The following is a 72,089-nucleotide window of genomic DNA, read 5'->3' on the forward strand; positions in this document are numbered from 1 at the left end:
GAAAACTGAAGGCTCTGCCTCCCATTCTACTTTTAAATACTCTAGGAACAACAAGTAGGCCTGCAGTGTGAGAGCGAAGTGCTCTAATAGGGTGATATGGTACTACAAGGTCATTAAGATAAGATGGGGCCTGATTATTTAAGACCTTGTATGTGAGGAGCAGGATTTTGAATTCTGGATTTAACAGGAAGCCAATGAAGGGAAGCCAAAACAGGAGAAATCTGCTCTCTCTTTCTAGTCCCTGTCAGGACTCTTGCTGCAGCATTTTGGATTAGCTGAAGACTTTTCAGGGAGTTTTTAGGACATCCTGATAATAATGAATTACAGTAGTCCAGCCTGGAAGTAATAAATGCATGAACTAGTTTTTCAGCATCACTCTGAGACAGGATATTTCTAATTTTAGAGATGTTGCACAAATGGAAGAAAGCAGTCTTACATATTTGTTTAATATGTGCATTGAAGGACATGTCCTGGTCAAAAATGACTCCAAGGTTCCTCACAGCATTACTGGAGGCCAAGGTAATGCCATCCAGAGTAAGAATCTGCTTAGATACCATATTTCTAAGATTTTCAGGGCCGAGTACAATAACCTCAGTTTGATCTAAATTAAGAAGCAGAAAGTTAGCGGCCATCCAGGTCTTTATGTCTTTAAGACATTCCTGCAGTTTAACTAATTGGTGTATGTTACCTGGCTTCATGGACAGATAGAGCTGGGTGTCATCTGCATAGCAGTGAAAATTTATGCTATGTCTTCTAATGATGCTGCCTAAGGGAAGCATGTATAATGTAAACAGAATTGGTCCTAGCACTGAACCCTGTGGAACTCCATAATTGACCTTAGTGTGTGAAGAGGACTCTCCATTTACATGTACAAATTGGAGTCTATTAGATAGATATGATACAAACCACTGCAGTGCAGTACCTGTAATACCTACAGCATGTTCTAATCGCTCTAATAGGATATTATGGTCAACAGTATCGAACGCAGCACTGAGGTCTAGCAGGACAAGCACAGAGATGAGTCCACTGTCAGAGGCCATAAGAAGATCATTTGTAACCTTCACTAAAGCTGTTTCTGTGCTGTGATGAGCTCTGAAACCTGACTGAAACTCTTCAAATAAGCCATTCCTCTGCAGATGATCTGTTAGCTGTTTGACAACTACTCTTTCAAGGATGTTTGATATGAAAGGAAGGTTGGAGATTGGCCTATAATTAGCTAAGACTGCTGGGTCTAGAGATGCTTTTTAAGTAAAGGTTTAACTACAGCCACCTTGAAGGCCTGTGGTACATAGCCGATTATTAGAGATAAGTTGATCATATTTAAGATCGAAGAATTAATTAATGGCAGGACTTCTTTGAGCAGTTTTGTAGGAATGGGGTCTAAAAGACACGTTGATGGTTTGGAGGAATTAATTATTGAAGTTAACTCAGAAAGATCAATTGGAGAAAAAGAGTCTAACTTAACATCGATGGTATTAAAAGTAGCTGTAGATAATATTACATCTGTGGGATGATTATTGGTAATTTTTTTTCTAATGATAAAAATTTTATTTGTGAAGAAGTTCATGAAGTCATTACTAGTTAACGTTAAAGGGATTGTTGGCTCAGTAGAGCTCTGACTGTTTGTCAGCCTGGTTACAGTGCTGAAGAGAAACCTGGGGTTGTTCTTATTTTCTTCAATCAGTGACGAATAGTAAGATGTTCTGGCTTTGCGGAGGGCTTTCTTATAAAGCAGCAAACTATTTCTCCAGGCTAAATGATGATCCTCTAAATTTGTGACACGCCATTTCCTCTCCAGCTTACGAGTTATCTGCTTTAGGCTACGTGTTTGAGAATTATACCACGGAGTCAGGGACTTCGGATTTGAGGCCTTAGTTTTCACAGGAGCTACAGTATCCAGAGTCGTACGTAGTGAGGAGGTAAAATTATTAACAAGATAATCGACCTCTGTTGGAGTAGCGTTCAGATAGCTGCTCTGCTCTATGTTGGTACAGGGCATTGAAGATGATAACAGTGGGTGGATTATATTCTTAAACTTAGTTACAGCACTTTCAGAAAGACATCTACTTTGATAAAGTCTACTCTCCACTGCTGTGTAATCAATTATTGTAAATGTAAATGTTATCAGGAAATGATCAGACAGCAGAGGGTTTTCAGGAAACACTGTTAAATGTTCAGTTTCTATGCCATATGTTAAAACAAGATCTAGAGTGTGATTAAAGTGGTGGGTGGGTTCTTTTACATTTTGAGAGAAGCCAATTGAGTCTAATAACAGATTAAATGCCATGTTGAGGCTGTCATTTTTAGCATCTACATGGATGTTAAAATCACCCACAATAATTATTTTATCTGAGCTGAGCACTAAATCAGATAAAAAGTCTGAGAAATCAGAGAGAAACTCTGTGTAAGGCCCAGGTGGACGATAGATGATAACAAGTAAGACTAGTTGAATTAAAAGTCTGTCTTGGTCTTTCTTTAATTAATAGGCTGGTGTGAAAAATTGCTGCCACACCGCCCCTCGGCCTGTGCTTCGAGGTTTCTGGTAGTTAGAATGACTCGGGGGTGTTGATTCATTTAAACTAACATAATCATCCTGCTGCAACCAGGTTTCTGTAAGGCAGAGTAAATCGATTTGTTGATCAATTATTAAGTCATGTACTAACAGAGACTTGGAGGAGAGAGACCTAATATTTAATAATCCACATTTCACTGTTTTACTCTTTGGTTCAGATGTGGATACTGTATTGTTCTTTCTTTGTGATTTTTTATGTTTAAGTTGTTTATTGCTGGTTTTTGGTTTAAAATAAAAAATGTATTATTATCATATTCAGTACTTACTTTTGACAGTTCACTCTTCGGCCGCTCCCTTCTGCCATATTTTCCACACCCACCGCCGCGCTATGAATTGTGGGATATATGGGACCACGAAGCGTGCACCGGACCACGCTTGATATTTGGGGGAATCGACGGCGCATTTGGAGTATGCATTTGAAGTACACTTGGAATTGGGACAGCCGTCGTCGCGTGGCGGTGACGTAATTGCACTTAAAATGCGTACTTCAAGCGTGCAGACCCTGAATTGGGACACAGCCCAGGAATAGTTTCCCACCTTCAACGACATTTTCATAAGTCTGAGCTCGTTTGTTTCAATAAAGTTCGCTCTGGTACAAACAGTTGTTAAATGTTCTGCTCGAGGTCAGAAACACGTTGCTGTCCAGAGCGCAGGTGTGCTCGCTCAGCTGTGCAACAGAACAAACAAACACGGCCTCAGGGGGAGGGGGGACTGACTGGATAATAAATTTGAGCTGTGTTTCGCAGTTACCTTTGACCTTCAGCTGAGTCCATACAGCTGTGTTTGTGTCCTTCAGGCTTATCAGGAAAACCCAGCACTGAGGTCGGAATGAGCAGGGGTGGGTTATACGATCAGCGGTCATTGTCGACCACCCTAGGGGGCGTGGCCCATCTTGACCTCGGGAGCTGGCGGCCTTGTTCCTGTGCTGCCATGATTAGTGCCTCGGTGCTCTTTCAGTCCAGACACTGGCTGTTTTTTTTTTTCTGAGCTCGCATCACTTCTTTTTTTTTACATTTTGGGATGGTTTTTCAGCTTCACTTCTCTATTTTCTTTATTTTCTGTCTCTTTCCTGTTTCAGTTTCAGGGTTTTTTATAGGTTTGATCAGCTGTTTGTGTGAAGTTTCTCTCTAAACAACAAACCTTTATTAATGCTACACAAGTTAAAATGATGAAAGTTTAAGAGAAAATCCCGAGCTGATCCATAAAAATGATGAAAACTTGAAACAGTAAAACTGCGAGACGGTTGTTACGTGTGACAACAGGAAGATTGTTTTTAAAAGTCTAAAGCTGCAAACAGTCAAACTAAACCTGAGCTTTAATCACAGATCAATAACATAAAACCGCATCAGCTGGGGCCATAGAGGACAGGAAGTAACATTTCACACTGACAGGAAATGATGCTGTTGGTTTTGATGAGGAGGAACATATAGGCTGTATCCCAATTCAGGGTCTGCAGCCTTAAAGGCCGCATTTTAAGGCCGATTACGTCACAGCGACGCGCCGAAGGCTGTCCCAATTCAAAGGCTGCTTGAAATGCGGCCCTCAAATGTGTCCTTCATTTCCCGGAATTTTAAGTACGTGGCGGTGTAGACTTCAGCTGTGTCCCAAAATGTCGGCTGCATCCTTCAGAGGCCGCATTTGAAGGCCGATTACATCACAGCCAGGCGACGAAGGCTGTCCCAATGCGTCGACTCCTTCAAATGCAGCCGACAAATGCGTCCTTCATTTCCCCGAATTTGAAGGATGGGTCGGGTGTATCCTTCGTGGCCCACCATATCCCAGAATTCATAGCGCGGCCCAGCCAATTTCAGTTTCAAGCAACGGCGGCCGCTACTAAGTTTTAATATTACTCTTATTAATCTTTCTGGGTCACAAAATAAACTTTTAACATATTTTCAGGCGAGAAAGTAGCTGTGTAAACTTCAAATATCTGCTTGGTTTATCAAGACATCGCATATTTGCAAAAGTGTGCCGACGTTTTCGGAGACATCTGTTACCCACCCGCTCGATAGCTAGCCGTGGGGGTTCAATGGTCACTCGAGCCGGCGAGAGCAGCGGACTCCCGGCTTCATTGTTTTCAGACCCCCGCTGTCTTTCGCTACTCAGGTTAAACATGATATATAAGTCACTCGGATAACTTAAAAATGTAATTGTTTGGCTTTTTTCTGTGTTTTATTTGATCCGGAGTAAATCAGTTTGGTTGAGATCAAAGTTATTAGATTATTAGATTAAATAAAACTTTATTAATCCATTGGGTGGGTTCCTCCGGGATTTTCACACAGCTGAATAAACGTCAAAGTGTGAGACGGTCGAGAATTTACGCCAGTTTCCTGTTATATTTTAGATAGCAAGGAGCAGACGGCCGAGTTTATTAAACTCCGCAGACACAGCGGTGACGCAAATCTGATGGCTAGACCGTCCCATTTCACAGCCTCGCACTTCCGGCCTTCTCGGTCTTCGAAGGACCCGGCCCACGTAGACCGCGAAGGCCGGGTCCTCCGAAGGATGCAGCCTACGTTTTGGGACACAGCTTTCGTGGCCCCACATATCCCACAATTCATAATGCAGCGGTGGGTGTGGATAATTTTGCCGCAGACGGCAGAAGCGGAGCGACCGAAGAGTAAACTGTTAAAAGTAAGTACTGAATATGATGTCACTTATTTATGTGCAAATGTTGAATAATGAAGAACATTAAAACATTACTGTTGGCCACATGTCGGCAAAGTTATGTGACATTAGCGATGTTTGTACTTTCAGCGTTTACTTGGTTTTAAAGCCTTTACTTTAAAATATACGTCGTTCAATAGTCGACCTTAATCTTACAGAGAATGTGATGATTTTATGGATAATTAAAGTCAGTCATATATCCACAAACACAACAAGCTGAAAGTCAGTGATGCTGCTCGGTTTGCAGTCCTGAATATGACGGCACAAGCAGGATTCACTGCACTGTTAATGTTAGCTATGTTATATTGCTGCCTCTGTTCGGTGGTGTCGAGCCAAACGGACTTTAACGTGTGTTTGAACGAGCTGACGGTTCACTCGTTAAGCTGAAAGAAAGATGCTTTAATCACAGGAGTCACACATGTGTCCACTGGACCATCTGGGAACTCTTCTTGTTTAGCACTCGTAATAACACAAACACTAAATCCTCCTTCTCTTGTGCTGTTTTGTAGCAGTGTGTACACCTGAGACTGTCACCTGTCTGTCTGTCCTGCACTCTCTCTCTGTTTCTTTCTCTCTGATTGTGGAATAAAAGTATGAACATGTATTTATAAGTTACACTTGTGTTTGAATCCTGCAGCTTATCACACATTTGATTTCCATGTGTGACGACTGCAAGTGTCCAGAGTGAGGACAGACTGAGGGACCCACTGCTGCACATCATCTGTGAGGCTTTGCACCCCTGATGATCCACCAGGACAAACTCAGCAGTGTGTGAGGAAGAGGAGGAGGAAGAGCCAGCAGCAGCTGACAGATGGAGAGAATAGACAGACTGTTCCCTGTTTGTGAAGGACTGCTAGGAAAGTTTAACATAACTAATTGTCTGTCCTGAATCAGTCTTATTAGGTAATGTTCAAATAATGTTATCATCCCAGTGTTTTCAGTGTGGCAGAAAGTACTCAGGGCCTTCAAGTTACATACTATGAAAGGCAGCAACAAGTTTAATATTCAGAAACCTAAAGTATGTATCAGCAGCAGAATGGAGCTAAAAATAAATGTTTGTTTCAGTTCTATGAAGCTTTGAGTATTTTGGATTAGTAGCACTGCTGTGTTTGTTGCATCATATTGCTGTAATTGTTTATATGCTTTATATATTCTGAGCTAAGTTGATCTATAGTGTTACATCATATTCTATAAGGATGTTATGTGTTTGTAGACTTTCTGCCCAGTTTGACCCATTTAGCAGAAGTCAGCCTGTTTAAGGCTCTGATATCTATTCTGTATGACTTAAAGCAGTTATGACATGGTCTGATTTTCTCAGCCAATAAAGGAATATTTAATATATCAGTCTGCTCTTCATTCTATCAGAAACAGTTATCACAGCTCGTACATTTGCTTTTTCCATATATATGTAAGCATTGAGCCAAATTTAGTAATGCCAACATACTGAAGGAACAATGTTTGTCTCTTATATATAATACATCTGTATATACACTGTCAGAGATACTTGTCTTTGAGTGAAGATTTAAGGTGATAGGAAATATAAATAACTGCAACTTGAATCTTTACTGAAGCTCAGTATTTGACACAGAGTTCACATCACATGTGCTGTACCTGCACATGTGATGTGACAATAAAAGTGATTTGATTTGAGACTTCAAACTCACTGCTGTAATAACTAATAATGATTAATATAATAACTATAATATTGGTCATATCATATTTACACTGACTTTAGTCTCATGAACAACATTAACTAATTGTTATTTACTAGCTAATCTTAAATGACTGTTCAGTACAGATATGAAGCCCAATAATCATGTTTTACAGTCCTGTGGTCTCAGCCTCAGATACTTATTAAATCACATAAAGCTCGTGTAGAAACAAACAAACAAACAAATGAACAAAATATGTTCTCCTTCATTTCTGTCAACCACACGTTTCCAGCTATCATGGTTGCTAGGCAACCTGGGCAGCGCGATGGAGGCTAGACCGTCCCATTTCACAAGCCTCGCACTTCCGGCCTTAGCGGTCTTTGAGTACGCGGCCCTTGAGGACCGTTGAGGCTGCGTACTTTAAGGCTGCAGACCCTGAATTGGGATACAGCCATAGAGACGCATCTGATCGATTGGTATCGATCAATAACAGCACTGATTCTTTAAGAGCAAACGGAGACAGAACCATCAGCACAAAAAGACTAACCATCAGTCTAAGCAGACTCCCTCCTGAAGCTCCAGGGTTTGTGTCCCTCTGTGGTCCCAGGAGCTGGTCCCACCTCCTCCCATGGTCAGCTTCATGTCTTCATCACAGCTCTTGCTTTGGATCAGCTAACAGCAGGTCGTTTTTCTCCTTCTGTTGAACTCTGAGCAGACGCTGCCCCCTGCTGTTCCGATATCTAGCTTCATCATGTCAAAGTGCTTCTAGCTTTTGTTTTTTTTATTTCTATTTTTATTCGGCTCACATCTGTGAGGAGGCGAGGAAGTGACGCAGAGGCATCTGAGAAAGGGGGCGGGGCTTTAGATGAAGCCGCTTAAAAAAACCCCAACTTAACTGAACAAAAGAAGAAAGCACAAAAGCAGTAGCTATGTCAGCAGCACAGAGATGACGTCAAATACAGACAATGAACACAGACGGAGGAATAAAGCGGAGCCAGGCCAGCAAACACGGAAACTACAGAGGAAGAACAATAAGGTTCTAACTCTTTATGGTCAAAGTCTGAGAGTGTTGGTATGGATCCCATCATCACAGTGAAGAAACGTCTATGAATATGAAACTGGGCCAAAAAAAGGTTTATATAGTTGTCCTGTGATTAGTACTGCATTAGTAATGAAGCCTCTCACAGACAGATCCTTGATGACTGAAGTTTAATGACCCTCGTCTTTGTTTCGTCTTCAGTTAGAACAATACCTCAGCATGAAATCTCATTTTTTTACAGGAATATTTTCAAAACTAATTTAACTTCCATTCATTCACATTTATTGATATAACGATAGACAGCTGATGCTTTGGAAAATACATGAATTGTTTTAATGGCTAATGAGATTGCATCTAATCATCTAAAAATAAACTTGTATCGTCTGCCAGTTGTGTCAAAATCTGTTTTTACCCAACTAAAGAAATTCCTCTAATGGGAGTAGATTTTAGTGACAGTCCAGGAGCCGACCACAGGAAGAAGCAGACATGAAGAGATGGGACATCATTCAATTTCAATTCAGTTTTATTTATACAGCACCAAATCACAACAACAGTCGCCTCAAGGCGCTTTATATTGTAAGGAAGACCCTACAATAATACATACAGAGAAAAACCCAACAATCATATGACCCCCTATGAGCAAGCACTTTGGCGACAGTAGGAAGGAAAAACTCCCTTTTAACAGGAAGAAACCTCCGGCAGAACCAGGCTCAGGGAGGGGCAGGGCCATCTGCTGCGACCGGTTGGGGTGAAAGAAGGAAGACAGGATAAAGACATGCTGTGGAAGAGAGACAGAGATTAATAACAGATATGATTCGATGCAGAGAGGTCTATTAACACATAGTGAGTGAGAAAGGTGACTGGAAGGGAAAAACTCAATGCATCATGGGAATCCCCGGCAGCCTACGTCTATTGCAGCATAACTAAGGGAGGATTCAGGGTCACCTGGTCCAGCCCTAACTATATGCTTTAGCAAAAAGGAAAGTTTGAAGCCTAATCTTGAAAGTAGAGATAGTGTCTGTCTCCCGAATCCAAACTGGAAGCTGGTTCCACAGAAGAGGGGCCTGAAAACTGAAGGCTCTGCCTCCCATTCTACTTTTAAATACTCTAGGAACAACAAGTAGGCCTGCAGTGTGAGAGCGAAGTGCTCTAATAGGGTGATATGGTACTACAAGGTCATTAAGATAAGATGGGGCCTGATTATTTAAGACCTTGTATGTGAGGAGCAGGATTTTGAATTCAATTCTGGATTTAACAGGAAGCCAATGAAGGGAAGCCAAAACAGGAGAAATCTGCTCTCTCTTTCTAGTCCCTGTCAGGACTCTTGCTGCAGCATTTTGGATCAGCTGAAGGCTTTTCAGCGAGTTTATAGGACATCCTGATAATAAAGAATTACAGTAGTCCAGCCTGGAAGTAATAAATGCATGAACTAGTTTTTCAGCGTCACTCTGTTTTTTTACATTTTGAGAGAAGCCAATTGAGTCTAATAACAGATTAAATGCCATGTTGAGGCTGTCATTTTTAGCATCTACATGAATGTTAAACTCACCCACAATAATTATTTTATCTGAGCTGAGCACTAAATGAGATAAAAAGTCTGAGAAATCAGAGAGAAACTCTGGTGGACAATAGATGATAACGAATAAGACTGGTTTTTGAGTTTTACAGCTGGGGTGGACGAGGCTAAGCATCAGGCTTTCAAATGAATTAAAACTGTGTCTGGATATTTGGTTGATGAATAGGCTGGTGTGAAAAATTGGTGCCAGATATAAATATAGTGAAATATACCATTGTTTCTTGGTCCCAGGACGGGAGCATTTTTTCAACACTGCAAAATGCAGTAGAGGAACAAACACACCCCTGGGAAAACTAAAAAATAATAAACCAATAAACACTGAGGACCATACCATCTGTGGCTTTTTGCCAGACTCGGGGACCAGCCAATCAGTGGCATGCAGTCTGATGACGCCACACTTTCGTACGCGCTTGGATCGCTTAGGAATCCCGGTGGAGTAGGTCCTGAAAAGGTGCACAGTACCAGGTACTATGACCTAATAAAAAACTGTGGCGAGCTAACAGCAGGTCCTAGCAGAAAGGTCCACCAGCAGCCACATCTCTCAAGCTCTGTTACACGAGTCACACATCAGGCAGTGACATGCTCATTGGATTTAATCCTCTCCTCAACACAATACCTGTGATTTTTTCATGCACGCATACCATCACTGTCTCTGTGTCACTCCAGGAAGTTATTAGATTGGCTAGCACTGAGACCACGTCATCAGAACTGAAGGTCTTGTCAGCTTTAGCACTAATACTGGTCAGCAGTGGCTTCTTGGAGACCAGAGGTTTGGAAGGAGCTACCGGTAGACGAGGGAAATCTTCTTCATTGTCCGTTCGAACAGAGCTTAGTCCTGACCTGTCACAACTGTGGTCTTCAAACATGGCTAGCTTGTTCAGACTAGTTGCTGTGGGGTCTTTTTTCAGCAGTTTTTGACATTGTGATTTCAGTTTGGGTCCTAAGTGATAAGAATAATAAAAAACAAAATAGATCCACTTAAAAAGTTGAGGTTTGAAGAATGAAAGTGCAGCCCAATAACAGAAGAAAGCATATGTATTATAGGCATAACTGTGCCTATAACACATATGTGGCACACATGTACTACACATTTACAGCATCTAGCAAAAACAGGCACAATGATGACAATATCTGAACTAAAAACAGAAACATCAGGGTGGCTAAATATACATTATATGTGTGTTGTACAGTGTTGGGAAAGAAATAACACCAACCTCTACCACAGGGGAATTGTAGAAAAGGGGAGAGGCCAAAGGGGTACACTGTATTTATAGGGTTGCACCAAAGAAGAAGAAGAAGGATGAGGAGGGGCTCCAACTGATAATGAACAGAACTACGGGCTTGAAGGTCCTAAAAGTCAGATATAAACTGGCAAATAAAATTTGTGTAATTATAGCAATATGTAAGTTATGACCCGGTTACACTGATACGAATTTTAAAGATACTCTGGTAAAACCTGAAGTGCTCATTCAACTTCTTTACTCAAGCAAAAGCTAAAAAGGACCAGCTCTGAAATGTCCTCAGAGTCAGAGTGAGATCCCTGAAGGATGTTTCTAACAGCTGTTTTTGAGCAAAACTAACTGAACCTTGTGCTACTTTACTATAATAAAGTAATATCAATATATGGCAATAGTTTATTTCAGCCTAAATTTTAATTCTAATGAATGTACTCAGCTTGAGTCAGTAGAGGGTGGCCTGCCTCCACACCTAAACAGGAAGTGGGATTCAGCAGGTGGGAACCCTGAGATGGTTGTAGTGGCTCAGTGTGAGCAAATTAAATCACAATAACTTCTAATGTGAGACCCAGCACAGGCTGGGATCAGCTGACCTGCTGCTCTTTGTGGATTTACACAACTTTACACTGTCTTTATACTAGACCGTGTACCGTTGGTATGTAGGTGGAATTAAGTCAGTGAGTCTCTGCTACACTTGATCAAGGGCGTAGATTTGGTTTTGGCGTTGGTGGGGACGGATGATTCAACCACCGAACCCTGCCCTGTTTCTTTTTTTTCCTTTTTGTCTTTGCTTCTTGATGAAAAAGGAGAAATATACTTGCCTACATATACTATTCTACATGCTTTTAAACCATTTAAAATTACAATTCATAGTTTTATATGTGAATTATATAATGTTAAATTACTATTAAACAAATGACTGACTAAGTATTTTAGACTTTAGTTTACTTCAGCCATATTCCATATAAATCAGGTATCATACAAAAATAAAAATAGCTTCAAATACAGTCAAGACAATAAAAGAATATGACTTTAAGGACTTAACAACATTAGTTCAGTTATAGTGCACCAACATCTGTTATACATTAGCACTAAGGGAACACTGACTGACCTGCTGGTTTTTGTCCATAAAACTACTCATCTAAGATTAGCACAAAGTAAAAGATCTCTCAGCAACATTATGCAACATTTTAGGCACTATTGCCCCGATCAACTCAGTGAGCTGTTTATTCTAAACATGAACTGTTACAGCAACAGACATGGACTACTGGTGCCCCACACAGCAACTCAGTGTCCAATATGACATGGCAACACGTTATTCATGGTTACATACAATTTTAGACTGATGTGGGCCAAAGCCTCGCACATACTTGCCAACCTTGAGACCTCAGAATTAGGGAGACATTCAAAAGGGCTGTTGGGCATTGTAAAACTTGAATTTTACAATGTTTATTTATCGGATAAAATAAGTTAAATGTCACTGTTATTATTGTCCGGCCAGAAACAGGCCGGGGGTGTCCAAATTCAGAGGCTGCGTCCACCTGAGGACCAGGTGTTGTGCCAAAAACTGATTGCTTGTATTTAAACTGCTATAAATAACTTGTTGGTCTATAATATGTGTCTAATATATCCCTCATGAATTATGTCAAGTCATCTTGAGCAACAAACAACATTCCTGTAACAAGGTAGAAGCCGCAATCAGTTTTTGGCAGTGACTTTTATGTATCCTTTATTTATGCAGTTAAAAAAATTCTTGTTTACTTTAAAAATGTTTCTCTTAAGAGTAGTATGGCCAAGAGGACAGCTGAAATTGCAACAAATGCAAAAATAGTTCTGTAAATATATTTTAGGTGGACAAAAGGGAGTTGATTGATTATAATGTAAGTACAATAACACAGATATTTGAAGTTTACACAGCTACATTCTCGCCTGAAAGTATGTTAAAAGTTTATTTTGCGACCCAGAAAGAGTAATAAGAGTAATATTAAAACTAAGTAGCTGCAGTAGTAGTAGCCATTGTTGGAAACTGGAATTGGCTGAGCCAATCTGGGATATGGTTTTTCAATTTTGTTGTCCGGGTGGAAAATCAGGAGAAATTCGGGAGAATGGTGGCTCCGGAAGATTGTCGGGAGAAGCACTGAAATTCGGGATTCTCCCGGAAAAATCGGGAGTGTTGGCATGTATGGCGTAGCATAGCCTGTAACGTTATTATGACGGACACATTTTATGAGTGAACTTGACTTTAAGTGACTTACAGGTTCCTTTGAAAATACTTTCTTATATCCAGGTTCTTCCTTTTTCCTCGTCTCCTCCTTGCAGGTCCTCGCAGCGCAGGATTGTCGCTGCTAAAACTAAACAGAGCTCCCTGAAAGGCACAGCCAATCACATTGGCCGTATTTGTCACATGAGGCAGGACTCCAGTAGAGAACGTAATTTAACTCTTTCTGCACCGCTGGGTGAATGAGACGCTGACAGATCGTTTTTTTTTTCTTTTTATCGGTTTTGTTTTTCTTTACTCGAAGAGATCAAATTATTGGTGGTGACAATTCAGTAATCGCTGGATATTGGTGGGGACATGTCCCTTCCGTCCATGCCAAATCTACGCCCTTGCACTTGATGTAAGCTAGCTGTGACCATGTACCCACAGCCACTGTGCACCATCACACACTGTTCTTCACTTTAAACCTATCATAGTGCAAATATCAGTCACTAATGATATCATGATGTCAGCAGACTCTAGAGAATACACAGTCCTAGTCTTGTTAGACCTTACCTCAGCCTTTGATACAGTCAATCATACCATCCTGATAAACAGACTGAGAGACCTGGTTGGGATGTCTGGCTCTGTTCTAGACTGGTTTTCATCTTATATATCTGAAATGAGTTTTAGTGTCTGCAAACCAGATCATGTCGGAATCTACAGAGTTGTTGTGTGGAGTTCCTCAGGGCTCTGTGCTGGGACCTATTCTGTTTTTAATAAACATTCTTCCTTTAAGCCAGATAATACAGCAGTTTCCTGAAGTATCTAATCATCTTTTTGCTGACGATATTCAGCTATATTATTCATTTAAGCCTGCTGAAGCTCATTAGCTCTCCGATCTGATTGACTGTTTAACCAACATTAAACAATGGTTGAACAATAATTGCTTACAGCTAAACCCGGCCAAAACAGAAACTTTGATTATTGCACCAGACAGTGCAATACCTGATATTAAACGGCGACTGGGTGACTTCGGTTCCTCACAGAAACATAACCTTATACATAACCCTTAGATGCTCTGTATCTCATTGTACAACTGTATAGTGACAATAAAGGCATTCTATTCTATTCTATTCTTAGAAACCTGGGTGTTATTTTTGATTAAGCTTTTTCTTTGGAGGGACATTTAAATCAGATAGTAAAAACCTGCTTTTTTCACTTGAGGAATATTTCAAAACTTAGATCCATCGTGTCAACAAGTGAACTCGAGATGATAATACATGCTTTTGTCTCTACAAGACTCGACTACTGTAACAGTCAGTTTACTTGTCTAAACAAGAAAGGGCTAGCCCGCCTACAGGTTGTTCAAAACTCTGCAGCGAGGCTACTGACCCGCTCGAACAAGGGAGCTCATATGACCCCTGTTTTAAAGTCACTGGCTACCAATCAGATTTAGGTTCCATTTTAAAATTCTAGTTTTAACTTTTAGAGCATTACAGGGACAGCCCCCGCCCCCATACCAGGGTTTTTATGATGTATTTATGACTGTATTGTGTTTTTACCTTGTAAAGCACTTTGTGACATATGTCTGTGAAAGGTGCTATATAAATAAACTTTACTTACTTACTAACAGCAAACTCACCTGTTTATCCTGCACTAACCTGCAGCCTTTAACTAACACAGTCAGTCTGCCTCAGTTTGATTAGCAGCAGCTTTATGAACAAACATAATGTGACATGTACAGATTTAAAACCATGAGGACTTTCACGTGAGCTTTAAATGAGCATCCTTCCTTTAAGTCTAAGCTCTCTTCTTCCTCTCCTCTCCTTCTTTCTTATCTGTCTCCATCTCTGTGTGAACTTGGCTCTCTGTCTTTTCTCTCCCTGTCAAATAAGCAGCTGGACCTTTAGCTGCAGCACACTGTGAGACAAACTGCACACACACAGTTTGTGTGTTTGCTCATGTTTGTTGAGCCGATAGAAACGCTGCATTTCAAATTACCCGACACTTAAAACATCACTCTCTGCTTGTGTTCTGTAGCGCTAGTTAGATCCTGAAGTAATGCAGTCACCTGCAGTCCATGAAAATACTTCAAAATTTTGCTTAATTACTGAAATGAAGTATTTGTACTTTGTTAATTCCCGCCTCTGGTGATGTCACACTGTGTCCCTCACCCTGATCCCGAGGGTCATGCGAGACTCTGACCTCAGACCTCTAGAGATGGTCGACATGTACAGGTTTGATTTTCAGTCCAGTGGAGCAGATATCCGAGGAAGATTCACTAAAACGGAGGATTGTCTCACGGAGTTCGGCAGGGCCTTTTGTCTGCCGCACTCACACTCATTGATCATTGGAGCTCACCAGAGATCGACTGAAATTTCAGTATAAATAAATGAGGAAATTTTTACGTCACAAACGGGCTTTTCAGTGCTTTACGACACCTCGCGACATTTGTGGAAGTTTCATTCCGCGATCCAATCCAAAAGAGGCTGCGCAGGAGCTCCACCAGTCAGAGGCCGGAGTGGGTGCTGTGGCTCTGCCGCCTGCGCGCCGCCGCCGCTCATTGAGCGCGGCCGGGCACGCTCCGCCCCGCCGCCGCCGCCGCTCTCAGCTGGATGTGACAGAGGCGCGGTCACGGCAGCGACTCACACCCGAACCGAGCCGAACCGACCCGGGAGCAGCAGCACCGCTTCGGTGTCTCACGTAAGTGCTCGTGACGAACGGAACCGCGAGCTAAGGCGGGAAAACGCGGACACGTCGCGCGCGGTTTGTCACCCAGGCGGTCCGTGAATGAATCGGGGCTCAGCGGGAGGCCGGAAACGGCCCGAAGCCCCGACCGAGAGAGGCCGAGGGTCCGGGAGGAGGAGGAGGGGGGAGAGGAGCGGCACCGCGGGCTACTCTCCTGCTCTCAGCCCTCCTTCATCCTCCTCCTCCTCAGGACCTTATCTTCATCCTCCCCTGCCTCACGGTGATGATGATGATGAACTCATCATTTTAACGTCATTCTGAAGATGATAATGCAGGCCTGAGGTCACAGATGCTGCAGCGGTTGATCAGTGTGATTGATCCCTAATTAATCAGCAGCTTCTGACAGAAAATAAAAGTAATAATAATAACTATTATTGTTATCATTCTCATATATTTTCAGGTTGTTTGTTACTAAAATCTGTCAAAAGAAAATAATCATGAAGGCGCTTTAGTTTGAAATTTTCAAAATAAAATTTTGAGCTCTATTTGAGCTCTATTAAAAAAATGAAATTTTGTGTTATTAATAACTCCTTTTATTACTAGACTTTATGTTTTATCTGTAGCTTTAAGGTTTTTCAGAATCAGGACTTACAGGCCATTATCAACTTCTCAGCTTAGAATTTTATGTTGAAAATTATTTTATTTTTGATTGTATTTATTTTTTATTTTTTATTTTTACCTTATATTACATCATACCTTATAATTTTATTCGTGTTATTTATGTTTATTATTATTTAATTGTTTTTATGAATTTTTGGTGTTTTTATTTGGCTTTGTTTCACTGCGCTCTTATTTTGAAGGACAATCCGCCGTACTTCCGTTTCTTCCAACCATTTAATCCTTTCCCACAATGCTCTGTGAGCTCGGCGGCTGCTTCCTGTTTATTGTGGCCGTTTTCCCCGGTGATTCCGACAGTTAACGTCGTTCTCCTGCAGCCAAAGCTCGGTGAGTTACCAGATTCCGGTCCCTTTTACCGGCGGCTCCGCGTCGTTTATCCCACTCTCTTATTTTGACAGCGGAGAAAATCCTTCTGCTTCCTCATCAGTGACAGCGAGCCTGACCGAACCGGAACTCCACTCAGAAAACCGTCGATTTTTCAGCCACTCGAGGTGCGACGCAGAGAAAATGATTTTTTTTATCATTCAAAGATTTTTCTGCATTTAAGTCGGTGTTTGGTAGATTTCGGCCTTCGGATATCTGAACAATAAGCTGTAAGTCCTGATGAACCGGGTCTCTTTAATAATGGATGCCCTGCTGGCAGCCGCCCTCCGCGGGCTGCTACCGGGAAATAACCGCTGGTATTGCTGAAAATGGCTCATATGTCTGTTCATATCTAATGTGAAAGAAACGTTAACGGTTTTATTCGACGTATAATCGACGTTTCGTTGATTAAAGATGCGTTTTCGGCGGAAAAATCCGCCTGGCGCCTTTGCTCAGGTCGCGGCGCGCTGCGCGACCTTAAAACCGCGGAATTGTGAACGGAGTTCGGCGCGGGGGAATTCCGCGTTAAAGCGGAACGGCCGCCGGGTTTGACCTGACAACTCAAACCCGGCGGTGGCCACGTGACCCAATGACACTCCCAGGTAGGAGTTTAGGATACCGAGGCGAGTTCAGAGGTCATTTGTTATTTGCAGTGACGTCACGAAGGGCTAACCCTATCTGTCGTTAGGCTGAAACTGAAAGTCAGATTAGGAACAAAAGACGTCACACTGTGTGCGCGCGTGCATGCGCGGAGGTGAGGCGCACCTGTTGAGTACCCCCCCCCCCCCCCCCCCCCCCCCCGAGGGTCTGCAGGTACAGGTTTCAGGATCCTAAACTCCAATTCCAATTAAAAGTTGTCTAATTTAAGGTCCAGTGACACCTGTGCAGCTCTGGTGTAACTCTTACTTTTTTTTCAACGTCACCTCACCATGACGCTGCTCGTTAACAAAGGATTTTATGTTGAAGAAGAAGAAGGACATGAGAACCTGACCTTGGGATGAGGGAACAGGAAGTGATGACTTGTTTCTTGGTTTAGCGCGTTTGGTGGTTTTTACTCAATCATCTGCTGTCCATTGTATTGATTACTGGCGCATCCATTCATCGATAATCGACTTCTTTGAATCTCTTCCTGTTTCTATTTGTTTCTGTCAGATGTGACTGACCGCTCTCTGAGTGATCTGATTGGTTGAAGTTCTCATTGGTGGGCTGTGGTTTAGCTTCAATGTGAATGCTGTTGGAGAGCCGATCTGTACCTGCAGAGATGTGCAGAGTTAACGCTGCGCCTTATTTCTGTGGATAATTTATGCGTTCATCTCAGTGTTTGCAGATTCCTGCTTTGCGTGCAGCTTCTGACTTCAGCTCCACACTCCTTACCTTCCACCATCTCCTAGTCAGCAGCGCGCTTTTCTAGTTTCAGTAACGTGAACGGGGCGCCTTGCTGTTTTACTGCCCCCTTTTGGCCTCGAAGATAAATAAAATAATAAATACAAGATAAATGAATACATTTATTTATACATTACACATAAAACTTAATGTATAAACAAATGTGTTACACATAATAAAAACATTTAAACCAAATTAATCTCATAAACTGAGTAAGTGTGGCGATAGGTCGTCTCACTCAGGTGTTTATTTAACCAATCACTTGGCAGCTTCACTAATCCATTTTCCCTGCCCCTTTCAGATCTGCAGGTGCTCCTCGGAAGTTCTTCTTCACCTCTTCGCTCCGGGTTCGTTTGTTCGTGATGGAGGACTCGGAGGCGGAGCTGGTGGTGTCGGAGCCTGACGCCCTAGGTGCTGACTTCATTACGGTGGAGTTGGACACGCAGCCCATTGAGTACGTAGTGAAGTGGGCAGAGGTTGGCTCCAAGTTCACCATTTCCTGCGTGAAGAAGGACTCGGACGACCCATCGGACCTGACCGCCGACCAGCTGAAAATCGAGACGGATGAGGCGTTTTTCGCTCCGTATGAGGAGGTGTACCCTTGTGAGGTGACGGAGCAGAGCGTGGAAATAAAGACGGACTCTGACGAAGAGGACGACGGCGTGGAGGAGCACGAGGTGCTGGTGGAGGCGGGCAGCAGCCAGTTGGACGGGGAGGCCGATTCGGACCAGGACAACTATGAGCCTGATGAACGGCAGTTCCGCTGCAGCTACTGCGGGAAGTGCTACAGTCATGCCTCCAGCCTGTATCGCCACCAGCAGACGCACACGGGCAAGAGCTCGGGAGCCACACCGCTTGCCAAGCGAGCACTGGAGCCGACGCACCAGGACGCACGCTACACCTGCCCCCACTGCGGCATGAGCTTCAAAGGAAGCAGGTTTGTCTCCGGTCCCTCCGAGCTTGACGTGTTCTCCTGTTCTCTTATGTGATGTCACTTCCTGTTTTCTGTTTTTTGACAGGATGCTGGGCAGCCACCTGCGGCTGCACGGGAAGCGGAGGATCCACCCCTGCAACATCTGTGGAAAGGAGTTCAACCACAGTTCCAGCCTGTCCCGCCACCGTCTCATCCACAAGAAGGGCAAGGGCATCCCCAAGGACGCCGCCATTGGCACAAATGTGGCAGCCCTGCGCCACTCGCTGAAGGCCGGTGCCAAGAACCGGAAGACCAAGCGGCAGCAGCACGTTGCGACTGCCGTCATCCAGGGTGGAGATAAGTTCTATGCCTGCCCGCAGTGTGACATGACGTTCCGGACGTCCACGCAGCTGTCGAAGCATCAGGTGACGCACGTGAAGGAGCTGCTGGACAACTACACGCCGGGCAAGGAGAACCTCGTCGAGACCTCGTCCGACCTTAAGATCCGCCTCAAGCTCTGCTCCCGCGACAAACCTAACTTCTACACACTGTGCAAGAAGAACCGCCGCCGCCGGGCCGGACGGGCCGCCAAGCGGGGCCAGACCTCTTCCGAGGATGAGGACGCCCCAGGTGGAGGGCGCCATGGCTGTGGCCAGTGCGGGAAGCAGTTCAGCCATGCCTCCAGCCTGGCACGACACCAACTGACCCACCGGGCGGCTGACGGCGACGGGCGCGGGAAGCTGCAGCAGCACCCGAAGACCGGGCACTCTGCCAAGAACAAGACGTACACGTGCGCAGCGTGCAACAAGACCTTCATGCACTCATCCAGCTTCTCGCGCCACAAGAAGGCCCACATGGAGGAAGAGCAGCGTGCCCGTGCTGCCGCTGCCAAGCGCCGGAAGAGGCCCGTGCTGGATGAGACGGCGCCGCTCGAGTCTGACTCAGAGTGAAGGTGCCGGTCCGGGACCAGTTCTGGAAGGTTCTGATTGGAAGCGTTCTGGACCAGTTCTCCTCCAGTTCTGGACCCGTTGGGACAGATTCTGGTTGTCCAGGTTTCACGAACTGTTGGTTCTTCTCTGGTGTAGATAGCAGCAGGATATCCACTCGTGGCCGCACGGCGGGAGGCCCTCCGCCGGCACACACATCCATATATGGTCAAAACTGACCGTTGGCTAAACGCTCTTACAAATGGATTAGATTTACCTGCCCCGCCCCCTGCACCTATCTGTCCGCAGTCAAGCAGACTCTTCATTCTGCCTTCTCCACAGTCCTGTTTCCCATAAGCCACCTGGAGCAGAGAGGCTAGAGTAATGCAGAGCAGCATGTGAAACGGAGTCCTGACATCATCATACCTGCAGGTTCAATTTCCAAACTTTTAGTGATCAATCATTCCGATCGATCAGAGCCGATCGGTTGTTTTGATCGTTCATCAGACTGTATTCACCACCTTTGATCTCCACACACAGCCAACAAACAGATTATTGATCAGTGAAGGTGATTGGTGCGATCAGAAGTTTTCTAAATTGGTCTTAAGCCGATAAAACCGATTGAATAATCAATGATTATTTTTCTCTTCCGATCATAATATTGGAGCTTGGCTCAATCACTAATAGACTCCTCGCTCACTTCCTGCGTCTCCTCTGGCTCTGATGCGTTTTCTGCCTCTGTTCATCTCTATCGTTGTTCTCTTCCTGTCAGACAGCTCCACCCACTCCCCTTTAAGTGACTGACCTGATTGGCTGAAGTTCTTCCTAGCGCTGCATTCTGATTGGTCTGCTGCGTTTCACCTTCCACTTTTTTTTTTTTTTTTTTTTTTTTTTTAAAACACGTTAGCATGTGACCTCCATGACTGGTCAGTCATGTTTGCTGATGTCAGAGGTCGAGGTCAAACTGTTCTACTTATTTGTGAATTTGATGTAATATAGAACCAAATATTTAAACTTTACAACAAACAATTTAAAGTAACACTGCCCATCGCTATCCTGTAGCTTCATCTTTGTCATCAACAGCAGGAAATGGTTTTCAAAGTAAAAGTCTCCAAATCAGTTTGGTTTGTTCCTGACTTCCACCCAATCAGCTGATTTCAGGAAGTCGGTGACACATAAACGCAGATGGTGATCCTCCAAGACGCTTCAAGTAAAATCAGACCTGCGCACTCAGACGGACCTGTCCAAATTCCCGAACCGAACTCACAGATTCAGAGCAGCTGATTGGACGCAGAGAAACGATTGTTAACCGTGAGCAGACGTCAAAGATCAGATCTCAGGTTTCAGCTCTGCCCAGAGCGCCTGAATATCGGAACCACGTCTGAACACGTGCTCAGAGCAGGTCACCTGAACTCTGAAACTGATGGTCAGGTGACCTCTGCGAGCTGATCTCAGGTATGCGGAGGCAAAATCCAAAAACTAAAATTCAAATGTGGAAGAATAACGAAGGAATGTGAAGGTTGAGAGTTTTTGTCGGTCGGCGCTCGAACTGATCCATCTGATCAGTCTTTGATCTGCTCAGAGTATCTGAAACAACCATCTGCTTTAGTGTCACGGACGGTCTGAAGCTGCTGCTCAAATGTGGTTCGCTCAGCCAGGAACACCTGGAACACCTGGAGGAGAGTCCCTGTGACCAATCGGAGGAGACATCCAGTTGGGCTGGTTCGTATTTCTGATGTTGGACTCGAGTGAACGTCTTATCGATGTGGTTCATTGTTCAGATCAGTCCGAGCTGAGGTGGACTGATGAGAGCAATCGGTCTGATCGGAAGTAGATGGATTGGTCTGATTAGGAACAGGAAAAAAAGTTTGAGTGTAAAAATTCCCAGACTGATTGGTTAATCTGACACTTGGTGAGCAGTGGGACTGATCGGACTGATCGATCTAAGATGTTTAAAAAAAAATCCTGCAGATGTTTGTTGAAATCATCGGGATTCTGATGGACTCTCCAAAATAAAAGCCTGTGGAGTGCGCCTGAACCCCCCCCGCTCCCCGCCCCCTGCTCTCACACACACACACACACACACACACACATTCTGTTTCCTGCTTATTGACACTTTGAGACTTTTACTGTGTGAATCGATTGGATTTAATTTAATTCTGATCTATTTATGAGTGTGTGCAGGCGGCGGTGGCGTTCTGTACAAAACAAGGCTCCTCCCGCGCCTCCATGTTCTGGTTTGTTTCGGGCCTTGAAGCCGCCGTTCTCCTCTGTCCACGGCGCTCTTAGATCCATGTTGTGTTGGTTTGTTGGGTTTGCAGCGCCGACTGCTGATAGGTCGTTCATTGTGTCGTGTTTGCTGATAGAATAAACCAGTTGACATGTTTGTCTTGCGTTTTGTAATAAACCTTTGAAAGAACTTTCCTGAGTGTTTAAATAAACTGACCTGTCACCGTTACCATGGTAACCACAGCTCATCAGGATAAAGCTTTGGTAAATGGACCGGCTGTTCTATAGCGCTGAACACTCGCTCATTCACACCAGCGTGCAGGCGGGGATCAAGCTACCAACTTTCCCCTTAGCAGGTGACCTGCTCTCCACCACCCGAGCTGCAGCCAACGCTACACACGCAACAATCGGCGATCACTGATCTGATGTCAACACCAGGAAAGGAGAGGACTTCCTGAAGGTCTGACCTTTCACCTGTTGATCTGGATCTTCTTCATGAACACCTGGAACATCAGCTCGGTGACATCATCAGAGCCCGTCAGGTGAGGGTTCCTCAGATTCTGCTGCGGTCTGATGCTTGTCACACAGTCACAGGACGGGTGTGCGGTGTTAATCATTTCTGTCTGCTCTCAATCGGTTTATTCAGACCCAAAACAAATATCCAAAAACATCTGAACAATCAGGTTGCTGCATTTGGCACAGACGCATGGACTGAATATCCAGAACTGACTATCCAATGAGATGGAAATGGTAAAATACTTGCAGCTGGGTCAGTCGGCTCTGATCGCGCTGACTTCCCAAAACGCAGACAAAAGCTTCAATGCCGCAATGGAACCCGGAAATCCCGCTGCCTGCTCCGGAGACTCCGCTCATCTGGGCAGCTTGTCATTGCTTCATGTTTTTGGAGGACTCATTCAAAGAAACGTATTTGCTGTGAGTATACACTGCACCACACGCTTGATATAAAAAGTCCAGAGTATCGTGTTTGCAGCGTGTTCAGTGTGTGAAGGTCTTTGTTCAAGATTCAAGATCCTTTATTTGTCACATGCATAGTTACGCAGTGAAAGGTGTCCTGAAAGGCTCCTCAACTGTGCAGAAGGAGAGAGAACATTATATACAGTGAGTGAATTGAATTGAATTAAATAAAACAAGCAGGATGACGGCTGTGACAGGGTCATGTACAGGAACTGGGAAATCTGTAAAACTTGATAAGAGATATATACAGTCTTTCACATTTTCCAAAGCTCCCAGTGGACCAGACTCCAGTGCTTGCTCCTGCACCCTATATTTGACACCCTGCTTTAAAAGGATGTGCAAGGTCAATGAGTACCTGGGGGGGCTGGTTATTTACCGTTACCACCTTTAGTGAGCATGCACGTAGCTCTGCTGCACCAGGAACCTGGTTATGTATATCGTCATCATCACTGTTTATATTAATAATCGTATATATTTATTATTGATAATTGATCTCTGGGAGCGCGGCGTGTCTCTGACAGTGAATGAGTACTAGCTTTATGTGCTTCTCAGTTTTAGACGAGACCTAAAATAAAACCGAGATATTTGAACCCAGCCTTAAATTAGCGTCCGACCTACTTTTAAAGACAGATCCAGGAGTTCCTGGTTGTGGATCCAGATGTTAGTGTGATGATTTCAGAGTGTCGTTGAACAACTCCGTACTGGAAACACTCGGATTGTCCCTGAACTACTTCTGAGTCTGATGGAGGAGCAGGTGTGGGTGTAACCTGGCAGACTCCACCTCTGCATCAAAGCTGAGAAACACTTCCTGTCATCTGCGGTGACCTCCGTAATGTTCTGGGCGGATCATCAGACGCGCTCACAGCTGCCTCTGCTTCGGCAGTTCGAGCTCCTCTCAGAGGAGACGCCTAGTCCAAGATGGCAAGGAGTACCTCCCCCCAGCAGACCATCTCGCTCAGGTTTCTCCTGTTCAGGCTGACCTCTGACCTGCACCTGAGGTCAGTTTGAGTTCAAACTGAGTTCATTGTAAATCAATAACGTGCGTGATCTAAGGTCTGTCACGGCTCCACCAGCTGCAGGTCGGTTTATTCTGCATGATGAGGGAGTGAGATGACTCTGAGTCACATTCCTCCGGATTACAATGGGGCGTTTTGCTCTGTTTACCTGTTGCCATGGTGAATCACTGAAAACAGATTGATAAACTCACTGTGAGCATGCTCAGAGCCCACCGAGCTCTCCTTAGTGTTTCTGGAAGTTCTCAGAGTTTATTAAACCTGATCCAGATGTTCAAATGAAGCGGCCACTGGGGGGCAGTAGACATCAAGCAGGACTTTGAGCTGCTCACAGTGAACACAAGAGGAAGAGAGCAGAGCCCTCCAGTGGTCAGACTGTGCAACTGCAGCTGCTCAGATAACTTTAAAAATAAAAATATAGAAAAATAAAAATGTTTAAATATTTACAAATATGAAAATAGATGTTTGTGTCAGAGGGAACCAAAGGAGATTATCTCAAACTGCTTTCAAACAACAAGAAGAAGCTGAAGCAGGAAGGTGATGTGCAGGTGAGCAGCTGGTCCGAGTGTCCTGGGGCCCGTTCTTCGTACCTCGCTTACTACATCCAAGATCAAATCATCGCGCTAACTTTGAGCTCGCTAATCCGGTTCTCCGAACACACCTGTTGTTGACGATTAGTATAGCTGGATGAAGTAATCTGAGATCACTGGGTGGCTTAAAAGGGGCTACGCATCGATAGTAGAAACATTGATCGGCAACCCTGTGATTGGTCGGCGAAGATGTCGAAGGAGCGCGCTCAGTATTTTTCGGCAGCAGACCAAGAACTCTTGATTGAGGGATTTCAGGAGTTTCAGAGTTTAATGAAAACGCAAGGGAACACTGCAAAGGCTGCAAAAGCAAGGAGAGAGGGCTGGCAGAAAGTTGCTGACAAATTAAACTCGTAAGTGATCCATGATATTACATTATATCATGTGATATTATATTATACCACATTATATTATATTACATCATATCCTCTTTCACATTAGAGCCACAACAGGACCCACTAGAACATGGGAAAAAGTAAAAGTGAAATATAAGAATATTCCACAGAATGGTAATATTTATCACTTATATTGCTTTTAGTCTATGACAAGAGACCCTGGAATAATCTGTTTGTTTGTTTATAACAGCAACCAAGAAAAGGGCAGAGCAAATAAAGACAGGTGGTGGTCCTGCACCCCCTCGTCAAACCCCGGCTTTTTGTACTGTGACATTTATTGACATTGTGGGTTTTTTTGTGTGTAGTTTGACATAACATTCCATCACTTTTACCTGTTCCCATGCAAAGGGTGACTGAAGCATGCACAGTAAGTTGGGAGTAAGTATATACAGTACAGTAAGTGTGTGTGTGTGTGTGTGTGTGTGTGTATATATATATATATATATATATATATATCTATATCTATATATATATATATCTATATATATATATATATATATATATGAGAGAGAGAGGAAGAAAGTAAATAGGATCCTGTCTATCCCGCAATATACGCTAAATTCTGTAAACTCTCCTTATCAATCTTGCACCTTCCTTGCTCGCGTACAAACGGACAGGACATGGCTGCGACAGACTTCCCAAATCCACCTTCGCTTTTATAGCCGTGGTCTCTCATCTTGATTGCACGTAGTAATTTACTATTACTACTCTAAAATATGAATTACATCTGACATGATCTACTACATGTAATAGAATGATTAATAGTACATTTCCCTTTTTTTCGGAAATGACCTGTATGTATCTGTATGAACTCAATAAAAGAATCAAATGCTGCATTATCTTTAGTTACATTGATAATATTTATTTATGGTAAAACAGTGGCGAAATATCGCTGTTGCTTTCATATAACTGCAGCGGACATACCTGAGTGGCCGCGATCTAATCCTGTTTACATAAAGTAAACCTGCTCCCGAGCAGGTTTACGCTTACGGATCTGTTGCTATGACAGCAAGTCCCAGATGAGCTTTGGAGAACCGAACGATCCAAGATCACGCGAAATCGTCAACATTCAAATCCGGCTAACTTACTTAGCGAGGTACGAAGAACGGACCCCTGGAGCCCGTGAAGGTCGTATTTATTCTGGCAGATGTTTGATCACCTGCAGACGTGACGTGGCATCTCTTTACCGTCAGGCGAGCTGGTTTTGGAGGCAGTTTCTGACACCTCACCCTCTCATCCCGAAACAAATGGCCTGGTTTTAAAAATTGACCAGCACAGTCCAGAGGTACAGTACTGCCATTTGTATTGAGTTTTGTGATTACTTCACAAAACGGCATATTTCAGATATTTGTCTAATGCATATTCAACCATTGTTGTTGGCGCCACCGTGTTTGACCTCCGCACTAAGGCTACGTTCACACTGCAGGTCTTAATGCTCAATTCCGATTTTTTGATCAAATCCGATTTTTTTTGTCTGCTTGTTCACACTACAAATAAAATGCGACAGCAAACGCGCTCTAGTGTGAACGCTCAAAGCGGCCCGCATGCGCAAAAGAAGACGTCACACACAACTCGCTCTGTTTAGACCCAGAGCAAACAATATTGTTTGACTGATGGCCTTAATATAAAGACTTCGGACTTTACGTTTCCAGATTTTTGCTTTAAGTTATTTTGTTATTTACATAATAATGTAAATAACCTAATAATGATCCTTTTTGCTGTTTTAGAGGAGCGGTGCTTCAAAGGATAGTTGCAGATTTCTGTCAGAATCTGCAGATTATACAGTACAAATAAAATGTTCACATTTCTCCAACGTTGTCTTCCCAACAGTTTCACCGGATGGTAGGAAATCGTTCGCGATGTCCTATCGGGCGCTTCTCCGGCGCTGATAATTGGCATCTGTGTTGTGTCAGTGACGTAAAAGACGGATTTAATGCGACATGACCGTTCACACAGCAGTCGCTTTCTAAAACATCGGATACGTATCGGATTCAGTACCACATACGAAAGTGACCCAGATCGGATTTGAAAATATCGGATTTGTGCCGTTCACACTGTCAGACCATGATCGGATATGGGTCGCATAGGGGCGAAAAAATCGGATTTGATGCGCTTTCGCCTGCAGTGTGAACGTAGCCTAAGACATGACACTTCGTGAATGTTCTTGTTTGGCAGAGAGGCAAGGTATCCGTCACAGATCCCAAAGGAACACAAAGCGCTGCCATGTAGGAGGCACAACAGGTTTGCAGCCAGTTTCAGCTACTCTGTGTTATTCTAGTCCAATATGCAATGAAGAGGTTTGTGAGGGTTATTATGGATTCCTGCCTTTGGCCCACACACCTGCGCGTAATCTCCTCACCTGCTGCTCATTATCTCCGCGTTCCTGTCACTTCTTAAGGTGAGAGATCGGTGCTACTCCCTCCCTCAGTCACGTCTCTCTGTCTCAGTGTCAAGTCCGCATCTCTGTGTTAGGTTTCCTGTTGTACTTTGACAGTCAGGATCTGCAGCCTTAAAGTACGCAGCCTCAACGGTCCTCAAGGGCCGCGTACTCAAAGACCGCTAAGGCCGGAAGTCCGAGGCTTGTGAAATGGGACGGTCTAGCCTCCATCGCGCTGCCCAGGTTGCCTAGCAACCATGATAGATGGAAACGTGTGGTTGACAGAAATGAAGGAGAACATATTTTGTTCATTTGTTTGTTTGTTTGTTTGTTTCTACACGAGCTTTATGTGATTTAATAAGTATCTGAGGCTGAGACCACAGGACTGTAAAACATGATTGTTGGCCTTCATATCTGTACTGAACAGTCATTGTAAGATTAGCTAGTAAATAACAATTAGTTAATGTTGTTCATGAGACTAAAGTCAGTGTAAATATGATATGGCCAATATTAAAGTTATTATATTAATCATTATTAGTTATTACAGCATTGAGTTTGAAGTCTCAAATCAAATCACTTTTATTGTCACATCACATGTGCAGGTACAGCACATGTGATGTGAACTCTGTCAAATACTGAGCTTCAGTAAAGATTCAAGTTGCAGTTATTTATATTTCCTGTCACCTTAAATCTTCACTCAAAGACAAGTATCTCTGACAGTGTATATATAGATGTATTATATATAAGAGACAAATATTGTTCCTTCAGTATGTTGGCATTACTAAATTTGGCTCAATGCTTACATATATGTGTAAAAAGCAAATGTACGAGCTGTGATAACTGTTTCTGATAGAATGAAGATCAGACTGATATATGAAATATTCCTTTATTGGGTGAGAAAATCAGACCATGTCATAACTGCTTTAAGTCATACAGAATAGATATCAGAGCCTTAAACAGGCTGACTTCTGCTAAATGGGTCAAACTGGGCAGAAAGTCTACAAACACATAACATCCTTATAGAATATGATGTAACACTATAGATCAACTTAGCTCAGAATATATAAAGCATATAAACAATTACAGCAATATGATGCAACAAACACAGCAGTGCTACTAATCCAAAATACTCAAAGCTTCATAGAACTGAAACAAACATTTATTTTTAGCTCCATTCTGCTGCTGATACATACTTTAGGTTTCTGAATATTAAACTTGTTGCTGCCTTTCATAGTGTGTAACTTGAAGGCCCTGAGTACTTTCTCCCACACTGAAAACACTGGGATGATAACATTATTTGAACATTACCTAATAAGACTGATTCAGGACAGACAATTAGTTATGTTAAACTTTCCTAGCAGTCCTTCACAAACAGGGAACAGTCTGTCTATTCTCTCCATCTGTCAGCTGCTGCTGGCTCTTCCTCCTCCTCTTCCTCACACACTGCTGAGTTTGTCCTGGTGGATCATCAGGGGTGCAAAGCCTCACAGATGATGTGCAGCAGTGGGTCCCTCAGTCTGTCCTCACTCTGGACACTTGCAGTCGTCACACATGGAAATCAAATGTGTGATAAGCTGCAGGATTCAAACACAAGTGTAACTTATAAATACATGTTCATACTTTTATTCCACAATCAGAGAGAAAGAAACAGAGAGAGAGTGCAGGACAGACAGACAGGTGACAGTCTCAGGTGTACACACTGCTACAAAACAGCACAAGAGAAGGAGGATTTAGTGTTTGTGTTATTACGAGTGCTAAACAAGAAGAGTTCCCAGATGGTCCAGTGGACACATGTGTGACTCCTGTGATTAAAGCATCTTTCTTTCAGCTTAACGAGTGAACCGTCAGCTCGTTCAAACACACGTTAAAGTCCGTTTGGCTCGACACCACCGAACAGAGGCAGCAATATAACATAGCTAACATTAACAGTGCAGTGAATCCTGCTTGTGCCGTCATATTCAGGACTGCAAACCGAGCAGCATCACTGACTTTCAGCTTGTTGTGTTTGTGGATATATGACTGACTTTAATTATCCACAAAATCATCAGATTCTCTGTAAGATTAAGGTCGACTATATATATATTTAGAAGGCTTTAAAACTAAGTTACCGCTGAAAGTACAAACATCGCTAATGTCACATAACTTTCCCGACATGTGGCCAACAGTAATGTTTTAATGTTCTTCATTATTAAACATTTGCACATAAATAAGTGATATCATATTCAGTACTTACTTTTAACAGTTTACTCTTCGGCCGCTCCGCTTCTGCCGTCTGCGGCAAAATTATCCACACCGACCGCCGCGCTATGAATTGTGGGATATGTGGGGCCACGAAGTCCTTAAAATTCAGGGAAATGAAGGACGCATTTGAGGGCCGCATTTCGAGCAGCCTTTGAATTGGGACAGCCTTCATCGCGTCGCTGTAACGTAATCGGCCTTAAAATGCGGCCTTTAAGGCTGCAGACCCTGCTGGTCTCTCCATGTCTGATTCCCCCCAGCTGCATAATGAGGGACTTTAGTTGTATTTCTAGTGTTCATGTATTTGCAGTGAAGATAACCTCCTCCATGGTCCCAGCTCCCAGTGCGGAAATTCCTCTTCCAAACAGGCGCTCCACAGCTCCCTCAGAAATATCTACAAAGACGTCTTGGCTCCCTCCAATCATCTCCACAGTTATGCTGGGGAAGAAAGAACAGAGATTAATTTTCTTCACCAAGAGACACCAAAACTGCTTGGATGAGCTGGGCTGACACTGACAATGGTCCAGCATTGGCTGAGGCTCAGCCGCTCTGTAGAGCCCTCGTAGGACAGGGGAGAGAGGTCAGTGACAGAAGCTGAAGTCAGAATGCTAGCTCAGAATTAAACAAATATACCAAACAATTGAAGAATAACTATAATAATACTGTAATAACTGCAATACTTGTGAAGGAGGCCCAGAGCGTATCCTCCCAGCCAAGAATGAGATGCTGTCCTCTAAAAGAAGATTCCCCAGTACAACATTGCCTGCCAAAAACTGATTTCCAATGTTTCCGTGAGTTTTTTATGTGTAATATCTTTATGTACGTTGGTGAATAGACTTTGGTGAACAGGGTTTACAAAGGGGATATATATAAAATTAAAACATGACCTGTTTTTCAAGTGTCTTTATAACTCTGTGTTATTGTAACTACATTATAACCAATCCGGTCCCTTTTGCCCACTTAAACTATGTTTACAGAACTATTGTTATATTTTTTGCAGTTTCTGCTGTCCACTTGTCCAGAGGACTTGTCCACTCTAAAAAAGACATTTTTAATGAAAAATGAAAGAGACTGTCATTGATCTTCAGGCCCGCAGCATGAGGGATAACCTCAAATCCCACAAACGTCGTGATTATCAGAGGAAAGTGTTCACGATGGTAAACGCATGCTTGGATAAATCCATCAGGGCAAAGCTTTTAGTAACTAGAGTGAAGGGTACTGATGCTGTTGCTCCAGCAGGGGGCGCCTGCTCACTGCGTAGCCGCTCTCCGAGTCACAACTGATAAAGAAATCAATTCTAAAGGCTCAGTTTTTATAGTTTACGTGCTTAAAAGGAAAAACATTGACTTGTGTGTTTTATAAACTTTTAGTGTTAAATTAAAAATTCTGAAGATTTTAAATGAAAACAAAGAAAATCCATTAAAAACAAACTGATGACGGAGACTTCAAACAAATTCACATAGATCAGAAAGAAATCATGAAATCTGACCTTAAGCTTCACCTCCAAACCAACGACACAGAAACGAGCATCACTCGGGAAAATATTCAGTCGCTTTGATGTCAACACACTCTAGTCTTTGTTTAATTATAGTTAGTTTTGTTTTTAATAATAAAATGTGTGGTTTTCATAAAAACAGTGAAATCAAAGTGTGTTACAGGTGACAACAGCTTGTTTAACCTGAAAGACGAAGCAGATTTAGAGCCGACAGACGCCAACGCTGACGAGGAGGAGGAGGAATGTTCAGGTGGATCCAGTCAGCCAATCAGCAACTGTGTTTCCCTGTCAGAGAATCTAAAGAAGTAAGAGATCAATACCTCACCACCTCCTCCTCCCCTTCTTCTGTAATACAATGCAGTGCCGAGGAGGAGGGGCCTAGGTGTGATGAGGAGGTAAATGGTCTCCTGGGAGAAGCTGCGTCTCCTCAGCACAGAGACTGAAAGAGGAGCCTTCTGACCTTCACCTCCTGCCTCTCTCAGTGAGGAGACGTGAGGATGGAGGAGCTCCAGCAGCAGAAAAGTCATTTATCAGAATCCATTTGTTCCGCCTGCAGATGAATCTCCACCAGCTCAGAGCAAAACACACCAATGCAGATCTGTCACACAGGAATCACCGATAGCACCAGTGATCTCTGTGGTCACACTGCTTGTGTTCTTCATCCCGCTCAGCAGGGAAAGGAGGAAGAGGAGCTGTTCAGCTGACGGGGTTCTGATTCTGGAGCCCACCTCAGTTTCTGGGAGTCATGGCTCTGAATCAGAATATTTTATTAATCTCCAAGGAAATGCTGTGACGATAACGGCAACAGATTGAACTAAATATTACAAAATTACAGATATAAGAAATAGCTCTATGTACAAATAGCTCAATTATAAATCTCCAGAAGTTTACAGAAATTAAATATACATGATTGACATTGACACAGGTAGGAATGACTTCCTGTGTCATTCAGTGGTGCATTATGGGCAATCTCAGTTTCTCACTGAGCATGCTCCTGTGATTGGCCAGCATGCTGTGGAGTGGGCGGGAGGTGTTGTCCACCATTGTCCTTGTCTTGGACAATGTCCGCCTCTCTGACACCACCCTAAGGGAGTCCAGCTCCATCCCCACAACATTACTGGCCTTGTGTCAGTTTATTGAGTCTGTTGTCATCTGCGACCCTCAGCCTGTTTTCCCAGCATGCAACAGCATAGTGGATAGCACTGGCCACAACAGACTCATGGGCTGTATCCCAATTCAGGGTCTGCAGCCTTAAAGGCCGCATTTTAAGGCCGATTACGTTACAGCGACGCGATGAAGGCTGTCCCAATTCAAAGGCTGCTCGAAATGCGGCCTTCAAATGCGTCCTTCATTTCCCTGAATTTTAAGGACTTCGTGGCCCCACATATCCCACAATCCATAGCGTGGCAGTCGGTGTGGATAATTTTGCCGCAGACGGCAGAAGCGGAGCGACCGAAGAGTAAACTGTTAAAAGTAAGTACTGAATATGATATCACTTATTTATGTGCAAATGTTTAATAACGAAGAACATTAAAACATTACTGTTGGCCACATGTCGGGAAAGTTATGTGACATTAGCGATGTTTGTACTTTCAGCGTTTACTTGGTTTTAAAGCCTTTACTTTAAAATATACGTCGTTCAATAGTCGACCTTAATCTTACAGAGAATGTGATGATTTTATGGATAATTAAAGTCAGTCATATATCCACAAACACAACAAGCTGAAAGTCAGTGATGCTGCTCGGTTTGCAGTCCTGAATATGACGGCACAAGCAGGATTCACTGCACTGTTAATGTTAGCTATGTTATATTGCTGCCTCTGTTCGGTGGTGTCGAGCCAAACGGACTTTAACGTGTGTTTGAACGAGCTGACAGTTCACTCGTTAAGCTGAAAGAAAGATGCTTTAATCACAGGAGTCACACATGTGTCCACTGGACCATCTGGGAACTCTTCTTGTTTAGCACTCGTAATAACACAAACACTAAATCCTCCTTCTCTTGTGCTGTTTTGTAGCAGTGTGTACACCTGAGACTGTCACCTGTCTGTCTGTCCTGCACTCTCTCTCTGTTTCTTTCTCTCTGATTGTGGAATAAAAGTATGAACATGTATTTATAAGTTACACTTGTGTTTGAATCCTGCAGCTTATCACACATTTGATTTCCATGTGTGACAACTGCAAGTGTCCAGAGTGAGGACAGACTGAGGGACCCACTGCTGCACATCATCTGTGAGGCTTTGCACCCCTGATGATCCACCAGGACAAACTCAGCAGTGTGTGAGGAAGAGGAGGAGGAAGAGCCAGCAGCAGCTGACAGATGGAGAGAATAGACAGACTGTTCCCTGTTTGTGAAGGACTGCTAGGAAAGTTTAACATAACTAATTGTCTGTCCTGAATCAGTCTTATTAGGTAATGTTCAAATAATGTTATCATCCCAGTGTTTTCAGTGTGGGAGAAAGTACTCAGGGCCTTCAAGTTACACACTATGAAAGGCAGCAACAAGTTTAATATTCAGAAACCTAAAGTATGTATCAGCAGCAGAATGGAGCTAAAAATAAATGTTTGTTTCAGTTCTATGAAGCTTTGAGTATTTTGGATTAGTAGCACTGCTGTGTTTGTTGCATCATATTGCTGTAATTGTTTATATGCTTTATATATTCTGAGGTAAGTTGATCTTTAGTCTTACATCATATTCTATAAGGATGTTATGTGTTTGTAGACTTTCTGCCCAGTTTGACCCATTTAGCAGAAGTCAGCCTGTTTAAGGCTCTGATATCTATTCTGTATGACTTAAAGCAGTTATGACATGGTCTGATTTTCTCACCCAATAAAGGAATATTTAATATATCAGTCTGATCTTCATTCTATCAGAAACAGTTATCACAGCTCGTACATTTGCTTTTTCCATATATATGTAAGCATTGAGCCAAATTTAGTAATGCCAACATACTGAAGGAACAATGTTTGTCTCTTATATACAAACCGGATTTCAAAAAAGTTGGGTCACTAAACAAATTGTGAATAAAAACTGAATGCAATGATGTGGAGATGGCAAATGTCAATATTTTATTCAGAGTAGAACATAAATCACGGAACAAAAGTTGAAACTGAGAAAATTTATCATCTTAAGGGAAAAATATCGTGATTCAAAATGTCATGGTGTCAACAAATCCCAAAAACGTTGGGACAAGGCCATTTTCACCACTGTGTGGCATCTCCCCTTCTTACAACACTCAACAGACGTCTGGGGACCGAGGAGACCAGTTTCTCAAGTTTAGAAATAGGAATGCTCTCCCATTCGTGTCTAATACAGGCCTCTAACTGTTCAGTCGTCTTGGGCCTTCTTTGTCACACCTTCCTCTTTATGATGCGCCAAATGTTCTCTATAGGTGAAAGATCTGGACTGCAGACTGGCCATTTCAGTACCCTGATCCTTCTCCTACGCAGCCATGATGTTGTGATTGATGCAGAATGTGGTCTGGCATTATCTTGTTGAAAAATGCAGGGTCTTCCCTGAAAGAGATGACGTCTGGATGGGAGCATATGTTGTTCTAGAACCTGAATATATTTTTCTGCATTGATGGTGCCTTTCCAGACATGCAAGCTGCCCATGCCACAAGCACTCATGCAACCCCATACCATCAGAGACGCAGGCTTCTGAACTGAGCGTTGATAACAACTTGGGTTGTCCTTGTCCTCTTTGGTCCAGATGACATGGCGTCCCACATTTTCAAAAAGAATTTCGAATCGTGACTCGTCTGACCACAGAACAGTCTTCCATTTTGCCACACTCCATTTTAAATGATCCCTGGCCCAGTGAAAACGCCTGAGCTTGTGGATCTTGCTTAGAAATGGCATGTTCTTTGCACTGTAGAGTTTCAGCTGGCAACGGCGGATGGCACGGTGGATTGTGTTCACTGACAATGGTTTCTGGAAGTATTCCTGAGTCCATTCTGTGATTTCCTTTACAGTAGCATTCCTGTTTGTGGTGCAGTGTCGTTTAAGGGCCCGGAGATCACGGCATCCAGTATGGGTTTACGCCATTGACCCTTACGCACAGAGATTGTTCCAGATTCTCTGAATCTTCGGATGATGTTATGCACAGTTGATGATGATAACTGCAAAGTCTTTGCAATTTTTCGCTGGGTAACACTTTTCTGATATTGCTCCACTATCTTTCTGCGCAACATTGTGGGAATTGGTGATCCTCTACCCATCTTGGCTTCTGAGAGACACTGCCACTCTGAGAAGCTCTTTTTATACCCAGTCATGTTGCCAGTTAACCTAATTAGTGTTAATTGGTCTTCCAGCTCTTCGTTATGCTCAAATTTACTTTTTCCAGCCTCTTATTGCTACTTGTCCCAACTTTTTTGGGATTTGTTGACACCGTGAAATTTTGAATCAACATATTTTTCTTTTAAAATGATACATTTTCTCAAATTAAACTTTTGATCTGTCATCTACGTTCTATTCTGAATAAAATATTGACATTTGCCATCTCCACATCATTGCATTCAGTTTTTATTCACAAATTGTTTAGTGTCCCAACTTTTTTGGAATCCGGTTTGTATATGATACACCTGTATATACACTGTCAGAGATACTTGTCTTTGAGTGAAGATTTAAGGTGATAGGAAATATAAATAACTGCAACTTGAATCTTTACTGAAGCTCAGTATTTGACACAGAGTTCAAGCTCACTGCTGTAATAACTAATAATGATTAATATAATAATAACTTTAATATTGGCCATATTATAGTTACATTACCAAAGTGGGATGACTTTAGTCTCATGAACAACATTAGCTAACTGTTATTTACTAACTAATCTTAAAAAAACAACTGTTCAGTACAGAAATGAATCCCAACAATCATGTTTTACAGTCCTGTGGTCTCAGCCTCAGATACTTATCAAATCAAAGCTCATGTAGAAACAAACAATTAAATGAACAAAAGATTTTCTCCTTCCTTTCTGTCAAACAAAGCTGTATGACACGTTTCCAGCGGTTAGTATCATGGTTGCTAGGCAACCTGGACAGCGCGACGGAGGCTAGACCTTAGCGGCCTTTGAGTACGCTGCCCTTGTGGACTGTTAAGGCTGCAGACCCTGAATTAGGATACAGACTCATAGAAAATCCTGAGCATTGTCTGACAGGCGTTAAAAGACCTCAGACATGACTCTGGCCCTTCCTGTAGAGCACAGCAGTGTTTTTAACCCAGTCCAGTTTATTATCTTTGTGTACGAGGTATTTATAGCCCTCCACATCGACCCCCTGGACTGAAACAGGGGTCACAGTGGTCCTCCTAAAGTCCACAAGCAATTCCTCGGTCTTTGCCACCTTCATAATAATAATAATAATAATAATAATAATGATGATAAATAATAATGTCTTGATGCATTCTCAATCATCCAGGAAAGTAAATCTCCAAAAGTTGAATCTGTTCATCTGGACGTAGCGTTTTGTGGGAGAAACGTTTCGTCACTCATCCAAGTGACTTCTTCAGTCTTCTTCAGAGACTGAAGACTGAGACTGAAGACTCCTCCAGAAGGTTTGCCAATTATCTATGAAGCCCACATCGTTTCTGGGACACCACTCAGACAGCCAGCAATTTAAGGAGAACATGCGGCTAAACATGTCACTCCTGGTCTGATTGGGGAGGGGACCAGAGAAAACTACAGAGTCCCACATTGTTTTGGCAAAATTACACACCGATTCAATATTGATTTTAGTGACCTCCGATTGGCGTAACCGGGTGTCATTACTGCCGACGTGAATTATGATCTTACTGTATTTACGTTTACCCTTAGCCAGCAGTTTTAAATTTCCTTCAATGTCTCCAGCTCTGGCCCCTGGAAGACAATTGACTATAGTTGCCGGTGTCTCTAACTTCACATGTCTGAGAACAGAATCACCAATTACCAGAGTTTGACCCCCGGCGGGTGTGTCGCCGAGTGGGGAAAAACGGTTAGACACATGAACAGGTTGGTGGTGTACCTGGGGCTTCTGTTTAGGACTATGCTTCCTCCTCACCGTCACCCAGCCGCCCTCTTTCCCCAGCTGCTTGGGGTCTGCCGGGGAACAGCTAGCGGGGCCTGCACTATCTTCGGCTGCACCAGCTACAGGGGCCTGGCTAGCTACGGGTGAATGAAGGGTGCGAAGCCGAGTCTCCAATTCAGTAATCCTGGCCTCCAGAGCTGCAAATATGCTACATTTGTTACAGGTATCATTACTGCTAAAGGAGGCCGAGGAGTAACTAAACATCTGACACAATGAGCAGGAAAGTGCAGGAGGGACAGGTGATGAGGCCATGGTGCTAGCGAGTCGGCTAAGAGCTAAGCTAAGCTAGTTGATAAAGACATGGTGAGTGAATACTGTGAAAATAAATTTGTGAGTGAATCAACAGAGTGTGCTTCGGATGAAGCCCGTGAAGATTACACTATGAAATTCAGTTTCCTGAGTAAGAAGAGTCTTTGTTCAGAAACGAGGTCTTCAGTGACCAGGTCAGATCCAAGGTGATGTGGAGGCCCAGGAATTCGATGTTGTCCACAAACTCCATCACCTCCCCTTAGATGAGGAGAGGTGGGTGCTTTGTCCTCCTGGACCTCCTGTAGTCTACTATGACCTCCTTGGTCTTGCTGGTGTTAAGGACCAGATTGTTCAATAAACAGCACTGGGATCTCCTCTCTGTACATGGTTTGTTATAAGACACACTACCGTGGGGTCGCCTGCAAACTTCAGAACCGTGTTTGAGGAGTGGATAGCTGTGCTGTTGGTGAAACAGTGAAAAGAGCCGAGCTAAGCACACAGCCTTGTGCCTGTGTGGGGCCGGATTGGATGACGTTCTGGCCCCTAGTCTCACCACCTGAGGTCTGATTTAAAGAAGAAAAACTTTAACTTTCTGCATGATTATTGGGGAAACTAACCCTACATGGAGTTTCTCCATTATTTAACCCTGACTAAATTTTAGCTGAATTAACTCATAGGGTCAGGGTTACTTCTTCTATCCGTTAGGGTTAGGGTTAGGTGTGGGGTAAAGGTTTCTGAGAGGTAAAAGCTCAGCTTCAGACACTAAACTCTCAGTCAGCCAGAAACATGACAGGAGGACTCATCACAAGTTGTGGGTGCTGCCCCTTGGCAGGCTTCCTGAAACTGGCCATTCAGAAAAAGGTAGGCATGAAGTGAGTAGCTTCACTGAGGTTCAAGATCACCTAAAGAAGGATTATTTTGAAATGTGACTCAAATCTGCTCCGATATGAAGCCTGAGAGCATTTCTGGTGACGTGGACTGACTGAGCCGTAGCAGTCTGAGTGAAATAAGACCGGTTTCCAGACGAGGAGGGAGCTAAAGCAGAGCTAAAGTAGGTTTAGTAGGCTACAGGTTAATATGAGAAGACTCACAATGTTCACTTCCTGCAGAAATGAAAGTCAGAATGTGGAAAAAATGAAAGAAATTCTGAGTCATTTTTTACTCTGTAAAACTTTTATTTCTTTTTTAAAATGAATCATTTCTGTTTAGAACAAACATGAAAGTCATGAAGCAATGCTACATGTTCCTAACAGCAGGTTTGATGCTAGTGGTGCTGATTCATTCATAGAAACTTGCATCTAAACAGGAGGCCCTATCTTTATCATAAATTCAAAAAGCTGCTACAAATTTTTACTTCTATTGCATCTCTTTGCAAAGATTCACATTTCATAAACACTTCTGCTCTTTACATCTCACATATATATTTATATACTTTTATACATAAAAACTACTCTCTTTGCAATTAAACTAAAATAATAGAAATAAAAAGACAGGAAGACATGACAGTGTCTGAAATGGTCAGATGCATTCATCAAGTCGAACATTTTCTCTGAGGTTTGAACATCTGCTGTACTGACAGAGGAAGAAAAGGAGGAGGAGGTCTGTTCCAGAGATCAGACAGATACAGATTAAAGTCTCATTAGGAACACCTGTCCCTCACCTGACCTCCACCATCACAGCCAGACACCAGCAAACGCTCTGGTTTACTGGTTACACCTGAATGCAACCCGCTGCAGACCAATGCTAACGTTCAAAGTTTGGAACCGCTCACAAACGTTCTCATGTTTACCTTAAACAGATCAGAAAGGTCGACCTTCTGCGTTACGGAGAAATGTGATGTTTGGGGCTCATAAAAGATTTTTTCTGGATGAAAGAAAAGGTATATGTTCATTTAACACCACACTGCAACCTGTACACACTACCTGAACTAATTTAGGGCCAATTTCCCCCTTCAACATCTCAACAAACAACCAAGACTGAGTGGTTGAGCAATGAAGGACTCTTTAGATGAGCTGGTGTTCTTTCTGAGCTTCAGTGCTGATGCTGTTGAGCTTCTGAGTGAACAGAGCGAGCGAATATCTGAACCGACCGTGTTTACATCCAGTCTGAAAAATAATTCCGACATGAAACATGCATTAATGTCGGAGGTGTAAAATCACTGTCGGCTCAAGCACTTCCTGAAGGTCTCCTGGACCTCCACGGTCCTCCGTGTTAAATCTGCTTGGAAATTTGTGTTCTGATCTGATCTTTGTATCAATGAGAACAAATGAAACCACATTTTCTCGATCCAGAGAAGGGTGGACTCCTGTCCCTCACTCTGAAGACGCTTGCCGAGCTGTTCCTGTCAGTGTTTGCGATGAAGATAAGCAAGGTGAGAGGCCGTCACAGCCCGATGTGTGAAGTCTACAACATCTCTCGACATTCAGTTTTACCGCGAACCGTTTTCACCAGGGAGACACCATGATGAGGTCTTGTGATCACCTCGTGAGACTGCACGTGGACGATCCTTTAAGTTTGGTTGTTTCAGGTAAAAGTCTTTCCGTACGTCTCCTTTCACCCTGCAGCTCATCTCTTTGACCAAAGTCCGAGTTTTAAAGGAAAACGTAATGTCCTATGAGAGATCCTTGAGTGCAAATAAAAGTTCACGTCTGAGTGTTCGGACCATGAACTCGGTTAATGTGGCGGTTGGGTTTATGCCGGGTTTCTGTGCAATTTCATCGGATTTGTTTCATTAGTTGTGTCAGTGTTACCTATTGATTACTTTGTAACTACAGATGACAGTTTGATTGTTTTAGTACCAAACCCCCGGCAGACAACAGGTTTCTGATCTTTGCAAGTTCACAGAGTAAAATCATGTTTCTGATTTCTGACGGGCAGTGACCTCACAGTGAAGCTGGGAATCTGATTAGATCATTTAATTTAGCGGTCTGATTGGTCAACAGCTGCTAATATTTTAGCAAAGTTTTACCATGGAGACTTTTGTTTTTTCGAGAAATATAATACAACTTAAAAAAGTCAGTATTTATTTTTGATCTTTTGCCCTTTTTTGGAGAGAGAAAATCAGAAATGTTCACATTTATAGTCTTGAGAAACAACAGTATAGACTTTAGCTGTACACTGACCGTCAGCAGAAACGTCTGGTTGGCATGTTTTAATCACATAGTGATCCCAGAATATTTGATAAATCTGTCAGTAACCTCCAGGGCTGTGGTCACATCACCACTCATCTCTGAGGTCAAAGTTCAGCATCAAATCAGTCATGAGCAAAGTCATTGATGTTTCAGACGTAGATCTGCACGCAGGTAAGTTCTGTTAGCAAATGTCATAGCGGGAACTTTAATTGAAAGCTTCCTGTTTACTGTCTCCTCTAGAGTCACACCTAACTTAGCTATAGGACTGTTAGCTCTGTCATCTATCCACACTGTAACATGTTTAAAGTAACATATGAAATAGAAGAAAAGGTAAAATAAACCCACAGACATCTGTAATTTTTCAGGCCTTACCCTAGCTTATCTTAAAGTCTGACCTGAACTGAAACCCAGATCAAAGTTGGTTTGTTAAAAGAGTCGCTCAATCAAAGACAGTCTGTTATTTTTCATTAACCTCATAGGATCAGTAAAGTCTTCAAAACCAGGGAGCTGTCTGTTCTGCCTAAAGGTGAACAGCTGTGCCACTGTCACACATCAGGACTGCATTTCCCAGAAGCCACCTGTTTTCTTACTGGTTTCTTGCTGGGCTGGTTTCCTTGGATCAAGTTTAACTCTGTGTTCATTGACGTAAAGCATCCACAGTCTGCAGCAGGGGGCGCTGTAAGCAGGTTTGTTTAATTATAGATGGAGAGCAGTCCAAATAAAACACGACTCTATGCTTGTTATGGCTGTGTGATAAGTTATTCTTGAAATTTTAATTAAAATATAAGCTTCGATCGGCCACAGCTGTGTCTGTGTTTGGTTACAGTACGGGACTTTTATCAATCATTTAGTTTTTAAAGCTCTGACCCTTCCTTTTAAGTGTAAAGGAAGGGTCAGACATAGTTTCAGATCAAAGTAAACCTCTAACCGAATCTGTGACGTGGGAAAGGTAGGTGTGCAGCCAGAAGGGCGGGGCTAAGAAGAAGTTTAGCCGCACCAGCCCTTGGAGGACAGGGACAAACCTGTCCATCGTGACAGAACAGGTACACACAGGAACGTCATGACATCATTGCTAGTCAGTGATGAAAACAATAAGAAACATGCATTAAGGCACAAACTGGGAGACAATTTCGCTCCAGATGAGATGTGAGAGGCTTTCAGGTCAAGTCTGAACTGTGACATCATCACAAGGGCGACGCCCCTTTGAGTGCTTCACTTTGATTGGTTACTGTGGCTCATAAAGGCCAAAGTAATATTTCATGCTTGGATGTGTAAATATAGCTCTTCCTCTCAAAATACCACAGTCCTCATTATTCTGACATTTAAACCTTTTTAATACTTTTCTCTGAAAGTTTGATTTCAGAATTATATTTTGTAATGTAATAGTTTAAATAATCAATAAATACTAATTATAAGTAATCTGATTACGTTCTAAACATACGTCTTTATTTCCTGAAGATTACAGATATTCAAATCACTTGAATCAACTTTTACTTCCTCTCCAAAAATCGGTGCGTTAGCATTGACCTGAAAGCGTCTGCAGGTGGAGGCGTGTTTTCAGTTCACAGGCATGTGGTTCAGTGCAGGAAGCTGTGGTCACATGACACCAGTGCTAGAAGTCAGTTCAAACATTTTCAGCCAATCAAACGGCAGATAATGATGGAGCAATGACGACCTCATCCGTCCAGCAGGAGGCACGAGGCCGTGTGTGTGTGTGTGTGTGTGTTTGTTTGTTTTGTCTCTCAGGAGGCGTGTCGGAGGAGCAGTGTGGGGGCAGGGCTCCACTGGCCATGAGTGTGGTGGTGGGGAGTGGGAGAGCATTCACAGGAACAGGGGGGAGCGGGCTTACCTAACACCCCCCCAGAGTCCAGCGGGTACTCCAAGATGGACGCTGGTGCCGCCAGAGCGTACGGGTAATCGTATGGCGTCGCGTAGATCAGGCCAGACTCAGGCCCTGCCCCTGCCATCAGTGCTGTTGTTCCATTGGGCAACACTGTCTGGATCTGACGAATCAGAGGCATGAGAGTGGGGCCTGTGGGGCGGGTGTACGCAGGGCAGTGGGCGGCGCCAGGACAGGGGCGGGGCCCGAGAGGACACGAGAAGCCTGTTGCGAGACGCTGGATGCTGCGAAAGAAAAGGCGAGGGATGCTGGGTATGGGTAACAGGAAAGGGGAGGGGTTATAAAAGGAGGAGGAGTTTTAGTATGCTTGCTGTAAAAAGACAAAATGAAAATCTGATTCAAACGTGTGAATGGCATCTAAAACACTCAGCACTGCTCAGGGTTTGGTTCATGTTTTTAATTTTAACCAATAAATTTGGCACAAATGATTCATGTTTAAAATGACTCTCTCTGATTGGCCAGCCTGTCTCTTACAGGATTTGATGCTGGCGTCTCTGTACGTCCCATTCAGGATGGCCAACTCCATCAGCTGCATCTTCTTCAGACTGTCCTCGCCCTCTGCCTGAAACACAGACACGACTTTCAGACACGCGTGTGCTGTGAGAACATGCAGAACTGACACACATAGCAGCTTAAGTTTACACAGAATTTCATTCAGCCTGAAACAAAGTATCAGATGTATTAAAAAGTATCAAAAACTGTAAAATACATTTTAAAAGAATCTGAAATCAGCCACTACAGAAAGATTCATGTTGTATAAAACAATCTGTAAAATATCCAAACGTCAGTAAATGAACACAAAGATCGTATGGTTACTGTGTAACCTGGGTTCTCTTAGTGAGAGACTATCTCTCCACACTGTTACATATTCCATATGTACGTGGTAACTCTGTAAGACACCCCACGAGGAGACAGTGCAACCGAACCGCCGAGACTGAAGGTACCAATGGACCATTCTTTAAGACACTCCGGCTTGGCTGGCCACGCCCCACAGCTCACGTATAAAACTGCTTTGTAGACGTGACACCGGTGATAGTTTGATCAGAACGCGTCTCCGAGCGGCCTGATGGTGGAGAGACAGTCTCTCACTAAGAGAACCAAGGTTACACAGTAACCGTACGTTCTCTAGCATATTGAGAGTATCTCTCCACACCGTTACATATTCCGTATGTACGGGGTAACTCTGAAAGACACCCCACGAGGAGACAGTGCAACCGAACCGCCGAGACTGAAGGTGCCAATGGACCATTGACAAAGTACACATAAGCAGACCACCCCGGTCTTGTGAAGGCCAAGCCGGGGGGTGGAGGCAGCAGTCTGCAGATGCCAGACTGGCCTGAACCGGTCGTGCAGGATGCACGACCGCAAGTGATCGGCTGCTCAAGGTCAGCCCGGGACCGCAAGGCAGACCACCAGGGAGTGCCCCACACCGAGCTGCCAAGTAGGATCCTGCTGGTCGCATAGGCCTACAACATGCGGGCAATGCCAGACAGAGAGTCGGCACTACAGGCTGGAGAACTCTCACTCACCACAGCGAGGTCCGACTGGCATGTAAGCTGGTGAAGCAGGCAGCACACCAGGGGAGCACAGCCTACAGTAGCAGGTCAAGCTAGGGATGAGACGTGTCCATCCACAGAGCCGAAGCCGCCCCGTGCTGTCGACAGACAGGGAGGGGGCTGACAGCCTAGCCTGCTGAAGTGGAAGGTTGAGCAAGGCGACGACCCGAAGGTCCACCCCCAGCACCGTCACCACGTGCTGTCCGCAGACAGAGGAGCCTCAAGAGTGAACTCAAACGAGACATTCGAGGTCAGTCATAAAGTCTCAGCTCCGGCTGGCTGCATTAACCCGAGCTGCAGGCAATGCCAGACAGGCTAACAGACCGGAGAATGCTCATTCGCTGGCTGTAGCACAGCGAGGTCTCAGCGGCGCGAAGCCTGTGAAGCTGGCAAGACGCCGAGGAAACACAGCCCGATTGCCCCACACACAGATGCCAGCTCGATCGGCAAAGGAACCGGGCCACGGGAGACCAACTAGGGGAGACCGGGGCCGAGGGAAAGATAAAGGGGAACCAAGCTAAGGGGAACCACGGGTGAGGGAGACCAAGCTCAGGGAAATTGCAGGTGAGAGGTTAGTGCCCAAGGAGGCTGCCGAAACAGGCTCCTGACGGACGGACGCACACACACAAAGCACTCTTGAAGAAAAGTCACTCACACGCAGCACACAAGTGGAGGTCAAACAGTCACGTCACGTCTGCACAGCTGTTTTATATGTGAGCTGTGGGGCGTGGCCAGGCAAGCCGGAGTGTCTTAAAGAATTATCCACGCGCCACGACCAAGGGGGGTTGTACCCCGTACATATGGAGTATGTAACGGTGTGGAGAGATAGTCTTGATATGCTAGAGAACATTCAAGTCCTAGAAATAAACTTTTGTCAAATTACGATGACTTGAATTTAGTTTCTAATGGAAAAACATGATGGTTACAGTATCCACTGAGCACGCTCAGTAACCAGCCTGCTGAGGGCTGTGCAGACCACAGGGGTCGCTGCTGTCCACCACACAACAGCGAGTATTTCTACGGATTCCTGAGAGGAAATACAACACAACATCAAACACCCAAACATACACGACACACCTGCCACGAGCTCGTTAGACAATCAGATCGTCAGTTAACATCTTCCATTTTCTTCAGTCCAACTACAAATTGACTTCTAAACCACTTTGTGTCTCTGTAACATGAAACTAACTTTAATGCCCCCCTCCAACTTACTGTCAGAAAACACACACACACACACACACACACACACACACACAAAGAGAATGATCAGGTGCCCAGACTCACTTCCTTGTTTTTTTTCTTCCTGCCTCTGCACAAATCAAGGAAGTGAGAGTGGAGGAAGTGAAGATCAGCAGAATCACTGCACTTCCTGTCTCTCTCTCACACACACACACACATTCCTAAATGTAGACATGATTCTAACATGAACATGAAGGTTAAAGCCTGAGGGCTGAAACCACAAAGTCAGGTTGATGTCAGCGACCTGAGTCTGTTTACCTGCTGAATCACCATGGTGACTGATGCTGAGCATCACCAGGTGAGGCTCAGAGTTTCCTCTGATTCTTTAATGAGGCATGTTTTCAGAGTGAGAGATTCTGTGTGTGCAGCTTGTTCCTGAAAGCAACAAAAGAAGCTCCAGCAGATCAGACTGAACGTGCATGTGTTCATGTTCATGTGATAATGTGTTCATGCGATCATGTTCATGTGATCAGGTGATCATGTTTATGTATTTATGTGATCATGTGTTCATGTTCATGTAACAAGCAACAAAAGAAGCTCCAGCAGATCAGACTGAACAGACTGAACGTGCATGTGTTCATGTGATCATGTGTTCATGTTCATGTGTTCATGTATTCATGTGATAATGTTCATATATTCATGTGATCATGGGTTCGTGTTCATGTCCATCATGTGTTCATGTGATCATGTTTTCATGTGATCATGTGTTCATATTCATGTCCGTCATGTGTTCATCCTCATGTGTTAATGTATTCATGTCAATGATGTATTCATGTGATGATGTTCATGTGTTCATTTGATCATGTTTTCATGTGATCATGTGACCATGTGCTCGTGTTCATGTCCATCATGTGTTCATGTGATCATGTGATCATCTTCATGTGCTCATGTTCACGTGATCATGTTTTCACGTGTTCATGTGATCATGTGTCCATGTGATCATGTTTTCATGTGATCATGTGATTATGTTCATGTGTTCATGTGTCCATGTGTCCATGTGTCCATGTTTTCATGTGATCATGTGTTCATGTATTCATGTGATCATGTTCATATATTCATGTGATCATGGGTTCGTGTTCATGTCCATCATGTGTTCATGTGATCATGTTTTCATGTGATCATGTGTTCATATTCATGTCCGTCATGTGTTCATCCTCATGTGTTAATGTATTCATGTCAATGATGTATTCATGTGATGATGTTCATGTGTTCATTTGATCATGTTTTCATGTGATCATGTGACCATGTACTCGTGTTCATGTCCATCATGTGTTCATGTGATCATGTGATCATCTTCATGTGCTCATGTTCACGTGATCATGTTTTCACGTGTTCATGTGATCATGTGTCCATGTGATCATGTTTTCATGTGATCATGTGATTATGTTCATGTGTCCATGTTTTCATGTGATCATGTGTTCATGTGATCATGTGATCAAGTGTTCATGTGTTCAGGTGTCCATGTGATCGACCTGCTGATCTCTCGATTACAGCATTGTGTGGGCATTTCTGGCGTGGCACTCCTGTGGATAAAATCATATCTCTCAAACAGGAGCTTCTGTGTTAAGTTGGGCTCATCATCATCCTCTGTGGCCCCTCTGTCATGGGGTGTACCGCAGGGATCTATTCTTGGGCCATTACTGTTTTCATTGTATCTCCTGCCACTGGGTGCGACCTTTCATAAACACAAAGTTTCATTTCATCTATATGCTGATGATTGCCAGCTTTATTTTCCTTTCAGTCATTCTGATAGCTCCCCAATTAGACTCCTGCTTGATTGCCTTAGTGATGTTAAGTCATGGATGGCTCAAAACTTTTTAAATTTTAATGAACGTAAAACGGAAGCAATTCTGTTTGGCCCAAATCATTCCTCTGATATCCCTGATGTTGACCTTGCTGCTCTGACCCCTCACCTGAAGAGCTCGATTACCAATCTTGGGTTAAAAATCGACTCTGCACTTACCTTTGATGGCCACGTGAATGGGGTGGTGAAATCGTCATTCTATCACCTCAGGCATCTGTCGAAGGTTAAACCTTTTCTTTCAAGGCGTTACTTGGAGACTGTTATCCACGCTTTCATAACCTCACGCTTGGATTATTGTAACTCCCTTTTAATAGGGGTTTGACTGGGCACTCTGACACGCCTGCAACTAGTACAGAATGCTGCGGCACAGTTTTTATCTGGTAAAAGGAAATTTGAGCACATTACTCCGGTCCTGGCCTCCCTGCACTGGCTTCCAATTGAATTTAGGATTCATTTTAAAGTTCTTTTATTGGTTTTTAAATCTTTAAATGGTCTGGCACCTGCATATATGTCTGATTTGCTGAAGCCCTATGTCCCCACTCGTTCGCTCCGGTCAGCTGAGCAGCTGTTGCTCTCAGTCCCCAAATCACGGCTGAAACTGAGAGGAGACCGAGCGTTCTCTATTGTGGCTCCTAAACTTTGGAATAATCTTCCTCTTCACATTAGGCAATCGACATCAGTGATGTTTTTTAAATCCAGATTGAAAACGCATTTTTATTCACTGGCTTTTGACTCAGTGGTTGACTGACTTGTATTTACTTATATTTTATGTTTATTATTTTATTGTATTTATTATTCTTATGGTATCTATTACGTTTCTATTGTTCAGCACTTTGGTCAGCCTTGTGTGTTTTTAAAGTGCTATACAAATAAACGATGATGATGATGATGTAATCATGTGTTCATGTGATTATGTTCATGTGTTCCATGTGATCATGTGTTCCATGTGATCATGTGTTCATGTGATCATGTGTTCATGTGTTTCATGTGTCCATGTGATCATGTGTCCATGTGATCATGTAATCATGTTCATGTGATCAGGTGATCATGTTTATGTGTTCAAGTGTTCATGTGATCATGTGTTTGTGTTCATGTCCATCATGTGTTCACATGATCATGTGTTCATATTCATGTCCGTCATGTGATCATCTTCATGTGTTCATGTATTCATGTCCATCATGTATTCATGTGATCATGTTCATGTGTTCATTTGATCATGTTTTCACGTGTTCATATGATCATATGTCCATGTGATCATGTTTTCATGTGATGATGTGTTCATGTTAATGTGATCATGTGTTCATGTTCATGTGTTTATGTTCATGTGTTTCATCTGTCTATGTGATCAAGTGTTCATGTGATCATGTGTTCATTTGATCATGTTAATGTGATCATGTGTCCATGTGATCATGTTTTCATGTGATCATGTGTTCATGTCATCAAGTGTTCATGTGATCATGTGTTCATGTGTTCACGTTAATGTGTTCATGTGTCATGTTCATGTGTTCCATGTGTCCACGTGATCATGTTTTCATGTGATCATTATAATGTGATCATGTGTTCATGGTCATGTGTTCATGTGTTCATGTGATCATGAAACATGAACACCTTTTCAACCAATCACATTCGTTCCCTCTGTTCTAATTCCACGTGCCCTTCATCAGGCTGTGGGATAGGAAGCTGTCATGTTTCACAGCTGTGATGTGAAGCTGTCACCTAGGAAACAAACAGCAGCACTGAGCGCGGTCAGAGCAACATCATTCTGCCATTCAAACCTTTAATTCACAGCTCTGTGTCACACATCAGCAGATTAACCAGTTTCTGCTGCTCCACCTCTGAGAGGTTCACCTCTTTACAGGTTTCATCATCATTATAGACCTTTAATGTCTCTGGTCAGAGCAGCCGGCGCTCATACAGATCCCGGCTTAACAGAAAAAGTTGATAATGAGCGAGTTTTAGAGTTCATTGAGCGAGCGAACTTGAAGAAAGCCTGGATATGTTGAACTTCCTTTGTCCTCACAAAAACATACACAGGTCAGAGGTCAGGGGACTCACAGCAGGCACGAGCAGTTTGGTGACTTCATCTACAGCTCGTTTGAGTTTGATGTCGGCTCGGTTCTGGGCATCTTCCACTGTGATGAGGACATGAAGGTCATCGTTCAGGTGCTCCCAGTTTGGCTTCCCTCGGTTCTGCTCTTCCTGCAGGTGGAGACATGAGTGAAGACAGAGACAAGTAGTAAATATTCACATGCTGTCTGGTGTTCACAATTGACTGACTTTGGTGAAATGCATCCTGGGAGTTACAGTTTGTTTTTACATTCACTTTTTGTAGTTGTCAGAAGAGGGGCCTCAAAGCCAAAGGCTCTGTGTCCCATTCTACCTTTAAATACTCTAGGAACCATAAGTAAGCCACCAGATCACAACAACAGTCACCTCAAGGTACTTTATATTATAAGGTTAAAAAACTGAGATTAACTGAAGGCTTTTTAGGGAGTTTTTAGGACATCCTGATAATAAAGAATTACAGTAGTCCAGCCTGGAAGTAATAAATGCATGAACTAGTTTTTCAGCGTCACTCTGAGACAGGATATTTCTAATTTTAGAGATGTTGCACAAATGGAAGAAAGCAGTCTTACATATTTGTTTAATATGTGCATTGAAGGACATGTCCTGGTCAAAGTTTAACTAACTAATTAGTTAAAAAGTTTATCTAATTGGTGTGTGTTATGTCGCTTCATAGATAGATAGAGCTGGGTGTCATCTGCATAGCAGTGAAAATGTATGCTATGTCTTCTAATGATGCTGCCTAAGGGAAGCATGTATAATGTAAACAGCATTGGTCCTAGCACTGAACCCTGTGGAACTCCATAATTGACCTTAGTGTGTGAAGAAGACTCTCCACTTACATGAACAAATTGAGTCTGTTAGATAGATATGATACAAACCACTGCAGTGCAGTACCTGTAATAACTACAGCGTGCTATATATTGCGATCTTCTGCTGGCGTTCAGCCTGTTAGTGTGTTTGCAGGAAGTCTGCTGAGTTAGCAGAGGATCGGCAGCTGATTGGACAATCGTTTTCTCACACAGATGAGTGGTTTTAACAAAAATTGTGTGAGTTTCAGCACGACATCAGTACAAAACCAAAATCCCCATCATTCATTGTCCTCCCTCTCCTCTGTCTCCATCTGGATCGTGTTGAACTCCTGTTGCTACGCCTGTCTCATGCATCTCTTTTAGCGTAGCAGGTGGCTAACCTCGTCAGCGTCACACATGAAGAAACACAAACACGCATGTTTTTTCAGCAGTTTGACCTGAAATGTCTGAAATAGTTTCTTCATGGTGAATCATTCAGAGAGTCTTGATCCTGAGGAGACCGTGTGACTCGGCTGCTTCTGCAGACTCAGAGCTTTCCCAGGAAGCAGCTCATCAGCTCTTATTTTAGAGTCTCAGCTCTTCCTGAAAGTTGGCAGACAAACTTTCTGACACACGGCTGCATGAAGCAACATCCTGTTCAGAGTTTTATTTAAAATCCCAAACTGAAGACAAATTCATGTCATAATCTTTCTTCAGTCTGACAGGACCTAACCCTAACCCAAAATGTCCTGGCCTGTCTGCCAAAGCAGAATGAAACTTTAAAGTTCAGAACGCAAGCTGAGCAAGAGAAGAGTTTAAGAGCGTTTTTGGAAGGATGTGTGACTTTATTTTTGTGTTTGGAGTAAAACAGAAGTTTTCAAACTGAACCCTGATCAGTGAACGTCTCAGTTTTAGGGACAGACCATCCATCTGAGACAGCGACAGATTTTCGGGCTTCATTGGAGCCACAGATACTTCCTGTTTCAGACAACTATTTCTCCAATCAGGCCCATCCCACATTAGTCTGCACCTGCATGAAGTCAGAGCCTGCTCAAACCGGTTTGGTCGACTGAGCTCAGACTGGATCCTGCATGTTCTTCTGCAGGTATCTGTTTCAGGTTGAGTGGACGTTCGCTGTGATAGGAGTAAAGTTCAAATAAAGGAAAGACGCAGCTCAGCCGCTCGTTGATTCACTCGGAACCTGCAGATTTACGACGATAACCGGTCACTCTGAGGGAAAACCTGTAGACTTCACTGAGCGACCTAATTCTACTGACATGTTCTACTCTGACTGATTTCATCTGTGCACACATCAAACCGAGTGTTACAAAGTCCTTCAGAACAACGCACAATAAAACACAAGCACAAAGACAATGAGGAGTTAACCCTAACATCTGGAAAAAAAATTCATAAGAATAACCTCTGTGAAAAGGAAATGTGTCATACCTCAGCAGCCGTGCACGTTCTCACTCTTTGAGCTTCTCAAACAAAGAGAAGGCTCTTCATTTGTTTTAAATGTTGAAACACGTCTGAGTTATGCTCAGGCTCACGTGTTCTGTCTCTGGATCAGCCCTACAAATCTACACCCGATGTGTATTTTCACATGTGTTGTCCTTTAAATGAAAATCTGCTGACTGACCTCTGACTGCGTTTCAGTGTCTGGTTTTTCATTTTTTACGTCACCAAGAAAATCAAATAATTGAAATATAAGAAGAAAAATGTCATCTTATGCCTTCTATGTGCGTGCGTATGAGCGTGTATTCATATCTTTGTGGGAACCAAAAATTGGAAGTTTTTGAGACTCCAAATGTGGTTTTAGTGTCAGGGTGATAGCTATAGTTTAGGCTTGAGGTTAGGCATTCATTTTTCATGGTTAGGGGCTAAGGAACGAATTGTGTTAATTACATGTCCCCAGAAGATATGAATACCTGACATGCTGTGTGTGTGTGTGTGTGTGTGTGTGTGTGTGTGTGTGTGTGCGCGCGCGTTACCTTCTTCTTGTCTCTCATAGAGCCTCTTCCTCTCACCATGATCTTACATCCAGTTTCAGCCTCCAGCTGCTTCGCTGTCAGACCGCGAGGACCCAGAATCCTCCCCACAAAGTTAAACTGACACACACACAGGTCAGTCTGTTACCATGACAACCTAAGCACTAATTAGCCAATCATCTTTCAGATATAGCCATTAATAGTTAGAATGAATCTACTGAGTTGTAAAACTTTGAAACAGAGCAACACTGATGGTCAGAGACACAGGAAATGAATTATTATTGGTGCCTCACGATGATGTCACTAAGTTCACACACACACACAGACATACGTCGGGATGCTCCTTCACGGGGACGTAGAGTTTCTCCTGCAGCTGCACCGTTGGGCCGACAGCATCCGGCAGCTCGCCGCTCTTCTCCGATCCATTCAGCATGTCCGTGTACATGTCCTTCCTCACGCGGCCGATCTCTGAAACACACACGCAGGAAGTGGAAAACTGTTGTGCTGTCTGGCCAATCAGAAACTGAGATTCTGTTTGGAGTTCGTGGCAGAGGTGAGTGGGATGAACAGCCCATCAGCACTAAAACACCTGCAGCAGGTAAAGAGGAGCTGATGGAGCTCGGAGGGAAACAAACAGCTGGAATCAAACTTAACTGAAAACCGATGTTTCAGCGCGCCATCTTCAGACTCGTTCTTTATGTTCAGGTTTTCAGCGCTGATGGAGGCACTACTGTTTCTCTGCGTTTTGTTTTGCTGCGCACCTTTTCTTTGTGTTTGGAGTAAATCTGATCAGCCACTGTCAGCGTTCACGGGCAGAACAGGAAGTACAGCTCATTTAGGTTTTATATTTGTAACTGATTTAAAGGTCGTGTTCAATTTTTTCCAAACATCACCGTGCAAACCTCTGAAACCTGAGGTGACGCTGATGTTCACACCTGATTCCATGATCTGTCATTCCCATGTCCTCTTTAGCTTCTTGTATCTGCAGGTGAGATGGATGTGATGGATGATGAAGGTGCAACTGATGATCTGTGTGACTGCTGCTCTCCTCGTGGAGTTTGAACCTTGAAGCAGCCAGATGATAACCTGACCTGCAAACATCGGTCAGATTTCCCTTCATGTTGAGCCTGATCAGTGAACAGCTGAGTGTAATAATGTTCATGTTTCACAGATCCAGCTCCAACCTGTGTGGTTTATTAGTCTTCTAGGTCCTGCAACTCCTTAAGTTCTTGAGTTTAAGGCATCTGGAGGTTCTTGCAAATGTTTCACCGGAAAGAACAATGTGGCGTCTCGGGTCTTTGACCTCTGGTAGGCTTGTCCCCTCGGGGGTCATCCTCACAGTCACTTACCCACCCTGTAATCATGTGAGTTATGGGTCAAGCTGTGAGTTGGTGTCGAAACACCTGAGAGGAGGTCTGAAGACTGCGTTACAGGTGGCTGACTGCTGATGTGGTGGGTCCCCCCTCTGTGGAGACCACTATCCACCTTTACTGCTGTTATAACGGTTGGTGTTCTCAGTCCTTTCTCCTTTAGAGGGCCGCAACTTTATCACTGTGATAACTTTGACAGATATGTCCTGCAAATGTTTAACACTGGGACATGTCTGGTTACAAAATACAGCAATAAAAGCAAAACAACATGTGACAACAATCATGTGACATCATCTTGCACATGAAGACTTAGGCCAGCAGACCTTTGGAGAGGTCTGTAGTTAGAAACCAGCTAAAAACTCTAACTGTGTTATAGCAGCTAGCTGTGGGGTTCCTCAGGGCTACCGTGTTGGTTCTTTATTCTTTCATGTGCATGTTTTTAGCATGTTGGTTTAACGTGTGGCATTGAACGTGTGTTTAAGCTGCAGCTCAACTCTTTGTTTCTGTCTTCAAACAGCAGCAAGTAGGGACATGAAATCACTGCAGCTTTCACAGGAAGTTGCAGTATCCCAGGTAACTGTTTCCATGATGATCGCACATCTTATACTGACCACCACCCCCTCTCAACCCGGTAAGATTTATTTCTCCCTCGCAATGCATGCTGGGAGACTTAATGAAGCTGTCTGAGTGGTGATTCAGAGCAACAAAACAACCCTCACCGTCAGCCAACCAGGAGCTAGGAGTAAAAATGAGGACCCCCCCCCCCAAAATGTCCTGTCCTGTCTTCAGGACGGACCCTTAATGGTCCGTGTGAGTGCTCAGAACTGGTTTGTTTCAGGTCTGGATCCACCTGAGGACATGTTCCTGTGTGTGTGTGCGTGCTATGATTAAACTGCTAGGATGATTTATGGGCTCCGTTATTACAACCTTCCCTCTCTGCTCTCTGATGAGTTCAGTGATTTGTCAGTTTGAAATATCCAGCATCCAGTCAATTTCCTGCTGTAACCCTGAGGCCACACACACACACACACACACACACACACACACACACACAGCAGGAAACAGGAAACAAGCAGCTACACAGGTAGGAAACACCTGAGCATCTCCTCAGCAGGTTAGAAACAGACAAATTTGCACACACGCCACAGATGGAGCATCAGAGACTTTCCATCACATCCAGTGAGCTCCTCACAGTCTGCAGCTCCTGCAGCATCATGGCCACAATAACCAGCAACATGCGAGCAGGTGACCCGCCCCCAGGACACACCTTCAAAATAAATCAACCTGCTTTCAGTCCGCCTGCAACATTCACTTCAACGTCAATGCCCCGAGTCATAGCGCAGGTGAGGAGACCACCAGTCATGAAAGGTTATCGTGTAAGAACCATGTCCTCACATGGTCTCTTCATCACCCTCATCGTCGCCCTGATTCCAAAGTGAACCATCACGGGGGTCTCCGAAGGGTCATCTCACACTGAGGAGCCAACCTAACAGGCAGGAACGTCCTCTCTACAATGGTTAAAATGTGATGTTGGTCCTCACAAAGACAGACAGACGCACACACACTGGTACTAGTGGTTTTACTGCCTGAGGCTATTACAGCAGGGACGCCAGCCAGAAGGGATTCTGGGTAAATTGATTTTCTTCTCTCTCTCTGACTGACTCGCTCTCTCTCTCTCTCACACACACACACACACTTCATCTGAGCTTTTGAATTAATTGATTAGACCAATTAAATGATGAATAGCTGCACTTAGTGTAATTGAGACGCACACAGAGGACAGAAAAAAAAGGAGGAGAAAGGTTTTATACTGCGGTGTGTTCAGGTGCTGTTGGAAAAGCAGTGTTCACACACATACCACAATTCTCCCTAGTGTTAGGTCTAGCTGTCCAATCACAGCGCACTTTCTACATCAGTAACTCAAACAACACACCTGACACGTTGGACATGTTGGTCCTAGTTCACAGGACTCTACTGTAAACTAACCTAACTGTTATTAAGTGTTTATTAGGTAAATGCCCCCTGTGGCCATCTAGTGAAATGCAGTCTAACCCTAGCATCTACAACCCCGATTCTAAAAAAGCTCATTCGCTGAGAAAATGTAAATGTAAGCAGAATATTGAGTCATATTTCATTATCTATAGAAATCAAGTGATTAAACTGAGGAAATCATTTCACCATTTTTATACAAATATCAGATATATTTGAATTCGATGTCAGCAACACGTGTCCAAAAAGTCTGGTGTTTAGCAGCCAATCAGGTGAGCGGGCAGCAGGTCAGTCACATGACTGGCTATAAGAAAGAGCTTCTTGGAGGTCGTGTGCTGTACAGACGTGTCTATATTCTGCACACCTGAGTGTCAGTGTAATGACAGCAAAGCTCACCTGGGCATGTGTGGCTAACTTACAGCTAGCAGGCTAACCTTAGCGTGCTTGAAGCATAAACTTCATGGAAAAACAGATCACCTGACAAAGACACAGGTGAGCAAATGTGAGACAGGTGGACGTCTGCTGCATCGGTCTGCGGATCGATCGACCCTCACTGACCATGAGCTTCTTGTATTTCAGTCCTTCTCAAACTGTGAAACTTCATTCAAACATTCACACCTGCAGAAAACATCTGTGAGCACACAAACTGAACCAGATGTTCTCGTTCCTCCACCTCGCTGTCCGCTGGAGCACCGCCACACAGCGTCAGCAGTAACATGACCACAATAAAGCCGAGGTCCAGTTCAGGAGAAGCTAGCAGACAGCTAGCAGCAAGAGCTGCCTGTGTCCCATCCACCTGTCAGTCACAGAGGCCACGCCCCTAATAATGCAATGAGGCTGTAAAGTGACTGAGTTGGATTCCTACTGATTAGTGAAAATTGTGGGTGGGGTTAAACGTGCCTCAGCCAGCTCACCCATTTGTTTTTTAATCTGTCTGATCAATGAAATCAATAAATGATGATCAGTTATTAAAATCCATGATCACTAAAGTATGATACGTTACTTGAGTATGCTTCAGACAGTACTTTTACTCTGAATACACAGAGCACACTTTCTGACAGTACTTACTGCAGTACATGTAGGACTGCCAGCACTTTAACTTGTAGTAGTTTTAAAAGAAAAAGTATCAGGATGGTTTCAGTAAACTTTTCCTTTGATTTAAACCCTCTCACGCGCGCGTGCGGGTCTCACCTTCGTCCAGGAGCCTCTCCAGGTGCTGGAAGATTCCGCAGAAGTTCGGCAGACCGCTCATCAGTTTCTTGTCGTTCATGAGTTGCATCAAGTAATCCGGACCGGGTCTGGGCTTCTCCTTCCCCTCCATCCTCCCCACCACGACCCGCCGAACTACACGGATCCGGACCGCAGCGGACTGCACGGATCAGCATGAATCCAGACCCGGTCCCGGAGGCGCCTTGAGTCCCGCACGCTCGGCTCCGAGTCCGGGTTTAACGCTCCAGCTGCACCGGCTTTGCCCGGCTCTCTCTCCGCTCTCCGCTCCGCGCAGAACAGCGCTGTGTGTCGGCCAGCAGCGGCTCTGAGCCTCCGCTCCGCTCCGCGCACACACACACACACACACACACACACACAAAGGGGGGGCACAGCCTTCAAAATAAAACTCTAACTAACTAACGTGTGTGTGTGTGGTATTTTGTTCCCAGGCGTCACTGGCAATACAGCTGCTCCGTTTGAATGTGTCGCTCTAAATACTTTAATTGGTTTTAATGGTTTTTGAGCTTTTTTTCACATGGAAATGAGTGTCCTCCTCTTCATCACCCTCCTCTTCCTCTCCTCCTCTTCATCACCCTCCTCTTCCTCTCATCCTCTTCATCACCCTCCTCCTCCTCTCCAAATGAGAGGAAAACAAATGACAGCAAAACAAAAACTTTTCTTCTTTGTGAGTTTGGCTGAAAACCGATTTAACAATCACTGAAAGTAGTTTTTTCCTTGGGGGGGGGGAGCACCTGCCCAGCCCTTTCCTGATGTGGACCCAAAGTGCCCTTTTGTTGAGGGTTTTTTTTTGTGTATGGAGTCCTGCCTGTGCTCCTCAACAATAATATTTCACTTTTAATCACAGTTTTGCTAAATTAAAGGATCTTTTTTGCATCTATCACATGATGACCATTAACCAGTGATCGCCAGTTGAGCCATGAGGAGCTGTAAGAAACAGAAAGAAACTGGGAGACGCAGACTGAGGCAACAGAAACCAGTAAGTAGTCGAACAGCCTACACTGTAGTCTACAGCACACAGGAGTGTTAGCTTATTATGGACACGTGGGTCAGTTGTTTTGTGGAAACATGCTGTGTGTGCCTGTCCTTTATTACCTGCACACACATCCTGGTCATTAGCTGCTAGCTAACTGTGTAAGGCTGCCATGGATCTGCAGCTCTGTCCACCGTCTCAGGGAACAAGTTTAAGAAATCTTATCGAGTGATATATCACATGAGAGGAGAGAGCTACCATGCAGATTTACATTATTTTAATATGATGCTCTACGACGTTACAATGATGCCAGAAAGTTCCTCAAAATCACACACAGCACAGATAAAATCTCAAGATTTTATAGAAGCCGAACATTTCAGCAGATTCTGCTCCAATGTTCGTGTAAACATAAAAATGGATAATAAAACGGAGGCTACTCAGTGACGGCGTGCAGCCTGAGCTGAAGGCCTCTGAGTCTGAACGGACAGAAAGTCACCTTTTTGGTTTTAGGACGTCTTTCAGCTGCTGAAGGTCAGTCGAGTGGGCAAACAAGCCCATCTGGGGTCAGCTGACAGGGTCACGTGACCAGAGCCTGGATGACCTGTTACGAGTGGAACAATGAAAGTTTTCTCTGACGGACAAACAACAGAGTGAGGGTGTGTGAGCGCGGGCGACATGTGTGTCCACTGGTTTCATCAGGAGGTCACTCCGGTTTCTCCCCTTTACTTTGATCACATGATCAGAACGCCATGTTGTCAGCTGAGCACTGATGAGTACTACAGACTACTACAGTGTACTGAGAGGTACTACAGGGAACCACAGTGTAACAGAGATTTATGCAGTACTTGTACTGGCATTTTGTTTTTGGAAGAATTTCTGGAACGACTGAAATCTGCGGATCTCTCTGCCCACTCTGATTGGTGGGAACAAACAACATCGCTGTCATGTGACCTTTAGGAGACCCTCAGACTGTGTAGGTCACATTGACCTCTGATCAGAAGGTCAAAGGTCACGGTGATAGAAACACAGCCTCCTCTGTCTGCATGTGGTCTGTTCTGAGCTGGCTTGAGCTTCTTCTGCTTCTCCTTTGGTCTGATCCACACTGTGGATAAACGCACGCACCTGTGACTCACCTGTGCACAGATGTTCTCTGTAATCATCATCAGGCTCTCTGAACGCTGACTCAGTGAAGCCTTTTCATATCCACAGCCTTCAGTCTGATCTTTAGAGGAAGGTTTAACAGCTCAAAGACAGACATCAGCAGTCTTCTTGTGGTGTGTTTGTTTGTGTGTCACAAAATGTACTTGATAATGAGGGTGGGAAGTTGCAATAATCCCCCCAGGGACCAGAGGCAGACAGAAATGAACCCAGGACAATTGGACAATCCGCAGCCACCAAGAGTACCGAAGACCTGAAGCCACACATCTCTGCGATATCCGCATGTCCATCCCAGCAGGAGAAGGAGGGAGGCCCTAGATGGGGTGGCAGTCCCAGACAACCAGCGGTAAGAGCAGCCGAACTCGCCAGAGGACGGCCACCCCAGTGCGAGCCGGAATCAGGGTCCCAGGGCTCCAGGCACCCAAAAACCACCCGGTACCTGGCAGAGCCCCCCTCAAACATATTTAAGATTGAATCATTAACTAATGGCAGGACGTCAGACATGAGAATGACACCAACAGAATGATCTGCCATTTGACTTTCTCAGTTTACCCTACGGAGCACCGCTGCCTGTGCGAGGGCTTCCAGGAGTTTCCACAGCTGTTTCTGTGCAGGTTCCTCCATCCATGCTTTTCCATTTATACTTATCAGGGTCGTGGGGGGGCTTACCATAGGCTGAGAAGCAGGATACACCCTGGACAGGTCGCCAGTACCAGGCTCAGGAAGGGGCGGCTGTGGTTACAGGAGGGAGATGGGACAAAGACACGGTGTGGAGGAGAGCCAGAGATGAATAATGACGACATGCAGAGAGGTGTACAAACACACAGTCAGTGCATCAGGTGAGCAGAAAGGTGAGAACATCAATGTTCAGTGTAACACACACAAATAGGCGATAGTCATTATTATACCTGCACACACCTGCACAGGTGCGGCTCTGCAGGAATCATTGACAGAGTCAAACTGAGTTAAAGCTCAGTCAGCAGCTGTAGTACTGCACAGAGTACTGCAGTACTGTAGTGTAGTACTGGGTGTTGTACAGCGTATGATACAGTATATAATAGTAGTACTGTAGTAGTACTGTAGTTGTACTGGTAGCTCTCTATGTGTTGACTGTCGAGGTTTAGTTTGTGAGGAGGTGCAGGGAGCATTCCTGCTCCCCTGTGTGCCTCCTCTCTGGGACTCCTCCTCCTCCTCTGATAGATGAAGGAGGTCCTGGGAAAAGTTCGTGGTTTTTGGTTCAGACTGATGAACAACCCCACAAATCACCACAGACACTTTCATTATAGGAGCAGCTCCCCTAAGATGACGAGGCCGAAGAGGAGTCAGGGAGACGCAACCATGTCTTCCTCCTCGTCCTGCTCCTTTCACATTTTCTCCCACAGTCGGGCCTTTTAGGAGTCCTGGATCAGCTCTGGGTGTTTGGGTTCAGTCCAGACCTCCGAGCTGTTTGAAAGGAGGCCGGAGCGCACCCCCACTCCTCCTCCTCCTCCTCCCGTTGTCAGCAGCTTTAGACTCTCAGAGCGTCTTTTAACAGGGAAGAAAAGAAAACGGTCTTCATGAAGGAGGCCGGCTGGTTTCAGGAAGTAAGGGGGGGCACAGTGAAGGAGTCTTTGTGTTGGCTGTTTTCCGCCCGGCGACCACTGATTCATATTCAAATGGAGTTCTGAATGGACACACACACACACACACACACACACACACACACACAATGATGTCATTCCTGGAGAAAGAGAGAACTCAGTGGGAAGAAGGTCATGTGACATGTTAGTCACATGATGTTCTACAGAACAGAACCGTCTGTACAGAACCTCCTCAGTGGTCCAGCTGCCTCAGCCAGCTCTGATTGGATGATCTGGGGTTTTATCAGGTGGGTGGAGCCACCAGAATCAACTGAAACCTATTGGTTGGTTTTTTGATGACCTTTGACCCTGCACAAACAGTGTTACTGAGGAAAAGAATGAAGCGCTTTAGGACGCCTGTCCTGATAACACCTCCCTCCTGTCCCAGCAGCAGGGAGAACACGTCCACGTTAGACTTCATGTGTCACATTTACATGACTCGTTTAAATATTCTCCTCCTGGAAGTGAAACAAACACACGTGCATAAGGCCCAAAATGTTGCTGTTCACAGCTGTTGGCACAAACAGACTCTGAGCCTCTGCAGGAACCCCGGCTGTGTTTGTGCTCTGCAGACGTCAGTGACTCTGACCCCAAATGCTCCTCCTCCTTTAACCTTCCAACCTCTGCAGTGCACGATACTTTCGCAGGCTGTTCTCGTTTATATGACCTCCAGAAGATAACCGTTCTGAAGGAAGATTTGCGTTTTGTAGTCCATCTTCTGGATATTGTAGTTTCAGCACGAGCTCTCGAGGCCTTTAAACTAGAGATGGACGATCCGATATTACGTATCGGTATCGGTCCAATACTGACCTAAATTACTGGATCGGATATCGGAGGGAAATAAAAAATGTAATCCGATCCATTAAATATCAAAAAAGCACCTCACAAAACTTATGACATGGCGTAACTCAGCTCATCACCGTAGCACGTTGGAGCAGTATGCGTCACGTGATAGAGCGGCTGTGTATATTTGTAGCCTCGCTAGCAATCTGGTAGTTCATCTCCGAGGAAGTTATCCCAGAGAGAAGTAAAGCAAGTGTGTAAGTTCATCTCTGAGTGTTTGTAAAGCGTTCCCGCGTTAAGCTTAACAACCGATATATGGAGCGACTGCCTCTCTCTCTCTCCCTCTCCTGCTGCTACTTCAATCGTGAAACTGATCAATGATCAGCTGATCGGCTTTTCTCTGTTGTTTGTTTATCACCCACTTTGCACCAGAAAGAGGAAACCAGCGGCTGAACAACAGCAGCACATTTAAGCTTGATAAGCTGTTGTTAGAATGTATTTAATATTACTTTCTACACCAGGATCCTTTTCTACGTAGCTGACGGCTGGTAACTGTGCAGGGGCGGATCTAGCAAAGTTTAGCCAGGGGGGCCGATAGGGCATGAACAGGGAAAAGGGGGCACAAAGACATACTTTTCTTTCTTATTCTCATTTAAAATGTCTCGCTTTTAATAAATAATTACCCGAATCTTACACCCAAAGTTTTAATCTTGTGTAAAATGTATAGAAGTCCATTACTGTATATAGTAACTTTTAAGTCTAATATACCCTAGTAAGCTATAGTACTTTTTCCTTTGGGAAAGTACCATCTGTGCAGTCTGCAATTCTGTTGAAGAAAGATGTTGAATCTTTTTAATTATTCTTGAAAAATAATTTATTTCTGTGCATTTTATTTCACCCTGCATCAAATTAAAGTTGATTATGTCGATTAAGCATCATGAGGTGGAGGGTGGGGGGTGGTTCCCTATTTTTTTTTGCTGGGAGTTTGCAACCCTATTAGTTAGGTTGCTTAATATTTCTGCTAAGTACTCTTTAAAATACCAGAATAGGGAGGATGGAGCAGGTTTAAGTTTATTAGATTGATCAGTGTTGCTGAACTATGAAATATTTTGGGTGCAGTGTATTTTATGCATACAGGTATAACAGAATAGCTTTAGTGGGTTTTTTTTAACTTGAGTATGAACTTATACAAAAAGCAGCAAGATATTAAAAAAACAGTTTTATTGATTAAAAAACACACTATAGGGCTTTGGAGTTGACGTCATGCCGCGGAGCGCGGCGCCATTTTCGGGGTCTACGAATCAAAAGAGACACTGTGTTGGAACGACGTGGACAAGAATCATGCTTAAAAGCAGCTCCAAAGAAAACGGACGGTATAGAGACCGATTGCGTCCAGAGGCGAAGCAGCGGTACTTGCAGAAAATAGCATGCTTTGGAAATGTGGACCCGTATGAAACACGGCCGTGGAGTAGACACCCTGAAGACCAACCGCTACTGACATAGCCTCACATATTTTCGTACCTTATCTGTGCAGTCAGCGAGTACAAGTCGTCATTCAAACAAAGGTAAGTCAGCTCGAGTACTGCGTGTGATTTCCCCCCGCACATTCAGATTAGTGCAGCATAAATTCATTCATGAGGGGAAATTACAGTGAGAACATGTGGAGGCTGTTAGAGGGATAACATAGTGAGTTCAGTGCATTGATGTGACATTGTCCTGAAGGATTTAGTTATTCTTTATGGTTAAAGAAATTGCAATGATTTATTCATATTTATTATAAATAATTTAAATATACATCTTGCTTCTGTGTTTGTGTCCTGTGTCACTAAAAATACATTTTATTTTAATTTTATACATTGATTAATGACCTGCATAACTCCTTATCATATTAAGTGATTCATAATTGTCACTTTATGCTTTCTCCATCTCTAAAGTGATGACATCCTTGCATTACATACTTTAGGTTCATTTTCTGCAGGCAGGTTTCTGACAGAAAACATGCAGATTTACACTATAAAATGCAGCGTTTTATAGATGGACACATAAAGAAATGAAAAATTACATGTATGTGCTAACTTTCTAAACACTTTGTTACATTTATGATAAAGTAGATAAAACACATTTATGTCAGCCTTGGCTCATAGTTCTTGTCTTTAAATTAACTTTGTCTGTGTGTGTTTCAGGTGCTGCACTCTCAAAGACTGAATGAACCAGCATTGCAGCCATGGGTCACTGTGAGCATCACAGGGAAGGTTGAAGCCGCCCACTGTACCTGTATGGCCGGAGTCGTGGAGACTTGCAGCCATGTCGCTGCTCTTCTGTTTAATGTAGAAGCAACAGTGCGGATCTGTGGCACAAGACCTGTTACAGATGAACCTGCATACTGGGTTTTGCCTGGTAATGTGACCAAGATACAGCCAGAGGTTGGCCATAAGACAGACTTCTCCTCTTCAGCTGCCCAAAAAAAGGCTCTTGATCAAAACATAAACAGACCATCCGTAGTGAAAGGTAAAAGGAGCCGTCCTCAAAACAGAAAAATCCCACCTGCTACTGTGGAGGAGTTGTCACTGCTATAATGCCATAATGTTTTATCTAGGGGTCCAGATTTATGCCTGTAGTGCACTGCCATGTAAATAATTTGCATTTACTGAATATGTACTGACTGAGTACCACTGTTCAAAAATTCAATAAAGAAACAAACTAAGTTTTGCCTCTTTTTTTATTATTAAAACCACTTTATAGAAAATCACATCAGTTACAATGTAGAATCCATGTCATTTATAGTTTATAAAAGACAAAATGTTTACATAAAATCATGACAGTGTTTACATGATATCACCCACTACTAACATTATTTACTGTATCTTTTGAAAAAAAAACCCCACTATTTATACAGCAAAAGACTTAAGAATATTTAACAGGAGCAAGTTTCATTTTCCCTGGTTTTACTATAACACTGTTCAACAAATGCAGCAAACCTTCACCATCTTATCCAGAAGGGTCACCTCTTCACCCTCACATGGAAGAAGTAATCTGATTGGCATGGTGGTATGTTTGAAGCAGGTCCCTTATGTAGCACTGGAACCCAGTCACGATGTGTTTCATCCATTTCATAGGCTGGTTTGCTGCAATCATGCCAAATAATTAGAAACTCTATAAATAGAAGGTATCTCCAAAAGTTGAATCTGTTCATCTGGACGTAGCGTTTTGTGGGAGAAACGTTTCGTCACTCATCCAAATGACTTCTTCAGTCTCAGTCTTCAGAAATAAATAGAAGGTAGTTCTGCAGAATCACTCAGTAGGATGTTTGTTCTACTTTGCTATGACCTCAGAGCGCATCGAAAATAAAACTAATAGGCTATAAAGAGTGATACGAACAGATTTAGAACTTACCGGAATGAAACTGTCTGGAGCACCAACAGATATTTGGAGATGGAAGAGAGCTGGATATCAGCTCGTCTCACAGCTGCTATCCAGGCTAGACGCCTTCGTTTGGTAACATCGATACACGAGCTGCCTCATGTTGCTTCCAGGTTGGGAAAGAATGAAAAGATAAACCCTTTTCAAGCTTATTCTCTTGCCGGTCGTGCGATCGAACATTGCAGCCGACCAGACAGCAAATACGAACCATGGCTGTTGTGTGTGCCTTCGCTCCCTTTTCACTTGCGCTAGACCCCCAAAATCGGGCCAAAATCGGGCCAAAATCCTTTCCACGCCCACCCCTCTGACATCACGCTCCAAAGCCCTATATCGGATTCATATCGGTATCGGCAGATATCCAAATTTATGATATCGGTATCGGACATAAAAAAGTGGGATCGTGCCATCTCTAGTTTAAACCCAGAGTTCAAATAGGGCTTTGGAGCGTGATGTCACGGGAGGTGGGCCACGCCCCCTTCCGCCATGACAGTAGGCAAGACACAGGATACAGCTTCAGCTATGGTTCGTACGTGTTGTGTTGTCAGTTGCAACGTTAGATCACACGATCGTGAAGGCAAGAAGCTGGATAATGGGCTCTCTTTTCATCGTTTTCCATCCTGGAGGCAAAGTGAGGGATCCCATGTATCCGATATTACTAAACAAAGACGTCAGGCTTGCATTGCAGCGGTGAGACGAGCGGATCGAGTTCTGTGCAATCCCCAGCTTTTTGTTGGTTTGCTCTCCGCATTTTTCTTTCCGGTGAGTTCTAAATTAATTCATATCACTATTAAAAGGCTTTTAGTGTTATTTCAATGCGCTGAGGTCATAGATAATGAGATAAAACATGCTAATGTGTGATGCTGCAGAACCACGTCATGTCATCATGTCGACTGAGTAGCTTATGATTTAGCATTATTGCAGGCAAACCAGCATATGAAATGGATGTAACAAATCCAGACTGGGCACCAACACTGCACATGGGCCTCTAAAAACATACTAAATTGCTCTCATTGTACACTAATCCGCACATAACTTCCAGATGAATCACACACCTGTCATTGGAATATTGGTGTACATTTACCTTATGTGTATGCACTAATTTTATCTTACAGGCTTTTGTTATGCAGCTGCAGAGTCTGAAGGTGTGCCCCATGCAGAAGTGATCGATGAAGATCTGACAGAAGACCAACAACAAAATCACCATGTCATGGAGGCAGTGGACAGCAGTTGTGTTGGACAAGTGGAGGTTGAGGTACCAGCTGCAAATGTGGACAGTGGCGATCGGACAGACAGCATCACGGAAGCTAAAGGGCAGACGAAGGATTGTGTGAGCAATGAACAGGGCAGAGCAGAAAAAAACACAACACTGCTTGATAAGATTGTTAAGGTTTGCTGTGTTTTGGTGAATATGTGCCCCAGTGTGGTTGTCAAACCAGCGCCAAATGAAACTTGCTCTTGTTGAGTATTCATAAAGCTGTTGTGTTGCATGTGTAGTTCATTGTAAATAATTGTACTTTGTGTGAAGTAGTTTCAATAAAACAGAAAAGAATAGTATACATGTTTTTTTTTTTTATTCTTGATCTGTTCACATGTACTTAGCAAGTACATAAAAATGAAATGCAAACTATTTACATGGCAACACACAGCTGGCATCAATCTTGAACCACAAAATGAAACATTACAGGCTATTTAGAGCAGCACGTTGTTTGGAGAAGTATTTCCCAAGAAGTTCAGGAAGGCACACTTTAAGAAAGAAATCTTGTGCTTGCTTTAAACGTGGTTCCCAGAAATACACATCAGGGAAGATGCGCATCACAGCAAGGTCTCTCTGTGTCCACACAACGAGGTCACAGTGGTTGGCGCCGGTAACAAAGATTTGTGTTTGTACCTGACAGTAGTGTATCCAGTAATGGTGACAAATCCTCCAGCGTTGCAATAGGAATCTGCCTTTTTTGCGATCGTCTCCTTTTGCCTCTCAAAGGCAAAAGGAGGGTGTGTTTATGTTTTCATCAAGACCACGTTTTTGGGCAGCTGCTGAGGAGAAGTCAATGTTATGTGCAACCTCGGGCTGTATCCTGGTCATATTTCCGGGCAATACCCAATATGCTGGCTCGTCTGTTACAGTTCTGGTGCCTCTGATACGCACTGTAGCCTCGACTTTAAACAAAAGAGCAGCGACATGGGTGCAGGTCTCTGCAACTCCGGCCATGCATGTGCAGTGAGCAGCCTCAACCCCCCCATTGGTGCTCACAATGACCCATGGCTGTAATGCAGTTTCATTCAGTCGTTGTGAGTGCAGTACCTGAAACACACAAAAACCACTTTTAATAAAGAGTCTGTAATGACCCAGGCTAATATAGATGGGTTGACTGTACGTGCAAATCAGAAACTGTAACAAGGAAGTTGTTTAGAAAGTTATAAAGTTCAAACCGACTTACCTATGTCTTCACGACAACGTACTCGCAGTGTGGAGGCATAAAGACGGACAAATCTTGCACCCAGCCGTTCGTGAATTGGATGTGGGCCTCCAGGGATTTATAATTCTTAAACTGGTTTGCTGTGTATGCGCTGACTCCACAGACAAGGTATGCGAAGATATCGGGATAGGACAAAGGCGGTAGGTCGTCTGGGTTTCCACTCCACTTCCTTAATTCATACTGGTCCACATTACCGATGCACGCAATTTTTTCAAAGTACCGTCTCTTGGCGTCTGGGCGCAATCGGTCGCGATACAGCCCTTTGTCTTTTGCGCTGATTTTGAGCATGGTTCTGGCAGTCCCAATTCCAACACTCCAACACTGTGCGCTTGTTTTGCTTTCTAGCCTACTGACATGGCGCCGCGATCCCACAATGCACTGCGGCGTGACGTCAACTCCAAAGCCCTATAAAGCAGTCAGGCCCTCCTGCAGGTGAGCAGGTGAACTTTCAGAAAGGGAAACTGATCCACTTCCTGCTGCAGACGTCATATCCTTGAAAATCACAATCAGTCACTGGGGATCAGACAGAGATCGTAATGTCAGAGCGAGAATTCAACCGGCAACTGTGAGAAACCCAGACACGCAGACACGCACACACACACACACACACACACACACACACACACACACACACGCACACACACACACACACACAGAGATACACACATGTGTGTATTCATATCCTCGTGGGGACATCTCATTGACTTAATGCTTTCCCTAGCCCAGGGGTCTGCAACCTTTAACACCCAAAGAGCCACTTGGACCCGGTTTCCACGCAAAAGAAAACACTGGGAGCCGCAAATACTTTTTGAAATCTAAAATGAAGATAACACTGTATATATTGTTTTTTACCTTTATGCTTTGTGAGAACATCTAAAGCAAGTAAGTAAAGTTTATTTATTAAGCACTTTTCACAGACAGGCAGTCACAAAGCGCTGTACACAAATATTAAAATAAACAATACAATCAATAGACATTATACACAATGTAAAAGATCAAATGTAAATAATGTAAAGAATATAAAATACGTAGATCAACAAAAGGCTTGTTTGAACAGAAAGGTTTTTAACTGCTTTTTAAAAGAATCCACAGAGAAACTAAGGTGTGTTGCTTATGTAATCCATGAAGTGCTACAGAGAAAATTACATTTTATTTATGTAATTAACACATTTTGAACTCTTAAAGAAATATAACAAAAGGAAAGACACCCAGCTGAACTAAAATGATCCATGTAGCAAACAAAAACTGTTGTCAGCCGCCACCCTTATATCTCCTTTGGGCTGTTGGATCCTTGACCTGACTTTTAAAAAGTAATTGGAAAAAAAGCTCTATGCCGCTAAAAAAAAAAAAAAAAGATATTTGCAAAATTCTGCCTAAATATGTATTTTACCTTGTTAATGTGTGTGGCGGGGCGTGGTCTGCAGTGCTGCTGCAGGGGCACCTGAGCAGCACCCGCAATCGCGCCTCGAGCCTGTGCTCTCTCTGCTGTTGTGTTGTCGGGCTGTGAGCTGAAAAGCTACAGCCGGCTGTATGCGTACAGCAATCGTGTGTGAAAAGTGATCAATAAAGAGATGCTGAAAAGCATGTTCATGCAAACATCATCGGGTCTGCCATGATATGTTTACAATGAGACTTCTGGTCCCCAACCTCGGCACACAGCGTCTGCAAATCGGGGCTTTCATATACACAAGACTGTAAGCTGTGTTTGTTTTTAACATAGTTCACGGTTGAGAACAGCTGCTGACATAATGTGGATCCGAAGATCCATAATTGGCCTATCTGGGGTTGAAAGTCTGGATAAATGCATGGCGTTTCGGCGGGTACACCGGCTTCTGCGAGTGTGACGCTTATTTTGAGCGATGAAAAAAATAATAAGATATAATTTTATTTTTATATTTCAAAATCACAATAATCTTCCAATTTAGAACTACAAGTTAAAAAAAAGAACTAAACACAAATAAAATGCCGCAAAATAAGGACTAAAGAGCCACATGCGGCTCCGGAGCCGCGGGTTGTCGACCCCTGCCCTAGACCCTTACCCTAAACCTTACCCTGACGTAACTGTAACCATGACATTAAAACCATATTTTGAGTCTCAAAATTGTCTTCCAACTCATGGGGACCGGGATTTTGGGCCCCACGAAGATGTTAATACCCGTCCACAGATACACACACACACCTAACACACAGCCCTGAAGCTCCACCTCCCACCAGAAGGTGGGGGTAATGCGCCTGATTGTTGTAGTCAACTGAAGATGAAGAAAAAGAACTACAGCCCCCAGAGGGCACTGCGGCCCGCAGACTGTAAACACACATGAAGGACGGAGAGAGCAGAGAGAAGCATGATCGGTGAGTCTTCCGGACCGGACCGATCAGCTGATTGATCCGGTCAGTCAGCTGATCTGGGTTTTGCTGATTGATGCGGGTCAGTGAGGGTTCTGTGTGGGCTGTCCTGTGTGCGGATCAATGACCTGATTAGAGTAGAGATTGAAAATGTGACGTCATTCAGGGGTAAAACCGCAAAGGATTCTGGAAACGAGTGGCAAGCGGTACTAGCGCACGCAGGCTTTCAATTGAAATCAGTCACACAGCGATAAAAAGAAACACAAAATGGCAAGTAGCTGTTGTATTGTTAACTGCAATAGCCGGTCGCATGACAGCCACGGGAAGCCGACGGGTAAAGAGATCGGTTTTTATCGGATTACATCGTGGAAGAGAAATTGTTCAAGCCATGTTTCCGATGCAGCAAAGAGGCGACGGATGGCCTGGATTGCAACCATTCGAAGACCAAATATAACGTCCCAGAACACTCCAGCTCTCATGTTAGTCTGCTCCAAGCATTTCCACAAAGGTACGTCTTCTGTTGTAGTTATTATGTAATTTATCATAACATAATTGTTGATTTAGGTTACAAATAAGTCTTATATTGATTTGAATTGAATTCGTTGCGCTATGCTGCTTTGTTCACTGTGGCTTTGCGGGCTAATGTTTGTTGTGTTTTGTAGGAAAACCAGCCTACAAAATGCAGGAATGCGATGCAGACTGGGCACCTCTATCAGCCTGGGTCAGACCGAGTTTAAAGCTGCTACCACAGCCAGATTTGATCGGTTAAGAGAGAGAACGATATCAAAAGAGCCACAAAACGTCCCGCATATATGTGCCCAAGGGTTGTATTGAAGCAATCAAGTGATGAATAACTGTTTTCCAGTATGTTGTTTTGATATGGTTTTTTTTTTTTTTTCGTTGCATTGTTGATTTGTTTTTTACCGAAGCAGCTAATAAAGAATGGTGGATTTTTACAATTTTGCCTCCTTCTTGTAAGATTCTATAATAGAATGAAACAATAATGCCAGTTATAAATAAAGACAACAAATTGAATGAATTACGAAACACTCATGTTATTTCTATTAGATCTGAAAATGTTGTGTAATACCACAACCTGAAACGACAAATAGATGCGGACAGGAGATAAAGGAAAAGAATGTAACAACAGCTGTGAAATGGAATAGTCCAAATCACCAAAGTAAACTGGACCTGGGCTTGTTGCAGGGATCTGAAGTTAATAAACATCTTGTGAGTGTCTGTACTCACACTTAGGACCATATAATAATAAATATGTGCGTGATGAAAGTTGGGCAGCACACTGATGTCCTTACTCCACTCTGTATGCTCGTATGGGTCTGACCCTTTCACTCCTTTGATTTTTTCCTCGTACTTTTTTTTTTTTTGCCTTTTCTTCAAGTCTGTCTTTGTACGGACCTGCCATGTTCTCCGTCGTTTTGTACATAACTGTTTTTGGGGCAAATAAAATGCAAGTAGGGATTAAAACCGGAGAATTAATGATTACCGTTGCTGAAAATGCTAGCGCCTGATGCAGTGTTTTGATTTTGTTGCCACTCGTACCCACAATGCAATGCGCGAAAGTCACGTGGTCTGTCAAGCTCTGTTCAGGTGCCACACGCAGTGATGTCATTTTACTTTCAAAAGAACACATGGCAAATAACCTACGTGAAGCTGAAGTGACTGTGTCTGTGTGTGTGTGTGTGTGTGTGCGTGTGTCCTCAGTGTTTGTGCGCTTTAACCTGGGCCCTGGCGTCCCGGTGGAGCTGCAGGAGGAGGCGAGCGTGGCTCAGCTGAAGGAGGTGGTGGGAAGTCAGCAGGGGGTGCGGCCGGAGCGCCTCAGGGTGCTGTTTGCGGGCCGGGAGCTGCAGAGCACCGCCACACTGCAGGTATGGTAGAGGTCAGGGGTCACTGCGGGGTCGAGGCGTCTGCAGGAGGATGTGATCACTCAGAGGGGTCTACAAGTGTCTCCAATACTGTTACATGTCAGTGATCTCATCCTCTTCCTCGACTTTCAGTAAAATTCTGGTTAAACTATCTAGTTTTCACAAACAGGTCCTCTCCTTCTGGAAAATGATTTTCACACTTCTCCCCCCACATGTCGACACTTTGGAACAATAGACTGATAACCGCTAACAGAAAGCCATTATTTACCAGAAACTGGTTTGAGAACGGCATCTTGTTTGTAACTGACCTGTTGGACTCTAATGGTGCTTTACTGGATGATGTATCTTTTCTGAAGAGACATAATTTAGACTGTCCACTAAAAGATACCAGAAAGGTTTGTCGTGCTATCCCATTAGCTCAGCTAATACGCAACACATTGTTACATTCTGACGTCACACCAGCGCTGTCAAGCTTAAAAATTGGAAACTGTAATTTAAATGATAGTAAATGTTCCAATACGTTTATAAGTGTGAACTTCAAATCGATTCTTTTCCATGAGTTTGACTCGGGTAGACGTCTGCAAGCCTTTCACGGGGATCAGTCACTCGTTGAAAAGGCGTTTTCTGAATTTGTTAAGTGGCCTGTTCCCCCAAAAGTTAAAGAAACCCATTTTAAGGTCATTAATAATAAATACCTCGTATCTGAATTTCTAAAGAGGAGGTTTACATTTGGACCCGTGTTCTTTTTGTGATTCAGCCTGTGAGACATTACACCATCTCTTTTTGTCATGTCCTGTATCAGCCGGTTATCATTCAAATCAGTGATATCCCACAGTGTAATTAATATATCTGATATTACCTTCTA

At 43.7% G+C, this 72,089-nt stretch overlaps 3 protein-coding genes and 2 long non-coding RNA genes across 8 annotated transcripts in view; 3 read left to right on the forward strand and 2 right to left on the reverse strand.

Annotated features, from left to right (window-relative positions):
• The first annotated feature begins 15,197 nt into the window (after positions 1-15,197).
• Positions 15,198-22,278, forward strand: LOC102080900 (zinc finger protein 135). Of its 4 annotated transcripts, none has more exons than XM_025897754.1 (4): positions 16,495-16,634; positions 16,706-16,900; positions 18,355-18,990; positions 19,073-22,278. In XM_025897754.1, the coding sequence occupies exons 3-4, from the start codon at positions 18,416-18,418 to the stop codon at positions 19,914-19,916; spliced, it is 1,419 nt and encodes a 472-aa protein (XP_025753539.1). In that variant the 5' UTR covers positions 16,495-16,634; positions 16,706-16,900; positions 18,355-18,415; the 3' UTR covers positions 19,917-22,278. The 4 variants fall into 4 exon arrangements, with proteins under 4 accessions (XP_005462303.1, XP_025753539.1, XP_013121013.1 ...); XM_013265559.3 differs by having other exon boundaries at positions 16,706-16,798; XM_005462246.4 differs by lacking the exons at positions 16,495-16,634; positions 16,706-16,900 and adding an exon at positions 15,198-15,644.
• LOC112842018 (uncharacterized) lies at positions 21,378-27,688 on the reverse strand. Its single transcript, XR_003213574.1, has 2 exons — positions 27,451-27,688; positions 21,378-23,209 (listed from the first exon to the last, which is right to left on the reverse strand). It is a non-coding gene; the product is annotated as an uncharacterized LOC112842018 (long non-coding RNA).
• A 10,975-nt stretch (positions 27,689-38,663) lies between these two features.
• qkib (QKI, KH domain containing, RNA binding b) lies at positions 38,664-56,879 on the reverse strand. Its single transcript, XM_005462247.4, is given in 7 exon segments — positions 38,664-42,681; positions 42,684-42,788; positions 43,015-43,102; positions 49,195-49,338; positions 51,986-52,102; positions 52,314-52,450; positions 56,533-56,879. Coding segments are annotated over 7 exon segments (1,020 nt in total). The 5' UTR covers positions 56,663-56,879; the 3' UTR covers positions 38,664-42,382.
• Positions 56,880-69,198: 12,319 nt separating this feature from the next.
• prkn (parkin RBR E3 ubiquitin protein ligase) overlaps positions 69,199-72,089 on the forward strand; it is a 7,859-nt gene continuing 4,968 nt past the window's right edge. The window contains 2 exon segments of the mRNA XM_005462249.3: positions 69,199-69,347; positions 71,064-71,227. Of these exon segments, the coding sequence (XP_005462306.2) occupies positions 69,341-69,347; positions 71,064-71,227 (171 nt within the window). The 5' untranslated portion in view covers positions 69,199-69,340.
• LOC112841913 (uncharacterized) lies at positions 69,790-70,628 on the forward strand. The gene is made up of 2 exons (XR_003213385.1): positions 69,790-69,849; positions 70,004-70,628. It is a non-coding gene; the product is annotated as an uncharacterized LOC112841913 (long non-coding RNA).

This window comes from Oreochromis niloticus, linkage group LG13, assembly GCF_001858045.2.
Source record: "Oreochromis niloticus isolate F11D_XX linkage group LG13, O_niloticus_UMD_NMBU, whole genome shotgun sequence".
NCBI classification, from domain to species: Eukaryota; Metazoa; Chordata; class Actinopteri; order Cichliformes; family Cichlidae; genus Oreochromis; species Oreochromis niloticus.

What these genes read in the sequence shown, in the direction of transcription:
- LOC102080900 (XM_005462246.4), top strand. Translation starts at nt 15,334, where the DNA reads ATGAGGAAATTTTTACGTCACAAACGGGCTTTTCAGTGCTTTACGACA. An exon ending in GCACCGCTTCGGTGTCTCAC is followed by an intron (nt 15,645 to 18,354) that starts GTAAGTGCTCGT and finishes TGCCCCTTTCAG; the next exon opens with ATCTGCAGGTGCTCCTCGGA. An exon ending in ATGAGCTTCAAAGGAAGCAG is followed by an intron (nt 18,991 to 19,072) that starts GTTTGTCTCCGG and finishes GTTTTTTGACAG; the next exon opens with GATGCTGGGCAGCCACCTGC.